Source organism: Protopterus annectens, chromosome 4.part0, assembly GCF_019279795.1.
Source record: "Protopterus annectens isolate FY-2018-M chromosome 4.part0, PAN1.0, whole genome shotgun sequence".
Lineage (NCBI taxonomy): Eukaryota > Metazoa > Chordata > Ceratodontiformes > Protopteridae > Protopterus > Protopterus annectens.
In genome coordinates, this window is record NC_056733.1 from 1,809,096,310 (window position 1) to 1,809,168,398 (window position 72,089).

The following is a 72,089-nucleotide window of genomic DNA, read 5'->3' on the forward strand; positions in this document are numbered from 1 at the left end:
GTCTTGTTTGGAATGTGCAATATTTATTTATTTACTTAGTTATATATAGTATTTACTTTCAAGTGGAATTGCTTGTTACTTGCTTTATGTAATATACAGAGTGACAATTTTAGTTCATGTGCAATAACCAATTTTACCTGTAATGCTGCTAACGTACAGTATTTATATGACTACATAGGGGGGTTAAGCTTTTTTTTTCATGTTCTTGGGGCATAGTCATTAGTCTCTAATTCCTTTACTTGATGTGTCTTAATGTTGTATTTGTTGTATCCTGTGCTTCTTCTGTACGTTCATGGTGAGATGATATTCGTAATTTTGTTTAGGTCTAAATATGTATAGTCTTAAATGACAATAAAGTTTACTTTGAATCTCTGAATCTTTACAAAACTCACATCCACTGCCCTTCATCCTCTAGCATAGCTGGCAATACCTCACATCATCACAGCATATACAAAAAAAGTCTTGCTGCATATGTCTGGACTGTAGTAAAATGATCCTTCTGACATGTCAGAGTGTGCAGAATGGGTATATCCTTGAGTAGACTAAACATTCACTCCACCATCTTTCCTTATAGCTGTTCCAGGCTGTGCACTGATACTAAACTAGATAAATCATCCACTGTTTCAGAAAATGCTGCATTATACACCATGTTCTATGTGGTCTGGGGTTTGCAGACGGAGATAATCAGACAGAGCTCTACGGTGTATGTAGTTCAACCTGCAATACAAAACAACATATAAGAATTGTCAAGAATATTTTCTCCTCATAATAAATTCCTTAGGACAACACATTTGAACTCCTAGATGTCCAAATCATAATAATCTAGACTGATTACCACTTCATACCTAGTTATAAATGCCATCTATATCTCCTCCTTACAGCATTGTACAATTGTTAAGGTGTTTACTTCACAAACACAAGGTACAAGGTTTAATTCAAATGAAGGGGAAATTGGCTAGAATTAAAATGGCCCACAAGGGCAGCTAACATAGTACTTGCATATGAGCCTAGTATGGACATATCTGCCATCCCATTAAAACTAGTCATTTTCTATTAGGGAACTTCAACTGTTCATCAATAAATTGACTGACCTACACTGTTAATGGTCAGCATGCCCAGTGCTTCTTTGGTATTATAAATGCTAAGTCTGTATAATAAATAATTAACCATCATACTAGGAATCCCAGTATCCTTGATCTGTTCCTCACAAATATAGATACTACTTGCATATCTACACGGGCACGATCCTGATTTCTTAAATCAAATAATAAATTAGTGACCTTTTCCTTTAAAGCTGGTGTCGGTTTCCCTGTAAATACCTCTGTGTTTAGGCACTTCACAAAAGCAAACCATTTTCAGTTACTTGATGGCATAAATAAATTCCACTGTAATCCTCCCTTAATGGATCTCATTGCTAAAGCTGCTGCCTGTGCCTCTGACTTGTACTCCCACTTATGCAGGTGTATTGATAAAGCACTCCCTATCCACACCAACAATAATGAGGCATTTAAAAATACCCCCTTATGGTGGAATACCCTTCTTAATGCATTATATACTCTCTCTCTCTCTCTCTCTCTCTCTCTATATATATATATATATATATATATGTCTCATTTTACCTACATTAACAAAGAGCTTAAGGGAATCATTAGGTAACTCAAAGCTGAGTTTGAACTTAAAATAGCCATTAAAACCAAAAATAATTACAATTCATCCTTTAACTACAAAAGGAAGTTAAGAACTAACACCCCAAACAGTTTGGAGCTAGTCCACAGTAATACTGCACACATTGGCTCAGAAACAGATAATATCCTAGCTGACAATTTAGTGCAACTTTTACTCCATCCACAGTTATAGCTGTTGCACAGATTCCACAATCCCAACCAGCCCCTTTAATTACTATGAGAGTTTGTTGCTCCACACACCTTTTTGACTGCAGTCATAGTCTAACCTTTGCCTTTCATGATGTAGGAGGTGAGGGGATGTTTGAACCAAGGCTCATGCCTCCTAGTATATACTTAGTGAACACAACTTGGGAATAAAAAAATCAGATGCTGGGGCAACAACCTTCCCTTTGCAGGAACCTTTGGTATAGGTCAGACATATGCTAGATGTGTGAATCATGGACAAACTATGAATAACGCCCTGGGCATTACAGGCCACCTAGCAGTTAAGAGAAAGGAAGTCCTTCTAGTGGATGTATCACAGTCACTCTGAACCAGATGGGCCTTGATGGCAATGTATGTGCAATCTGTGGTTCTCATGAATTCATGGGAAATGGGCAGTGACATAAAATACCCACATGGTACTGGTTCTTTACTCTGTAGTCCTGGGAAGTTAGATGTGCTTTTCCACGTAGTACAGCACAATGCCAAGGAAATGATTCAGAATTCATGAGGCTGATGCTTGCAGTATCCCTAACATATCCCAGCAGATCATTGAACATTCCCTGTAGGACAGATAATTAAAGCATATAGATACAGTAAGATCCACAGGAATGGACATACCACATATTTTCCTTGATTATGCTTGTCAGTGACACAGTTCTACAAGTTCCTTTACAGTCCTGACCCAGTGGAATGATCCACAATCTGCTAGTCAGTGAGCTTATGGCATTTCAGGTGCTGTCTGTACATCTTCCATTGGCACAGATGGCCCTAGCATGTAACATTGCTAGCACTGGTTCCAATGACCGCCATTAATGCATGCTGCTGAGCTGTCACTGTTGCTAATGCAAGCATCACTCTGTGCACCATGATCCTTGTAAGAAAATAGGTATGTACTACAGTGCAGTGAACCTGTTTTATATATTTCTGAATCATTCCCCTATCATGATTGTCGTCGTTTGCACATCATGGGGTTTGTTTACACGGAGTTCCTCATTTCCATGTCATTATGCACTCATTGTCATGTGCAATATATTGCACTATTTTACTCCTGTGCATGGCCCCATAGTGTGTTAGAATCACTCACACCTTGGAAATTGCTAATATCATGCTAATTTGCCCAGTATCATTCACTCCAAATATATTTGCCTGTTTGTCTACTATCATTTAGAGCTGCTCAGTTTCCCTACCCAGACTTTGCCATTTAAAATCATAACCCTCCACCCCCAGCATACACACCTCCTCTGATCATACAGCTCTCAGTTTTGTGATTCTCTGATCCTTATATATCAATAACTGCAATATCACATGGCTTCTACTTCCCTGGGAAAATACTGTAAAATTCTGCAAATGTAAGAGATTTTATAGAATTTAGCATTTTAGGTAAGAACACTTGTTCGCCATTTTCTTCTTTTATTTGCAAAACTATTAGTTTGATTTATTTAATGTTTAGTACATTAAATCTGTTCAGGATTTGCCTATGTATAGATGCATTAAAATTGTAGTTGAATCGCAGTAATAGTTAGACATTATCTTTAACAGGCATTGATATAATTCCTGGAAATCCATCTCATGAGAACTGAATTCCATTTATTAATAACAATAAATCAGTTTCTACTTTCATTTCACCCTTTTGACCTTTCTACCTCTAGCCACTAGGCAATCATGTTTGTGTTTGTAACTCTTTATGCTCTTCCCCAACTGTCAATCTGCCTCCCTCACTCATCTCACTGTAAAGACTTAAATTATCTAACATAGCTTTTCAGTCTTAATTCGAGCAAGGCTATCCCACTCAGAGTAAGGAAGAGTTCTTCTGTGTCACAGCGCATCTCCTTATCAATATGCCTCCCTACAGTCACTCACTAATCCAAGGTCCTCCTCCCTGGTCCTGTCCTTGAGCCAGAATTTGTAATCCTTGATGCTAGCTATCTTGACTGTACCAGGAATCTGTCCAAATATCACCACTTTGAAAGATAATATAGTATACTTTGAAAAACGTACGTGGAGCCCTAGTTTAAAGTTTGAAGCCATTTTATTACAAAGCGCTATGCATGCGTGCAGTCATCTTTTTTAGTGACGTGAGAAGTTATCTTTAGGAACCCCCCCAATCTACATGCTCTACACAGTAAACTCCTTTCACGCTAAAGATTTATTTATTTATTTTATTATTTTACATTTGTTAACCGGGAGAGTCCGATTGGATACATGTCCATTTTCAGCGGAGGCCCGGGGAGAAAAGCTCCACATGTGCAAAAAAGTTACAATCAATATGCATGGTTACACTGAAAATTTAAAAATGTAAAATTTTAAAAAATAAGTGATTATATATATATATATATATATATATATATATACATACATGTTTACATTGCAATTTAACATTTTTGTAGGTTTATAGTATGAAATATGTAAAGAAAGCATTACACAGCATTGGAGTGTATAGAATGACATTTTACAAAGATCGATGTTAAGGATGACAGATGTACTTAATCACGTCATTAGGTAAACTGATACTTCAGTATCCATTTGATGCAGTATCTAGCTCAGTAGTGGTACAATGCATGGTTCAGTGGTATGTAAAGATTTTGACATAAAATTCTAATTCTTGTTTCAGGACTGGAGTCTTAATTCTCCAGAACTACAGACATATTCATTCATGCAGCAGTTTTTTGAAAGAATTATAAAAGAAGTCAGGATTAAAAGCTCCCTTATTTTCCACATTTAAAATACACTGCTAAACAAAACTGTATGTATGTATGTACGGAACCACAAAAGGACACATTGCTAATGTAAGTATGTATAGATAGTTCATAGGTTCATAGCTGTGTACTAGGCTAATGGCCCTGGAGCCTTTACAAGCCTAGCCCATAGGATTACCCTGGCATCGTGCTACCCGACATTAGTTCCCAGTGCCTCTGTTGAGTAAAGCCACTGGAGTGATCCCAGAGGTGAATTTTCTATTTCCCATCCACTCATCAAGATTTCTCTTGAAGAGGGCCAGTGAGGTGCTCTGCTTGACATGTATGGGAAGTCTATTCCATAGCATGGGCAGTCTCTGTGTTATGAACCTGTCCCTCCAGCATGTTTTGTTGATTGTGGTAATGAGGTTGAGGTCTCTGGGTTTGTGGTGCAGAGGGATTGGGATTTCTTTAGATGAGATGTAGCATTCCTAGCAGAGCTGGGTCAGACATGGCTTTGTAAGTCAGGCAGAGATCACCTCTAAGTAGGTGATGTGAGACAGAGAATAGTTGGAGTTTTTTAAGTCTGTCAGTATAGGACAAATGTTTAAGGCCTAGGATCCTCTTTGTGAGGTACTTTTGCAGCCTCTCCAGTTGTTGCAGGTGTTTAGTGAGGTGCATGCCAAATGGGGTATTGTACTTGATGATTGGCCTAATGAGGGAAGAGTAGAGGGAGACAATGACCTCTTTCTTCCTGGATGCAAAACCCTTAGTAGTAAGATGTGCCACATAGAAGGACTTTCTGACCACAGTGACAATGTGGTGGTCAAAAGAGAGGTTGCTGTCAACCTGTGTTCCCAGATCTCTTATAACGCCTTCTGTGTTCAGCAGACTACCATCGATGTGGTAATTCATGGGAACCGAGTTTTTCCCAAAGGGGATGATAACATTTTTTGGCATTGAGCTTAAGGCCATGGTTCTGACACCAGTCGTTGGTCTCAGTGAGGCCTTTCTGTAGGATGTCAGCATCACTTGGGGAGTTAATAATAGCTCCCAACTTGCAATCTGCAACTTTGTCAGCCAGAGTCCCTTCGTGTTGGCCTGGACTTCAGAGAAGTAGACACCAAACAGAAGAGGACCAAGGACCGCACCCTGTGGGACTCCACTTGTGACTGGTCGGCAGTCTGACTTGGAGTCAGCAACTTTTACACTGTGGGTTTTACCCATGAGCCAGTTTGCAACCCAGCTAGTGATACAGGGGTTGATGCCTAGCTTAGTGAGTTTTTCACGTATCATGGGGATAAGCTCTGTACAAGGTCATAAGGACCCCTTCTCAGGCATGAGTCGGCGCTTGACCAGGTGTCACCTGAAAGATTAAGACAATACTCCCATGGCTTTCATATCAAGAACAGGAGCCTTTTTCAAGGCTTTTCGCAATAATGCAGTTATTCTTTGGAGTATTTACCCCTAGTTTTTTTCCTCTCATACCCTGAGAGGTTGTACTCCTACACCCACTGCCTTTTAATCTTTGATGTCCTTCATGGATGCATCTGCAGTCATAACAACTGGGTTGTCCTGTCGTCAGGCAGCCCTTCAGTCGGCCGGATTCCAAAGTCCGGGTCCGGCTTCGGCTGATGTCGCACTTCACCCGACGTCATCTCTGTTGGCCTTCGGGTATATAAGCATCAGCCGACGCCATTTTCTCCAGTCTTTCTTGCCGCGTGGCGCCCGAAGCAGAAGCTGTTCGCAAGTGCCGGTCGGTCGGATCCAGAGATTACTTCTACCGAATACTACTTCGAAGACTTCTAAAGCTAAGTACCCCGTTGGGGACTCTTTCTTGCCTCAGCCGATGTCAGAAAAAGTTAATAATTGTTTAACCTGTGGGAAACAAATACCTCATAAAGATTTCCACTCTTACTGCCTGCCCTGTTTAGGCCCAGCCCACGACGTAGCAGCTTGTTCGTCCTGTGCTTCTTTCAACCGACGAACGCTTAGACGTCGGTCAGAGTTTGCAGAACAGTTTTTCGGTTCTGACTTTGCGTACATTATGCCGTCGGACCCTCCGACTTCGCATTCTGCCAAAAAACGCAAAGAAAAAGACCGACACTCGCGGTCCGCGGTTTCGGCCGAAACCATGGTTAAGCAAACCGCGATTGTCTCGGTTTCGGCCGAAACCGAGAAAACTGATCAAACTACACCTGAAACTATCACTACAACTGAGGTCCCTGCTAACACTCTTGAATCGGCCTCAGAAATTTTACCCACTACGGTGCTTACCACTGACTTATCAGACACCATTCCCTTGGATGTCTCTACCCCAGCATGTGGTGCTGCTAGGCCTCCAGCAGCCATGTCCATTAAGGCCTTCGCCAGGGCTAAAGCAGCCAAGACTACTAAAACAGTGCCTGTTAAACCCCCTTCCTCCAGGCCCTCTGCCAGTTCTCAAATGCTTACCTTGGCAGAAGATTTAATTTCATTAATTAGAGGATCTCAATCTCACCCAGACAGGGCCTCTCAGCCCCCAGAAAAGAGACCTAGGGCAGAGCCCCCTGAGCCAGTGTCCTCTGATGATTCTGCTGATGAATCAGACATAACTGACCAGCCAGAGGCTCCTTTCTCCAATTTTGAAGATTCTGATGCTGAAGAATCCATTCCAGCTGCTTCCCCTCCAGAAGAATTCTCCTTTGGGGAAACCTTGCATGCCATGCGAGAACAGTTCCAATGGCAGCAACAGGATTTTTCAGACTCCAGGAAAAGACTTAGGACCTTTTTGCACCTACCACAGCACAGGCCCTTAGCTATCCCTCCTGTTCTCTCTGTGGTGGATGATGCTTTCAATGATGCCTGCTCAGCTCCAGATTCTTTACCCCCAGCCCCTGCCAAACCAGACAGATTTTACAGGGTGCCAGATACTCATCACCACCTCTACAAGGCCCCTCTTGCCGACCCCGAAACTATATCCCAGGGTCCCAAGGCAGTAGCCGCGACTATAGCTAAAAACCCTGTTCCTTCTGAAAGGGAAGCAAGGTCATTAGACAGATGGGGTAAAAAAGTTTACACTTCAGCCACTCTTTCAGCTAGAGCGTTAAATTGTCAGTTTCACATGATACAATACCAAGAGTTTATGCTTGACCAGTTAACTAAAAAGCTAACCACTGATGAATCTCTTGATAAGAATTATGTATTAGAAATGGTAAATAACATACAGCAGGTTAGTAACCATTCTTTAAAATGTGGCTATGATGCACTGGAGGCTTCATTTAGATCAGCCATGACTGGCACAGTAATTAGAAGGCATGCATGGCTAAAGGAGCAAGCTTTACCGGATCATGTTAAATCTAAATTGCTTGATGCTCCTATGGATAAATCAAGTTTGTTTGGTACACCTGCCCAGCAGGTTATGAAGAAAATGGAAGAAAAGGCAAAATCAGTCCAGACAGTTAAAGAATTCTTGCAGGTTCAACCCCAAGGTTTAGCAGGAACTGGCCTGCCAAAAATTGGTCCTTTCCTGACTCCACAAGACCTCAAAGGGGCAGGAATAGACGTTCCAGAGGCAGAAACCAATCCAGAGGAGGTGCCTACAGAGGACGACAGTGGCAAGGTAACAACAGAGGCACAGAATCAACACCTGCCTCTACATCAACACAGCCACAATGACTTAAACCTAAACCCGCCAACCAGGGAACAAATAGCAGCTCCTCTAGGCGGAAAGCTAACCTTATTTTCAAAAAACTGGCACCACATAACAAAGGACAAGTGGATTTTACGAACCATAGATCAAGGTTACCGGTTCCACTTCCACACTTTACCAGTCAAAAGAGGAATGCCAAGCCTACCTCCAAATCAAAAAACAGAGGCTCTACAACAGATAATGGAATTAGCAAACATGAGAGCTGTGTAAAAAGTGCCAACAGCAGAGCAAGGAAAGGGGTTCTACTCCAGACTATTCCTAGTTCCAAGAAAGGAAAAAAGTTGGAGACCAATTCTAGACCTGTCTACCCTAAATACTTACATCATTGTCCCAAAATTCAAGATGCTGACCCTACAGCAACTTCTTCCCATGCTGGGCAAGGAGTGTTGGCTGGTAACTCTAGATCTCAAGGAGGCATACCTGCACGTCCCAATTCGACCTATCTGCAGAAGATACCTCAGATTTCTTGCAGGATCAGAGCACTATCAATTCTCAGCATTGCCCTTTGGCTTATCTACTGCCCAGAGTATTCACAAAATGCCTGGCATCAGTAATCGCCCATTGCAGACTACAGGGAATTCAAATTTATCCATACCTGGACGACTGTCTGATACAAGGGGACAACAAAAGCAAGCTGACAACAGATTTACAAAGGGTCATTTACTTGCTTCAAGCACTGGGATACACAGTCAATTTACAAAAGTCAAGGCTGATACCATCCCAGACAAGGACTTTCCTGGGAGCGGAATTGGACACAGTAAGGCAAATGGCATTCCTAACTACAGAAAAACAAAAGAACTCCCTCTTTACTTCTTGGCACTAACAAATCTGAACAAGTTAACAGCAAGAAAGGTACTGCAGGCCTTGGGTTTCATGGCATCATGCATAATCTTGGTTCCATTTGCCAGACTACATATGAGAAAGCTTCAGTGGTACCTAAAGAATTTATGGTCCCAACACAGACACAGCCTAGAAACGGAAATTCCACTAATACCATGCTTAAAACAGGAGTTCCTATGGTGGGCTCACGCATGCCAGTCAAACCCAGGCCTGCCCTTTCGCAAAGGTCAAGCAAGCCAGACCATCACAACAGATGCTTCAGACCTGGGATGGGGGCACATATGCTGGACAAATGCGTGCAAGGATTGTGGACACAGGACCAACTTCACCTGCACATCAACCTAAAAGAAATGCTGGCAGTAAAACTGGCAATCCAAAAGTTCAGACCATTTCTCAAGGAAGGCCAGTTGATGATAAGGACAGACAACACCACAGTCATGTGGTACATCAACAAACAAGGAGGCACTCATTCCTACCGCCTATGCAGAATGACTTTGGAGCTGTGGACCCTGGCACTCAGCTACAACATCCAGTTACAGGCAATATTTGTACCAGGAAAAGAAAACTCTCTAGCAGATATGTTAAGCAGGACTACATCGGATGTCCACGAATGGCAGCTGCACCCGGACATCTTCAAGACCATCTCGAAGAAATGGGGAATGCCTCAGATAGATCTATTCGCATCACCTCTGAATCACCAGCTCAAAAAATTCTGCACAAGGACATTCCACCCACTAGCATGGAAAGTGGACTCGCTCTCCTTCAGCTGGAAAGGACTAACAGCATATGCATTCCCACCTCTTCCCTTGATACACAAAGTATTACTAAAAATCAAGGAGGAACGTCCAAGGAAAATCCTGATAGCTCCAAACTGGCCAAGACAACATTGGTACCCACTGCTGAGGAGCATGTCTCGGAACAATATGTGGCCAATACCCCTGATGCCTTTGATGCTAACTCAGAACAACTACAGCACCATGCATCCAAACCTAAAAACGTTGCAACTGACTGCATGGAACATCACATAGCAGCTGCTAATCCACAGCTTTCACAAAGAGTTAAAGACATTATTCTTGAAGCACGCAGACCTTCAACAAGAAGAAACTATGCTGGGAAATGGAAAAGGTTTGTCATTTGGAGCTCACAAAGAGGTAAAGATGTATCAAACATACATATGCCCAACATTCTGGAGTATCTGGCCGAACTACTTCATTCAGGCCTGTCCTATTCCTCCATCAAGATTCATGCATCAGCTATTTCAGCAGAATACAGCTTTGATCCGCCTGTTTTTTCACACCCTTTGCTCAGGCAGTTCCTCAGAGGAATCAAGAATGTAAAACCTCCAAGGAAACCACCATTACCAGCCTGGGACTTGAACTTTGTGCTAGAAAAATTTACTCTATCACCTTTTGAACCAGCAGCAACAGCAGACCTGCAACACCTGTCATGGAAAACTGCTTTCCTACTGGCAATTACTTCAGCAAGGAGGGTTTCAGAACTACAGGCCTTAATGGCAGTGCAACCCTTTCTAATCTTCCACCAAGATAGAGTGTCCATGAGGACTAATCCTACATTTATGCCTAAGGTGGTATCCAGAGTGTCCTTAAACCAGACAATCCATCCAATGCATCCATGAAGGACATAGTACAGTTTTGTACCTACCATAAATGTAGATGTCCGAATTGGATAGCATCTGCAGTCAGGATTACCCTCCCTCCTTCCCCTCTGTGGTACTCCTAGGGTGTTTACCCTTCTAATAGCTAGCTAGTGGGGGGACTTCTTTCATGGTGTATTTGTTTGTATTTATGTACATACATGCTTATTTTTGTGTTTACCTCTATCTTTTGGAAACATTGGCATCTATCCAAAATTTTTAGCCTTCTAGAGGGCTTCTGGCATCTGGGGCAAGAAACACTGAAGAAAATGGCGTCGGCTGATGCTTATATACCCGAAGGCCAACAGAGATGACGTCGGGTGAAGTGCGACATCAGCCGAAGCCGGACCCGGACTTTGGAATCCGGCCGACTGAAGGGCTGCCTGACGACAGGACAACCCAGTTGTTATGACTGCAGATGCTATCCAATTCGGACATCTACATTTATGGTAGGTACAAAACTGTACTTTATGATTCCTGAGTGGGGAATAATATCAAAGGCCTTGGCCAGATCAAGGTAGGCTGTATGAACCCCCTTGCCTTCATCCACATCTTTGGTGACTTACTCAAAGAAGTTGACCAAGTTGATCAGGCATGCTCTACCCTTCACAAAAAACAAACTGTCTGGGATCCAGAGTTTGGAGATTCCCTATATCCTTGTTTATTAGGTCCATGATGATGCATTCCATAGCTTTGCATATCAGACTTGTCAGGCTAATGGGGCGATAATTCCCAGGGTCTGTAGTCGCTCCTCCTTTGTGGAGAGGGATAACTGTAGCAGTCCGCCATTCTGTAGGGACAAAGCCTGCGGTGAGGCTGTGACTGAACAGGGCACACAGGTGAGGTGCCAGTTCACTCTGTAGTTCATGTAGAATACAGCCAGGGATATTGTCATGTCCCATAGAAGCTGTATTCTTGGGCTTGGACAGTGCTATTTTAACCTGTGCAGCAGTAATACTGGGTGCCTGGCAATCTACTGGTATTGTTGGCTCGGAATAGGAGGTACCATTGTGCAGTAGCTCAGAGCAAATCTGGGTATTGCCATGGAGATTCTTTACATAACTATACAAGGCCTTGTGGTTGTCTTTACTATCTGCTGCAATTCTGTTTTCATAGCTAGCTTTAGAGGATTTGATGAGGAATCTCAACTTTTTGTTGAGACTGATAAGAGAGTTTTTCCAGTCTTGGGACTTCACCTTATTCAGCATCAGTTTCCTCCTTCTGTTGTAGAGTTTGTTTATAGCAGGGGGACACCAGATTGGCTTTCTTTTTTTGGAGGAGAGTGTCTTGATTCTATTGGGTATGGTGAGATCCATGCATTTGTGTACGTGTTCGTACAGTGCATTGCTGTATGATTCAGCGGTCATGCAACTATTCTCCATTTGTATGGGTGCCGCGAAGTTAGCCACTTCTATTTTAGGAGTTCAAAGTTAGCTTTGGAGAAGTTTTTCATGGTGGTTACCTTTTGGGGGGGGGGGGGATTTCCAAGGTGATTTTTTTGTGGTCGGATCTAACCAGGGAGGAGTTGACTATTGGTGTAGAGCAAAGATTTCCCATGTTAGTTATAATCAGGTCAAGGATGTTGCTACCTGTAGTGGGGGTAAGAACGAACGTGTCCAAGGCATTGGAATTAATGAATTCCAGGAAACGTTGGGCAAGTGTATTGGTACATGAGTTGTTTTCCCAGTTAATGGAGGGGTAGCTGAAGTTGCCCAGTATGAGAGTTAGGTTGCACCCTAATATTTTCCAGAGTGCTTAGGAATGTAGATTGTGAGTCTTGGGACATGGGTGGGGACCTATAGCAGGCTATGACCTGAATCACTGTCTTACCCAATGTTAGCTGCACCTCAAGTATCTCAGCTGGGCTACCAGTCTGGAAGTCTGCGCATCCTTTATGAATATGGAAACTTCACTGCCTTTGGAACTTCAGTCCAAGTTCTGGGGACGAAAGGTGTGGAATGAGTAATAGCCTGGTAGTGCAGGGGTGCTTTTTTCTGCCTTGAACCAGGTCTATGTTATGGCACAAATGTTGATGTTCTCCATTTTAAGGAGTGCTTCGAGTGAGTGCATTTTGAGATTTAGACTTCTAGCATTTAGCAGCATGACCCTCAGATTGCATTTGTTTGTAGCTATTACGGTGGTAATTTGGTCTTTGGAACACCACCTAAAAAAGGCACTATAGGGGTGGAAAGAGCCTTGGCCAGTATCTGGAAGCCCAGGGGTGACAGATGCAGGCCTTCTCTGGCAAAGCATTGAGGTCTGTCAAGCATGTCATCACAGGTAGACAGATACTGGATTCCCTTAAAATGACACCAGAAACTTAGCCAATTGTTGAAATCAATGATTTTCTGCTTGTAATGTGGTATCATTCTGGGTGATGGTAGGATGCTGCTCAGGGCTATGGTCATACCTACCTAGGCTACATAATCTGAGAGCTCCTCCATGTCTCTTTTCATGTAGTCAAGGGAGGTACGTCTCAGGTCATTCACACAACATGTACAATGACAGAGTCATATTTGTACCTGTTGTTGAGGGACCTGTGTGCATGCGTTATGTGGCAGATCCTGGCGCCTGACAGGCAGCTGACTGTTACTTTCTCCTTGTTCAGTGTAGTGAGTGGGACATCAGTGTATCTCACTATCGAGTCACCTATGACCAGTGTGTTGGGCATGCAGTTTTGCCTTAGGGGCTTTGATTGACTGGCACACTGTTTAGGAGAGTTATGTGTCTCGTGATTAGTGTTGTGTTGTGGTGGTCAAGTGCATTTCTGCCTTGGAGGTCTCTGCTGTTTGGGTAGATTTATATTGACAGACTCTGAGATGGTGGGTGTGTGGTTTGTGTTTTTATGTGAAGGCGGTGCTGGTGTGTGTTTTGGGAGGCTAGGTGTTCCATGTGGTGTGGTGCTAGTGTTGACCTTCTCCTCTTGACCAGCTATTCCGGTCTTGGCTGGAGAGTGCGTGGCTTCCAATTTGGATATGTAAGTACATCTGTCGCAAGTCTGAGTGTTGGAATATGAATTGTCACTTAACAGCCACAACTTAGGCTTATTTTTATACAGCCTAATATCCCTTCCACTGGCAGGATTAGACTCTGCTGAAGTACTACATTCTATGATAGGGCATGGCTGTGCCCCTTTATACAACTAGCCCGCTACAGATACTATTTGGAGACAATAGTGTTTTCCCTTTTGTTGAACTACAGCTAAGCCATTGTTCCCAGGATGAATGAGTCAGTGCTTCCTTACGAGCAATGGAGACAAGGTGTTCGATCAGAAGTGATTGAGAATATCCACACTCCTTAAATAAAGCACCCTTGTAGGGCCTCCTGTACCATATATACTGATTCTACATTCAGAAAATAGGCGGAAGAGAGAAACTCCACAAAACATGGTACAGTGATCGTACACAAACAGCAAGTGAGTACTACATGCGTTACAACCAGACGAACTACAAGCAGTTGTATAATTAAGCAGTAATCTGTGGCAGTGCTTGAATATATCAGGATTTAACCACAGCTGGTGTGCTATGATCATAAGGGCAAAGCCTGAGTTATTAAACAAAGCCCCCTGATATACCCACAAACAGGAGTAGATTATTGCTATTATACAATTACATTACTTAAGAAAGAAATTGCTTACCTTCCTTTAATAATGTTTTTGTACAAGGGCTCTTCAGTCTTCTTCCACATTCTCTTCCCTATAGTGATGTACAACACATGCGTATGGGACTTACATTCCATTGTTTACACTGTATATAAGTGCAGAAGAAGCGACAGAGAAAGTAGAATATCCACTGCTGTTGACTTTTTTAACAGTTAAAAATAAATCATTAATCAATCAATTAATTCATTAATTGATTCATTAAGCAATGATATTTAATTAAATCACCACCAGATAAAAGCAGCAAACTGGGTTTCCTTCCACAGAAGGTACTTCTTCAGTGCATACATATCATAGCTCTCATTTGAACAATGAGGAGTGGGAAACAAAACTTCTCAGGTGAAAATTTAAAGGGATAGCCATCAGAAAAAGTATAATAAAAAAATTATAATTCAACAGATGCAAACATATATATAAAATTCAACAAAACAAAAAAATTGAATTGAAATATTAATTCAATAAAATAACTATAACTATAATTTTGGAGAGGGAAACTTTGCTTTTGATTTTGCTGCTTTTATTTGGTTGTAGTCATTTAGTTAAATATTTTTGTTAAATGAAATAATATAATGCCATGTTTTTCTGATGCTTTATATAATACTTTTTTACATATTTCTTGCATTTGTTGACCGGGATATAGTCTGACTGTGCTAAAGCACATTTTCAGCAGAGCCTCAGGGGAAAAAAAGCAACAATTATGCAAAGCAGTAGTAAAGACATAAGTACAAAACAGTGTGATACAGAGGAAATTTTATACAAAATACACAGAGCAAAGAAATAACTGTACAATCAATATATAGTACACATACAGGTACATCTTAAGAGGACAATGAGATAAATGGAAGGTTATATATTGAAGTAAAAGAGGGGAGTGGGTGAAAGAAAGACAGACTTGTAAAAGTGGTGAGAGGAGTGGGGGGGAGAGAAGGGAAAACATGGAAGGAAGTTGTCAGATTTGTAGGAAAATGTGTAAATAATTTGCAAGTTATGTAGGGGATCAAGTCCAGGGACAAGTCCATTTTCCAGCTCAATAAACTCTTGATTTGTGCTGGAGTCTATTATGATTAGATTTGTATCTAAGATCTGGAATTATGGAGTTCTGTAATCTGGTAATATGATCAGAGAGCAATGAATCTTTATACAGCTTAAGTGTTCTCATTATTACATTTAGAGAATAGAAAGTGGAATAGAGCCCACCTTAAGGGGATACAGGACGAATAGCTCCCTGCAAAAAATAAAGTACTGTGATGATGATTGCACTAAGCTGCAGTAACAGTGAAACAAGAAACAGAAGAATGACTCAAGGTTAAGTGAGTACGGTAACATACATGATAATCTAACAACGTAGGCACAAGTTCATCAATTTCCCCGAGTGCAAAAAGATACTGGACCTGTCTTTTCCATAATAATAATAATAATAATAATATCTGGAATCTACTTGGGATCTCTGACAGAGGTAGTTCCGAGGTACAGTGAACCTTCTTTTTCAATGGCCTGCCTCAAGTACATTTGTCAAGGTAGGACTTTGCAAGTACACTTTCTTTCATACAGTCCAACTCAAACTTAGCTTCATTAATTCAAGACTGGTTCTGACAAGCCTGTCATTCTCCCATAGCACAATTCCATACTCGTATTTCTGTAAAAGAAAAAGAATCAATTTATCCTCATTTTCTAGCGTAATATTCAATTTCATTTGAAAATGTGCTTGTAAGTCACTGGTAGCTAGGTGCCCTGGTACACCAGTGGAATGCATTATTCTAATTGTTTGATGAAACATAGAAATTATTTTGGCATAAATTGTGTTCCATTGTCAATAGCAATCCAGTGTGGAAAACAATAAACCATGGGCAGTATTTTTAAATGACAAATTACAGTTAGTGAAATGATTTCTGTCATATAAAATACAATCATTTCAAATATGCATCCACTATAGTGATGGAAACCTTATCCGTAAACTATCTTGGAAAATTAATGTGTAATCTTTGGTAACATCCACTCTGAAAATCAAAAGTAAGTAATTTATGCTTCTCTCGTCATTTTTTTTCATTTCAACTGGCTTAACATGGTTTTCTGATTCTGTGTTATCTTCTCATTTCAGGCAACAGGACACAAACGTTTTCCACTGAAAGCTCAACTATCCTTTTATGGATCATTTTTAACCTTTCATTTGCTTCTAGGGAACAACCTTCCACCACAAAACTCAGAATTCTTGTTGCATATGCCATCATTTCAGTTTTAATATAAATGGTTGAAATACTCCCGAGTCAAGATTGTTCATTTAATCTATGATTCCTTCTGTAGCTTTACTCAGAATGTCAGGAAAACTGAATCTTGAGACCATCTACAGTACCATAACTTTTAGAAACTCATTCTGTTTGATAGTCATATGCTAACAATATTTCAGCCAGTCTCTGGATTCGTTGCTTCAACCATTGTATGTAATCTCCCCTGTTCACCACAATGTTAATGATAATGTATGCTATGTAACCAACTTGAATTCTCTTCCCCATAAGTATTAATGTAATTTACCACCCCCCCCCCAAAAAAAAAAAAAAAATCAAAGTGAGTGCTATTTCTTCAATTTATGAACACTTTTCGCAGCAGGACAAAAAGTTCTTAATGCATACACAATTGGTTATTCATCCTTAGAAGACATGGCATGGTGGATTTCTTCACCTCTGCTTAATGCTGAGGCATTAAATGCAAGCAATTTGGTAGCCTTATCATAACAAACCAACATTTTATCACGTCAGCTTTTCTTTATATTTTCTGAAAGTATTTTGCAGAAGGCAATTCCATTGCCCGGACATATTTTATTCTACATATGTAACTCTTTCACGTATATGGAGGGATCTTGTGGATGGGTTTGACCTTCTCTTTGGAAGGGTGTATTTGTCCTGTCTAGAACATTCCCTAGGTGTTTACTTCTAACTCCTTCATGTATGGAGGGGACTTTGTGGAGGGCTTTATCCTTCTCTGTGAAAGGCGGTATTTCATTCCTACCCAGAACATGCCCTAAGTGTTCTGTCTGTGACTTGCCAAAGCCATAAATTCATTTTGCAGTTTTAAATCACTTCATGAATGTCATTGAGCTGGTCCCATTCCAACTTCTCAGTAATCAGCAAATTATCCAAATATGTTTCTACCCCGAATTATGTGCAAAAATGGGACAAGGGGTTGAGGATGGATGGATTCCTGAATTAGTTTTTTACTATTCTTTGGAAAGTGGATGGCATAGCTCTCAAACTCTCAGTGCAAGACATCTGGACAATGCCAGAAATAATGGAAGGACAAAGGCCCAGAAATAGGAACAGATTTTAAATATTACTCCTATTAACACAGCATATTGCCAGAATTACAGATTTTGCATTATTATATAGTTTCTGAAGGATATAAAGTCTGAAACTCAAATGTCTTCATTATTTAGTGACCTGAATACTCAAAGATTTGCCAGAAAACCACAAATTTTATGAGGAACAGACCAAAAATAAGAGGAAAAATCTTGACATTCTGCAAAAATCTGGACAGTTGAGAGGCATGGTAGATGGTGCTGAACTGACATTAAATGGTAGTCTATTATACACACAGGAAAAAAACTCTCCCCGGGATTCATGAAGCTCGGAGCAACGCCGGCGTAAGGCTTGCGCCGGCCGTGCGGCGTATATATGGAGTAGTAGCGCCATATGCATATTAATGAAGGCATGCAGCCGCCACAGCCACGTGCATAGGAAACGTGCGTGAGTGCATGGGGCGTATCGAAGTTGTGCACGGAGGCGTGTCAATGTCGGCTGTCGATGAGCAACCTAAACTGCTGAATATTATATTCCGCCTGCAATAGTAATCACACCTATCAGTGTCCGTGGATACTGAAATGTATGCAAAGCATGTAAGATAGTTCCTGCGAACAGAAAATGAATAAGCAAACACAAATGCACGGTAGGGAATAACGGGTCCCTAACCCTTGAACAAATGACATGGAAAACCGTGTGCCCGTAGTCCAACGTAGTGTAGATAGCTATACCATGTGGAAGTGAAACGCATCATATGTTAGCGCGCCACCAGTAGGTACGTCCAGCCCAATGGAGGGGGTCACCAGCTGACCCATAATGTGAGGGAGGGTACATAGCTGGGCAGATGTGTCCATAACAAAATACACAAGGAGAAATGTAGATTTATGTCCGCATTTCACATACCAAATGTGATAGGAAACAGAATACGCATGTAAACGAAACAGAAGGAGCATATAAACAGCTACAACAATAAGGATACATGTAGGCCGAAAAGAACAGTATGATCCGTAACATCGACTAAGATTACCACCTGTCCCAGTTTGCGAGCGACAGTCCCTCTGTGGGCAGATGTGTCCTGACACAAACTTGTAAAAATGGCAAATGTCCAGAGATTATAGGACATAATTATTCCTTAGACGTTATGTAATAGTTGCAGTAAAGAGTTTCTCTGTACGTATATTACATAAATGTCATAAGAAACAGAATAAGCCACCAAAATGCTACAAGAATAAGCTTAGATATAGGCAAGAATTGTAAGTTCTATCTGCCGAACTGACCGTGGGTATGTGTCGGCCTGTAAAATGTGATGTGTTCACCGCAAATGTCACACTGTGGCCAATTGAAAAGGTGGAAACCTTACCGTCGACTGTGGGGAGGCATTGTCCACAACAGTCAGATATGTGTAAGGAATAGCTTGGACATAGGAAAAGGTGCCATCCTACTGTTGAGTACAACAGGCTAGCAAAATCCGGAAGTCAGCGGTATAAGCCGAACTTGTATGTGACACAGTCGAATGGGTAGTACCCGGGTATACCAACCAAGTAATGAAAGTTAAGTATGGGCATGTACCTATGTGCGTGAGGTATAGCATGTGGAAAGCAAACATGGCAGGGTAGTCCACACAACCATAAAGGTACCTGACACATGTAGGGTATTCAATGTGTTACTCTGGCCGTGTCATGGGCCAACAACCAAAGTAGTGATCTATGGGGAGTGAGGAATTTGCGTGTGAGGGGTGGATGGGTATTGGTAAAATCCTCCAAGGCGATACTGTGTCGTATGCAGAAAAGGTGAACCGGAAGTGTACGAGGGGGCAGTGGGTGAAGCTGAAAGAAACACAAACACATGTAGAAACAGCTGCAAGACAAGCAGACAGGCCATAGTGTAGAACACAATCCCACAAACATATGAATATGGAAATGTGCGATACAAATGTATAGATATGTCACCATCACATACCCACAGATTGGTCCTGATGGAACTGGCCATAACAAATGCAACACACCTGGATGCATAATGGCCTACTCAGCATCCCCTCCACATCACTCAACCCGCTCCCATACTAGAACGTCCACCAAATCCAGCCGTACTTGGCCTACTGGTTTGTTGCAGACACAGCTAAACATAGTGACCCCTATGCATATGTAGTAGGTAGTGTCACCCTAGGCAGTTTCAGGATTGCAAACCATGTATCCCTTGCATGTAAAACCTCCTGCACATTTTCGTAAAGCCACAAAAATCTTCGGAATCTGTCTTGTTTTGGTCTTGTCAAATTTTTGGGATATCCCTCATGGGATAACTAACCTGTGTAAATAGTAGAATGGGTATGAAGACACGATGTCCAATCTTGTAGATATCTGGACACAAGTCAGAATGTGCAGTAGAGGTCCATGACACTGTCCAGCCCGAAGTGGTCATGCATAACCTACTACCCAGGATAAAACACCTTCCCGTGACGGACGTGTCCCGACATGAATAGGCGGGAGAATATATTGCACACATTCGCATAGAGGCAAACGGCATAAGGGTGATGATGACACTGACGTAAACAGGATAACCCTGATCAAGTGTGAGCATACCTCCCAACCGTCCCAAATTACTCGGTTTTTACCGAGTTTTGGGGTCCAAATGAAGGGGTGCCACGATTCCCGAGTGGCACCCCTTCATTTCTGATTTCTTTACGTTTGTTTTTTTATTTTTATTTTTTTATTTTTTTAATTTTCACGCCGGAGCTGATGTCATCACGTGCGCGATGACGTCAGCGCCGTCAGTACTACCAGCCAGTCGGAATTGAGCTCAAGAACCTCACGTCATCATTTCCGGCTGGCGAGAAGTGCTGTGCTACCGAGAATTTGAAAAGCTGTTTGAGAAATGGAGGGACTGGACTTTACTTTTTGCTGTCGATGTCGAGAGAGGGCTCTCAGAGGGACTTGTTGGCTTTGCTGCCGTGTCGTGAAACAGAGGGACTTGTTTTGCTGCCGAGAGAATGCTGCTGGCTGGCTCTGCCGTTTTCGCTGCTGGAAAGTAGGTAAGTAACGTTGCTGGGACTTTGCCGAGTGAATGCTGGCTTTGCTGCGGCTTTCATTGCTGGGACTTTGCCGTTTTATTTATGTTTTTCGCTGCTGGGAAGTAGGTAAGTAACGTGCAGTGATTTTCACCAGTTAATGATTTGAAATTCAATGAGTGTAAATCAACAAGTCGAAGCCTTTTCCAGTTAAGACTTATTGACAATTAGGGAAACTACCTACTGCTGCTAGAATACATTTGCAGGTATATTTTTGTGGCATTGTATGTTTAGTTGGCATTTAAATTTGAAGCTGCTATTGTTTGACTACATTTTTAATAAAAGGTGATAAGTTATACAATAGTCTGACAGGTAAAACCATAAGAAGATGGACATGAACTTTCTGGAACATAACAAACCTGCTTCCTTTTCATAAAAGCTAACATTTGCTTGCAGACAATGCAGTAGCATTTTTTTTTTAATTTTGTGTGGTGTTTACCCCTTTTCCATGAGTCAATAATCAAAGATGTTGGAACAATTGCTCATCTTATTTAATAATCAATAATAAATGGACAGCCATAATATAATGGGTCTCTGACTGCATGAAGTGCTGAAAAATATGCCAGAGCAGGCATAAAATAATGATTTTTGAATAGCTTGACATCTGTGTCAACTTGAATTTGATTTAAATCTTCCAAAGTAAATTCTGACTTCCCACACATAACCACTTCACAGAAATAGTCACAAAAAACTGCAAAGCAAATTTCTCAGTTGTCAGTTATAATATTAACACTACATGAAAAATGGGAACTTTAAAGCACTTCCAACCATTTTAACAGAGGTAGTGTACACAGCTAAATATCTGTCATAATCCCTGGACTGATCCACAGACAGGAATCATGACTTTGACCTGTCAAAACTTCAAAACTGATTTTATAGTTGTGTTAGCATATTTTCTGTTTGCATTTTATTATACAGCATTTTTGCTGTACAATCGAAGGTGCCAACTTCTGATACTGCCCTCCCATGTTTCCCTAGTTACTGCCACTCTAAGTATACATACATATATATAGATAGATATGTACGTATGTGTGTGTGTTTATTCATTAGAGCAAGGTATTAGCCATTTTCAGCAACAAATTTACCACAGTATCATCCAGCCAAGCAATATATTAAAAGTAAGCCTTGGCCGCCGACAGAACTGGGACTTTTCTATACAGATAAGCCAAACAGTCCTATACTACTCCGAAGACCTAAATTATGCCAGAAGTAAAGTAAAACATGACACATGGGTTTATTTCATTCTTAATGTACTGACTCTGTTCATGATTCACAAAGTTATGTCTTTCATGATCCAACCTCTCAGGAAAGACTTCCAGACATCTTTGTGAGTAGCTAGCTGTTGTCTCAGCCACTCACTTACTCACACCACATACTTTGCCGAGTGAATGCTGGCTTTGCTGCGGCTTTCATTGCTGGGACTTTGCCGTTTTATTTTTGTTTTTCACTGCTGGGTAGTAGGAACAGTAGTGTGTGTGTGTGTGTGTGTGTGTGTGTGTGTGTGTGTGTGTGTGTGTGTGTGTGTGTGTGTGTGTGTGTGTGTGTGACCGCTGACTGGGAACAAGGAATCAAGACAAGTTAGTAAGGAAATGAAGTGTGTGTGTGTGTGTGTGTGTGTGTGTGTGTGTGTGTGTGTGTGTGTGTGTGTGTGTGTGTGTGTGTGTGAGTGTGTATGTGCAAGAGACAGACTGTGATTGTGTGCATGAGTAGTAGGCTCAATGGAAGCTCCCCATTCAACAGCTTAAAATATAAAGTAATAACTGTTATACTCTCTATGTACTGCTGCTGAGAGATGCAAAAGAAAGCTGTTAATGCAGTAACACACATGGATCTGTATGTAGCTGTGACACTTTTTTTTTAAGATGACTAAAATGTCACAGGATATATCACATCACAGAAGCTGATTATGTTACTCTGTGCAGTTCTGCAGCTATACAACACTGCTTCTACCTCACTGTTAAAACATATTTGTGTGAGTGAGTGACTGACAGAAGCACTCCATATCAGAACAACTATTTATTATCTTCCTCTTGCAATACGTTTCCATATTGCAATACGTTTTCATCCTCCTATTGGTTATACCCCCTGATAATTTTTATTTCCCTGTTTGTTTTGCAGAGGGAGGGTTCAGTTTATAAGGAGAATAAGAGCTCTGGTTTATTTATTACATAGCAGGGATGCAGTTTTTATCAGCCAACAAACTCCACCCTGATGCTCCTTATTTAGTCCACAGACACAGTGACTGCAGGTACACTTCTTCATGAAGATGAAACTAAACTTGACTGTTCACTTACATAGTCAGTAGTTCAGGCTGCCTCACATATGAAACTGCTAGGTATTTTCCTTCCACTTTATGCAAGTGAGTGCTATAGTTCCAGAGCTACTACAGAAATTATTTAGAAAGTTTACACACATTTAACAGGAAGTGGGAGATTCCACATGCCTGAGGAACAGTTTTACAGCCCACATACCAGATTAGTGATTTATCCTTTGTAAAGATTGTAAAACTAATATTAAAAGTGCATGACTATCACACCAAACTGTACTGAACAGAGAAATACAGCAAACATGTATTGTGAGTTTTGTCCAGATTGTTTGTGCTAAGATTTGAGAGCTATGGTGAGTAAGAAGTGAGAACAGAATTTGTATTCCCCCATTATTGGCTTTGTTTGTCCAGGTTTTTTGTGCTAAGAGGTTGAGAGCTATGGTGAGTGAGAAGTGAGTACTGAATTTGTATTCACCCATTATTGGTTTTGCATGTCCAGGTTTTTTGTGCTAAGAGGTTGAGAGCTATGGTGACAGAGAAGTGAGTACTGAATTTGTATTCACCCATTATTAGCTTTGTTTGTCCAGTTTTTTTTGTGCTAAGAGGTTGAGAGCTATGGTGAGAAGTGAGAACTGAATTCAATAAATGATAGCCATTAAGTTTCAGTCTTCCTATTTTTCAGGAAGCTGCTGGTTTGGCATAGTAGTATGTTGCTCTGACATAGGGTCCTGGGTTCAAGATTGCCAATGAAATGCATGGTAGTAACATAGCATTTTATTCTAGGAACTTTCCACATTTATACAAGCAATGTTTAAAATATGTCCCTGTTTTTTTGACTTTTTGCCCCCCCCCCCCCAAAAAAAAATGAAATTGAAAATAAGTGTGAGAAGCTGTGCAAGATGCCTATGGCTTATACTACTGTCATTCTATTTATAGTGCGTGTGTAGAAGTAGACTTTTATGATGGAAATGTTCTGAATTGGGCAGTTTTGTCATTATTGGTTTATGCATTTTCTTTCATTGCCTACTGGAAAAATGTTCAAACAAATTTAAAGTGTGCTCTGTCAAACAAGTGTGCTGTATTATACAAGTAATATAACTTAATAAAGTCAGGAAGGTGTATCAAAGAAAATAACGCATGTATGTTTCGTGTTTTGTGTGCAAGGCCAATGATTTGAAAACAGCCCAAACATAATCTTTATCCACCACTTGCCAGATGCATTTTCTTTGGATGTGGTGTAGATTTCAATGCTGTTTCAATGAATGTGAGTTTCAAGGGCAGAGATGTTTTAGTGCCAAGTCTACTTTCATTGCCTTGTTCTGTAAAATGTAAAATAAAATCCAAATAACCATTGTAGAAGTAAAGCAGTACTATGCACACATTAGTGTTTATGATAAATGGGGTGAAGTAGCCAAGTAATGGGACATTGGAATGGGTGCAAGGGGACTCTGATGGCATATTTTGGTAGTCTGTTCTTCAGTTTGCGTTTGAAAGTTGGTATCCCACAATTCCATTAGAGTGGGTGGGGTTATGTAATTATGTATGCAAATTAGGTGTCAATCAGCGTACAGATTTGTACCTATTTTTCATGGGCCTTGTCCAGATTTTTGATCTTTCCAGGTTGAGAGGTATGAGTGTGAGGGACACTTACTGTGTGCAGGCGTGACCGACCATACCTGTCAATCTGTGTGAGCAAGATATCTGGACAGAGCCGTGAATAAATGTGAGACAAAGGCCCAAATGTAGGGACAATTTGTAAAGATAGCTCTTAGAAATATAGAAATCTGATAGAATAACAGTTTGTACGTTGGCATTAATGTCCTGAAGAGTATGAAAAGTCTGAAACCCAACTGTCTGTCATCACGTTCTGACTTCAGTCTTTAATGATTAGCTACTGCTGTGCCAGAACACAACAGCGTATTACAGAGGTCCGTACATATTTACAGTAACAACCTTTCACATTTGTGGAATGTACAACTGCATACCTGTAGTCACTTCATGTCCAAAATAATAATCCCTGTATGACTGAATACAGGAAATAGTCAAATGTGAATGGGAACACCCCTCACCGTGGAGTATGGACTGTAACAACCCCACCCATAATATGTATTGCCAACAGAATAAGCTGCTGACAGGTGCCCAAATACCTGTGTCTGTAAACATAGGTAAAAATTCATAATAGAGAGAAACCCCCTGCCCATGTGCTTCGTCTGACATTTGAACTCGGCCAGGGAAGTTCCGTTCACCAGGCGGACAAGCCTAAACCCAGATCACTACATGAACACTCTGACAATTGTTCTGCATATTCTTGGAGTGATTAACAATGCAGCTGGGGTCCACAGCAGTAGGCAATAGGGAATGTGTAATATGTAGTACCGCGTTTTTCCCAGCAGGAGAATGGATGCCTGTGTTGTAAGTGAAGCAGTGAGGCGTATGTTGATGTAGCTAAGTACTATGGGTATGCATATCAATGAGGCAGAACACCAATAGAATAGTGGTTCCGGCATCCGGCCAATGTGAATGCAGTCCCGGTTGAACTACAACCACAGCACATATAAGTTTAAAGTGTAATGAATGCGTGTGTGCCATAAACACATTTAAATATGTAAAGGTGAACGTGTGTTTCGCATATGTCCGTAAACTGGAATACAGATATGTAACTGTTACGGTCACAATTAGGAAAGGCCACGTAAGCACAAATATTTATCAAACATATGTAACCCACAATAAGGATATGTAAGTGCACCTGCGCGTGTGTAATCCGCTCACAACATAGCAAATGAATGCTGTTTTCTCCACATTATATATATATGGCTCATACCTGTTAACCCCGTAAAGTAAGAAACCGGACAAAGCCATGAAAACAACTGGCACAAATAGGGACAATTCCCAAATATTGCCCTAACAAACATAGAAAGTGGATAGAATAACAGGTGTTTCACTAGCATGGATTCTCAGAAGGGTATGAAGTCGTAACCTCAAATGCTTGTCATTATTTTCCAACATCAGTCTTTAATGATATGCCACTAATTTGCCAGATAGCCACAAGGTTATGAAAAACGGACCAAAGATAAGAGGCAAACATCTGTACATTCTGCGAAAATCTGTACAGTTGAAAGGTATGATATGGATATATATATCTGTGTATACACATATATCCACAGACTTAAACCAAAGAAATTTATGAAATGAGGAATGTACAGACATATATGGACATATGTATATATGTACATATATATATATATCTATACACACACGATACATTAATAGATATATACACAACAAACAAACATATGTCCTTGTAGATATAACACATGTACATATATAGGTCACGGTATAGCTATTATGGATAGACAGACAGACATGCATGAAAGGTGAATACACTGCTGCTTTCCAAACCATTGGCCGGAAAGTACCAGTGTGACAGACCTGCAAGTTCTACACTTTAAACATGGATATAGGTGTCCTTTGCAGGACCCCAAAAATTGATCCCGTATTAAGTGTGTCCAATAATCATCGACACAAAGGAGTCACAGCTGCAACTACGATATAGCTGTACATGCAACAGTAGCAGGTGCAAGGGTAATAACACATAGGTTGATAGAAGGTATGACGTACGACCTGATATCCAGAGTGGAGAGTGCTTAGAAGTGTCTTCATACTTTATTATCGCTCACATTAAATATGTCTAATGAGTACTGTGGAGGGGTGTCAGGTATGGGAATCATGGGTATGCAGAAATGGGCCTAGGTGTTGGTTGGCACAGCTTTATTAGGTCCGCCCCATGGGAGTGATCAATATACCTATGTGGGTATAGCACACGCTTATATTCTCCAAAAAGGTTGAACCCATCTACTGGATATTGTGTAAACCATTGGGGGATGATGTAGGGACTTATATCAGTGTCATGTAGGTGATTATCATGGATGGACATGCGTACGACCAAGATGGTAACCATACCTTCCAACCTTTCAGAATAAGACAGCTGGACAAAGGCATAGTACATGAAATACAAATAGGGACTATATTAAATATACCCCAGACAAAGTCAGAACGTTGATAGAATAATGGCGTAGTCAGGAGTATGAATGTTATGAGGGTTATTAATCATGAAATACAAATGTCAGTCATTATTATCTAACTTCACAGTCCTTAATGCCTTGCCAGTAATTTACCAGAAAGGCACATTATTATGAAAAAAGTAACAAAATCATAGGTCAAACCTCAGGACATTTACCCATAATGTGTACAGGTGAGAGGTATGAAGGTTACCCATCCTAAATAAATGTACAGAACTAGTGATACTAGGTGGACAGGTGAGAAGAAAGATGTCAGGACAAATGACAAAACATGTACAAGTCAAAAGCATGTACCTCGACAAATGTGAATGACAACGTATGCCCTGTGAAAGTCAATGTGGAAGGTTAATACAATCAAACGAAATGTGTCCCTCAGGGTGTCATGCCGTGTCCCCGATACAGTGTCCAGTCCCCCATACTCGCACGTGAGTTCTGCCACTGACGGAAAGCGCAAATACCGGTGAACACATAAGGTACATGATAGAATAATAAGTGTGGATAAGCACCTGTTGGCCTTTGTGAGGAATACAACCCTCTGGGTGGGTGTGTCCTGCAATAGGAATGTAATGGCATCTGGCCTGTGATGCCACCATATATTGTGTATATTGGTGTAAGAAAATGATATCCTGTATCAGAAACAGATACATGTCAGAGGAAACAGTATTACTGACTGCAAGATAACTCAGAAAGTATGAAAAGCGCTGCAGTAGGAAGTTCAGTATTGACCGCAGGTATGTGCTGACATGTTAAATGACACAGCAGTCTATATAAAGTACCTATAGGGCTGTCACCTATACAAATGATGACAGTGGAAGCTGCTCTGTAGAAATGCCAGACGTAGCAGGTCACAACATACCCACAGCCATGCATACACCACAAATAGACATAGCACACAGCAAAGCCTAGGCCATGATACATGAAGCCTCTGGCGTGTATGAGTAGAGTGAGAGTAGAGCAAGGAAAGATGTCTGCCAAGCTATTCAGTAAACTCCTGTAGGGGCGTGTAAGACCGCCCATAACACGAACATGGCACGGACAGTGTTGGGATATGCAACATACCCCATTTGTATGTGAAAGCTATGCAAATGATGTAAATATGCGATACATGAAACAGTAAGCTGTCCGTGCAAGAGCAGAGTTATGTGCAGAAATGTACCCGGATGTTAAGCGAATAATGTTCTGCACGTTGCTAAATGGAGCAATGAAAGCTGCAAATACAGTATGAATACAGTCGAAGAAGCATGCCACTGTCGAAATATAAGGCCACTGGCATTATTGTCCATTGGATATCAATAAAACTGTAGTTGTCCTCCCCCAACCTCCGGTGTGGAAGCATAGCGCAGCGGCACGAGAATGCGCTGTGCTTCAAAACAAGTCAAATATGTATAATATACATACAAAATGTAGGTTTAGTTAGATGTTAGTACGCCATGCAGATGAATGGCAAGCTGGATACAACATGGCTACTGCGTACTGGTTGTTATGTGTGGAAGCTCTCTGTCAGAGATGTAACCAAGCATTTGTAGGCAATCTTATGCTAGTGAGGCTGAGGATAGTGAATCACAATATGTCATACTATATGGGCCAAGCCTCTACAGTGTAGTGTAGGATAAGGGGACTATTAGAGTAGAAGATAGGTGACAACATGAGTGTGTATGTATAAAACACTGTAATCTTACCGGAGCAGTGTCACATGTTTGCTGTCAGTACTCATCAGTGTAAGAGGCGTGTTATGATCTATCCTGGGGAAAGTCAGGAGACAGTGTGTCCGTGCCTGTGCACGCCAGTAAGCCTGAGTAAGCATGTGTGCACGCGTGACAGCCCTTGTGCGTGCGTTGAAGAATGAGTAGGCTAGTGTACGAATGTTGAAGCCCATGTAATGTTGTGTATGCCAGTGTATGCGTTTGTAAGCATGTATAAATGCGTACTACACACATCACACACGTACTGCACACTCAAAAACACATGCTGCCAATACTACACACATCAGTGAAATGGCACATGGATGGAGAATACATCATCAGAATTAACAGTGCTGTAAACTATGCTACATTGATGGTCATAGCTGCAATGCATCATGCCTGCTGATATACACCTAGAAGGATATCACACTTTGTGTTAACAACATTCTAACATCAATACAGTGGTATAAAGCCACTGTGTGCATCAGCACCAGGTTAGTCTGATCCTGCATCAATGTTGCACATCACCGGTGGTGGCACAGGTGACATCATATGCACAGGGTGTGGTGTCACATTTCCAGAGCTGTCGTTGAGCCATCCAATCTACATGTAGGTATGTGTGTGTGTGTGTGTGTGTGTGTGTGTGTGTGTGTGTGTGTGTGTGTGTGTGAGGGACAACGGTTATTGCATGGCCCAATGGTGATGCAATGGGTGTGTGTATGTGATAGCCCTAGCTGTTTGTAGTAAGTGTGTGTGTCTGCATATACACAGGTACAGCATGTGTCAGCCATATACAGGAGGTTGTGGGACAGTCACAGACTGTACCTGCCAGGCTGTACAGATCGCCATTACTGGCCATGGACACCCCTCCATGCATCCAACACTAACCCAGTCCTGCACCTGTCAATGTATACACATACAGTCCTGGGATCTGTACCACAACCTGTGGATAAACGGGAGTCAGTAATGTTAACCTGAGTTGCATAGTATTGTCAGTTAATACATACGTATATGAGCCATACTCACCCTCCAAAGTAATAACCACTGCTGACTGTTGCCGTGATATGCATACGACCATTCAAAGGTGCTGTACTAACATTCTTTCCAATGCCCCTTGTAATACCCAGCAACACAATAACCGGTCACTACACAAGTATAACCCAGGATCACTACAGCACACAGTATGTGCACTATCACAGAGCCATAGCAGATGTACATACATCCAAGGTGATCACGTACAGATAATGCAGCACATTCAAGAGTGATAATCTCAACATACATATCTATATACAATATATATATATATATATATATATATATATATATATATATATATATATGTAGATAGATATATATACACACACAACACACTTGGCAGGGTTGGGAGCAGAACACAGACATAACCACTGTACCACACAACAGCATTATGCAGTTACAGAATGCGCTACCGTGATTAGTAGATCACAGCATTCACACAGGCATACGTCTAGCCTGCAGACAGCAGCATCAAAGGCAAAGACGCTGCACGGATGTTATGGAGAGTGAATACTGTAAAAGCAATGTACTGTTGTCATGCAGCTGGAAACACACAAACACACTTGGCAGGGCTGGGAGTCGAACATACACCTATCTACCCTATCACACTACAGCATGACGCATTTATAGAACGCGCTACCAAGATTACTGAACACAGCAGTCCCAGAGGCATACTTCTAGGCGCGTGTCATCATCCGCAAAGGCAAAGGCGCTGGTAGGAAATATCTGTGGTGTGAGGTGTCTAAAAGCATGACTGAGTTCCCAGGCGGACGGGAGCATGCACGCACACACACACACACACACACACACACACACACACACTTGGCAGGCCTGGGAGTTGAACATACACCTACCTACCCTATCACACTACAGCATGATGCTTTTACAGAACGCGCTACTGAGATTACTGAACACAGCAGTCCCAGAGGCATACTTCTAGGTGCGTGTCATCATCCGCAAAGGCGCCGGTAGGAAATATCTGTGCTGTGAGGCATCTAAAAGCATGCCTGAGTCCCCAGGCGGACGAGAGCATGCATGCACACACACACACACACACACACACACACACACACACACACACACACACACACTTGGCAGGCCTGGGAGTCAAACATACACCTACCTACCCTATCACACTACAGCATGATGCATTTACAGAACGCGCTACCGAGATTACTGAACACAGCACTCCCAGAGGCATACTTCTAGGCGCCTGTCATCATCCGCAAAGGCAAAGGCGCCGGTAGGAAATATCTGTGGTGTGAGGCGTCTAAAAGCATGACTGAGTCCCCAGGCGTATGGCAGCATGCGCGCACACGCACTCACACACACACACACACACACACACACACACACACACACTTGGCAGGGCTGGGAGTCGAACATACACCTACCTACCCTATCACACTACAGCATGACGCATTTACAGAATGCGCTACCAAGATTACTGAACACAGCACTCCCAGAGGCATACTTCTAGGTGCGTGTCATCATCCGCAAAGACAGGGACGCCGACAGGGGTTGTATAGAGAGTGATCAGTCTGAAAGCATACAGACATATTACTGTCCCATGGTAGACGTAGACAAACACACGGCAGTGGTGTGATCAGGGCAACTAAAGATTTATGGAGCACTACAACAATACATAGATATGGGATGCGCCACAGACAGTACACCCTTCAAGATAGTCGACCAGTGTGTACTCGGTAGGCATCCATCGTGACATTGAAAATTGACATCTGTTGCCTGGAAGACCACCATCGCTATACAGGATGTCAACGGCAATGCCCATGCACAGAGGGACATCACTGACACAAGGTGTCACTGGCCATGGCCACACGCTTAGTAATACACGTCCGTTCGGACTGTACTGTGTGTCGATCTACACAACGGTGTACTGGGCATGCTCACACACTTAGAAGTTGCAAAGAGCCATCGTGCATGCAGACGGAGTTTAAACATGCAAGGGCTCCATTTGGACTGTCTTGTGTATCCATCTACACAACAGCGTACTGGGCATGCTCACACACTTAGCAGTTGCAAAGGGCCGTCATGCATGCAGACAGAGTCTAAACACCTAAGGGCTCAGTGTGGATTGTCCTGTGTGTCCATCTACACAACAGCGTACAGGGCATGCTCACACACTTAGCAGATGCAAAGGGCCGTCTTACATGCAGACGGAGTCTAAACACGGAAGGGCACAGTAAGGTATAACTGTCCCCACGCACAGGGCGGACACTCACATGCAGTGACCAGTACACACTCAGATGCCATCACAGCTGTCACAGGTGCAGATCACAGACGTACACAGCACAGTCTACACTGTAGCCCTCAAGACATCACCATGTCATTGGTGCAGCAATACACAGCCATACATTACCACAACACCATGTGACACATGACCAGTGGACTGTACAGAGGTCTACAGCAACTGTGCAGAGTACACATGTACCGACAGGGTTCCAACAGGTGTTATGCATTGCAATGATACCACTATACATGACCAGGTCAGCTCAAGACATACCAGGGGCCCTGGGTCTTACACAGCTGTGACAGATGAGTGTTGCTGTACACCAACGAACACACATGTTTGGATATGTCATACATGTGATTGCAGTGGATGTGTGCATGGACCACACACACAACACATATGTACATAGCATAGCTTTTGCTGTCCCCATGCAGAAAAGTGGCTTAAGCAATCATACACATGCAAATGGAAGGTGGGTCCATGTCTGTTGAATGCTCACAGTACAGGAGGTAGCAATGTTGACCGAGGACACATTCCCCTGTACTAGTCACCCATGACACCCGTGATATCATACCACAGTCCATGTGTTATGTATGTCAACACACATGTCCACCAATAGCAATGCATACAAACATGGCTACAGGAGATGCATGTAGGACCAACACACATGTACAATCTGTACTGTGCATGCAGCAACCATGCATGTGCAGTGGCTGATGTCCGTAACTCATCTGTGCCTAACTACAACATGCAGTCACAATGCAGCCCCATCATTGACACCTGTATATGGTGACATACTGACAGTACGGTTGGTTGTACATCACGTATGGAGGGATGTGTGTACATAAAGTGGTGATCCACCTGTGTAGATGGATGTTTGCCAGGGATGGCTCACAGGTGTGTCACACGCCATCCTACCATGACATGTGCAAAGAGTACGCTATGTCACTGTTACTTGACGGTGATGACATAACACTTACACAGCGGTCGGGTGTTACCGACTGTATGTCACATGACACCTGTAGCATATAGCAGCACAATTGCCAGACATAGCATTGGTACACATAATGCGGACAATACCGCTGCATGTCTGTCAAACGTCTCATCATATGGCAGGTGTATCATTCCCAGCACTGCCATGTGTGTCCGCTTGTGTGACTACATATGCCACATATGGTGGGGATTACGTCCCAATTGTTACACACCCCTGTACACCATTGTAGAGATCTGTACATACTGTAGTGTGGAAAGCATGACGTCGGCAGGTGTGGTGCATCACACACATCAGCTATCCGTATACACATTTGTGGTCACCACAGTGTGTGTGTGTGTATATGTATGTGTGGCTGTCTGGTGCTTGGTGTGAGGGTGTATGCTACCATACAGTGAAAACAGGATCACCAACCCCTCATGGTGATGCAGTCTACTACCCTGTTGATGCCATCGGTCCCAACCATACTGGCTACCTGTGCATGTTCCTTCTCTGTGTCACATTGTGTGGATGCAAAGTACTGTGAGAGTGATGACCACATAGGCAAGGGTCCTCACCTCAACACTACTGGGTGTGCATTATAGTGTTGTAGACCCCATGAATGTGGGCATGTTCCTGTAATGTGACAGGGCATTACTGCTACACAGTGTGGCCTCATGCTATCAAGTGGCCTCTAACATCATCATTGGCCAGACTGCTGTGTACAACCCCTGCACCATGTCAACATACCTGTAATGTTTCCTGGTATGTATGTCATGTCTCTGGCCGCTGTAGCCTGTTCAACTGACCACATGCTTCAGGTGCAGTATATGTGCAGACATCTGTGTCATGTTACACTTTCCAACAGTCAGGTTGAGGGTACGTTTAGCATGCTGATATTGCCATATGTGCCTGTGAGTACTCCACAGTTACACCTGGGGGACTGCAAACACTGCTACCTGTAGGCACACGCCAGTACACCATAGGAGGGAACCAGGGCATCATTACCAACATGCTGTTACTGTTGTAACCGAGACACATACTGTGAACATATCACAATGCATGCTGTACCTGTACTACATGGTATGTCTGGTGCATGTCGACAGTACACAACTGATGTCATATACATGTCTCTCACTATTCACACACAACCAGTGCAACATACACTTCCCTCACTATGCATACACAAATAATGTAAGATACACTTCTCACTATTCTGTTCACCCTGTGCATCAGACCACTTGAGCATATCCCTGCACCGATGGTGTGGATGACAGGGATGCAGCACAGGCTTCATCATATGCACAGGGTGATAATGTTTGCCAGGGGCATAGGCTGCACCAATGGATGACATCATGTGTGTGGGTAAGGACCAGTGATTTGATTGGACATGTCTGTTCAGTATGCATGTGGGTGTTGTGGAGCCCTACAGTTGTGTTTGCTGTGTGCGTGTATGTGTTCACACAGTTCTGTCATTTGTGAGGCCTACACAAGGGTATTATCGACAGCTCTAGATTGTACAGACCAGGTTGTATAGCTCACTGTGTCCGGCCATGGCCACTGGTCCTGTGCCTGCCAGGGGTTGCACGGGCACTACTAGGCGGAGGTACAGAATGGCTACTGTCTGATGACACATGGCCACTGGAACCGTGTCCCCACTGGGAACGTCCAGGGCCACGTCCACATGGCCTGCTGTGTCCTGGTGTGGACAGCGCAGCACCAGCTGCACTGCTACTGCTACCGGCACTATGGGAGTGGCCATGTGAGGTGGCATGCTCACATTGACCTGCACTAGGTGGTGTAGCTGGCCTAAGTCCACGTGGCCTATGCCTCACCCCTACCAGATGTTCCAGCACAGACAGCTCATGCTCCCGGATTGCCATGCCACGGTCAAGGATTCTGACCATGTCACCCAATCGCCTGTCCAGAACATCAGCAATCTGCTGTTGAGCACCTGCCAATGCCTGGATGTTGCTGTTTAGGGTACGGATAGCAGCCCTCTGCAGCCTCTGCCCTTCTCTGTTCTGCCGTTCGGCACATGCCTGTGCCGCCATTACAGTCTGGAACATGCGCCTGGTGATTCCAGCTGCTGTGCTATGTCTTGCAGGTGCATGTCTGCCAGAGGTCCTCCTACGAGCAGCACCGGCCACATGCCTGTGTGGCACATCTGCAGTCAGTACACTGACACCATGGTGTGGAGACACACCTTCTGTAGCCACCACACATTCCTGTTCAATGCTAACAGACGCTGACTGTCCTTCCTCTATGGCCACTGGTGATACGGTATGTGTTGGCAGCTGAACTGTGTGCAGGCAAGAGGGGGACATAGCTGGGATGGCAACCGTTAGCACAGATTCAGCCCCTGACAAACCTGCCTGTACCTCATGCATATGTTCATCACTGCTAGCATCTGTGGGGACACTAACATCAGATGGACCGCAGGAGGGTAATGCACCTACATCACCTGTGAATGCAAAGAAAGACTCTAAATTACAATAGACACGCACTGACACACACACACACTGACACACACACACACACACACACACACACACACACACACACACACACACACACACACACACTGACACACACACACACACACACACACACACACACACACTGACACACCATGCATGTGATATGACAGATGGCATGCAGCATGCCTGTGATACAGCTGACAGCATGCGGCTCAGACATCAATAGTGTTTGTAAGCATACCCCCTGGAATGCACACTACAGCAAGCAGGTGTCATATCATTAGCCATGCAATTCACACGATCATGGTAGTATGCATACATCCCCGTGATACACCATGTGGACCAGAACAGGATAACAGTACACATGGCTGATGTGACCTTGACATGTAATCTGCTGATGTGTGCATTAACATGCATACATGTCTGACACAATGGTGTCCTGACACATGTACAGCGTCGTACTGGGTATCACATTGCGGTGTTGTCCGTATGCCCTACAGATAGAATGCATGTTGAGCAAATGTGCATGGGCATGGTAGGGGACTGTGAGCCATCTACATTGCTATACAGTGTGAAGTTCAGACACTGTGCCACATCTTATGAGGTAGACATCAGTGACACCTCCACTAGCTGTGCGCAGGCATTTAAGATGTGCAGTGTACCACCTCACCTGTACAATCGGACTAGTAGGGCTGTAATTGGACCATGTGTGGACAAAGTGAGACAGGGTGTATCCACATCACAGCTACTGTGTGGCTACGTGTCTCTGGCCATCCCCCATGGCCATGTGTGCACATATGTTGGTCATATGTGTGTGATGGCCGTCTATCACACATGTCTGTGTTGTCCCATATGACATACACCCATAGATGTCGGATATGTCACCATCCACAGGGCTATGCAGACAACAGGTGTATGTGTGGTATGTGGGGTATGGGTTATGGGAAAGTGTGACAATATTGCAACCAAAACACTATGTGTCTGAGACATGTTGGATGGCACATCACAATGTGTGAACCCATTGCAGGGGCATATAACACAATGGTGACTCCTGTGGGCTGCCCATATCACTGCTCACTGTGTGGTACTGTTTTGTGTACCACACATTTTGTTCCACTGTATAGTACATATGCCTCCATTGTAGAACACCTCCACCATTGTATGCACAGCTGGGCACACATGTAGCAATGACAAATACTATGGTTTCATGTCTGTGTGTCATTTCATTTGTATATATTGCACATGGGTGGCCTGTGTGGATGATGGGTGATGCGACCTGTATTTCATGTCTGGAATGAACATCATGTGTACAAGTATTAACTGGCCACATGGCAAATAGATCTATACTTTGACATGCCTGATACCGATGACAGTCTCACCTGCAACGGACTCTTGTTTGTGCGGCACACCAGAGGTACCTGTATTGGGGTGACACAGCAGTATGAACATTATCCATGGCTGTATGACAGCCACAGGGTGCACTGTGCAAGTTAACACATTCGCCTGTACAATAGCATATAGTAAGCACATGTGTGCATACCATACCTCTCAACCTCTTAGAACTATAAATCTGGACAAAGCCTACTATGATGGGGGACAGATAGGGACAGATGTGAAATATTGCTCTTACAAATATAGAAAGTTGCTAGAATAATAGGTTTGCATGCACATGGTTTTTACAAGGAATGTGCAGTCATAAACACAAATGTTTGTCATCATTTAATGACTCCAATCCTCAGCTATTTGCCAGAAAGGGACAGATATTAAGGAGAACACACCAACAATATGAGGCAGACATCTGGACATTCTGAAAATACCTGTACAGTTCAGAGGTATGGTGCATACACAGGGTAGCATACTGTAGTATGCAGCATGTGTGTCCACATACCTTGCATATGTTGTTACATTACATGATGTACAGTGACACATGCATGTACATGGGATATACTGGCCATATGTTCAGTACTGACTTACCAGGCAACTCCAGGCTCATTGGTTGGGAGACACCCACCTCCACGATGGCAGCTAGTGTTTGTGGGAGCTGTTCCGAGGGTGTCCCCAGACTGGCCAGTAGCTCCTCTGTGTGTGTGAGTGGAGGCTGGGTTGGTGGCCCACCACCTGTTCCACCTTGTTCCCTGGCGATTGCAGTGGCACACTGTTTTGCATGACATATCAAGTCCATGCAGTGTCTGCGCACCTGCTGGTAGGTGCGGTTGTGGCCACCCACTTCGTTGACCCTCCTGCAAAGATCCTGCCACAGGTCATCCCGCTGCTGTGCGTGCTGTGGCACATGGCTAAATAACACCTCGTAGTTCTCATGGAGGTACGGGATTAGGACATCATCCTCCTGTCGGCTGTATGCTGGTAGGCGTGTACGAGGCATTATCTGTAAGACATGATGAAGGTGACAGGTCACATTTTCAGACATGTACAGTGATACTGCTGCACATACATTTCTAGTACATCTGCACAGTTATCTTTGCAAATCATCATGACACTAACACGACTGGCTTGTATGTGTCTCACACATGTAACACCCATTATGCATTGGATATCATCTCCATATATGTGTGTCACCTCATTACAGTGTTCATACTGCATGTGACTGCTGTCTTCATGTGGGCATGTCTGTTTGCCTGCACTGGTGTTCTTACCTATCTGCACATGCCTGGATGTGTCCACGGTAATGCTGTTGACCTTGATGCTGTGTATATGTCACATATCAACACAGACACAGCCTTAATGGACTTAGGCAGTGACAATGCACCAAGTACGCATGGAAACCTGTACATGCATCTGTTTTGCCATAGACATCTACACTGCACTGTACAGCTGTTCAACATCCTGCCACGGATCGCCTGTGTTGCACATGTGATAGACATGGGACAATGGCTAGTCGGACGTCATTCGCAGGTAAGGTTATCGGCTATAGCATGTACGGGCTGGGTTTACTAGCTGTATCCGACACCCATTACGCCACCGTGAGGGGCATCAGTGACACATTACTGATCCAGACAGTTGATACTACATCTACCATACGGCCATCACACCATGTATGACAGGGATGATATGTGCAGCTATGTGGACAGGGCTGCATGGTATGGTGGGAGTATGTCACAGGTGTGGCACAGGGATCTGTCCAGCATGTGGCCATCCTAGTCGTAGGATGGTGGTTGTCCATGACGTATGTCTTTCAGATCAGGCTATGGACATGTAGCATGTCCAACAGCATAGTGTGGCATATGTCTGTATGCAAGGTGGATAGCATGCTGCATACTGGAGGTGAGTATTGTGGAGGCTGGTATCGGCCATCCACGCATGGCCCCTACCCCTGGAAGGTGATGTGTTCCAATATTGGTCACATGGGTGCTGTGTATGCCTGTCCAATGATCTCCGTGCTCATGGATGCCACCCTGTCATGTCATGGGTACCTCGGATGACTACCTAAAGGGCCATGGAGACGTCTCCAGCTCAGGGAGGTGTACTGCACAACACCATCCCTAACACAGTGTCCATAATGTTGACCACAGCCTAGGTGGTACTTAATGGGTACAGGGATATTCCCCTAGCGGTGACATCGCTGATATCATCCACCAGAATGTGCACATATGTCACACACCTCACACACACAGCCCATTCTGTATGTTGTTCACAACACTCTGACAACTATTGCCCATAGGTCATGGCCATTCACATCCTCGCATACACAGATGGCTGACATTTGTCTGTGTGGTATGGGCTACAATGAGGGTGGGGTACAACACATTAACCCTGGTTTACTGTAGCTGACACTGGTGTGATATGCACATGTCACTGTAGCACCTTTAGTAGTTGTGAGTCTGTCAACAGGCCACTGGTAAAACACTCCTTTGACATACAAAGGCATTTGTAGTCAAACATCCGTACTGTCTTGTACATCTGTACTGCTAACATCTACATTGATAATGGTTCATGGACCTGCAGACCATACCCGGCAGTGTTCTGATGCGGTGCCACCAATCATGACTGTCTTCAACACTTGTGGGTTGATATTATCCAACACCCTATCTGTATTGGATGGGCATGCTCGGCACTTGTTCAGAGCTTCTTGGCACGTCATGAGCTACTGCTTAGTATAGCACCCATTCCACACCAGTCCTCACAGGTACACTGTCTGTCCATACATTTCCAGCTTGCTTACAGTACAACAGCTGTCGTACACACATCACTCACATATCTCGTGAGACATGGTGGTTTATACGGCATGTCCACCTGGCACGTACCAGTTATATACAGGCATGTCCAACTGGCACCTACCAGTGCTATTGCCTGTCAATATGATGACTATGTTGTACATGTGGCAATAGAGCTATTGTCATGTACACAGTCAATGCACACCTCCCAACATACAACAGTACAGCCTGTGGGGGATGCACATATGCAGCCCTGCTGGGGGTTATACTGTCACCAACCCTGACTGCACCTGACAGTCATGTGGGGATGTGTAACATTCGCAACACACCCCACTCATCACATAGTCCCACATGATCCCCACCACAGGCCACACATACGGAGACACCTTGTGCAGTACCCCTCCATACTCTGTGTAGACACCAATGGCAGCCCACATTGCCAAACACAACCACACCATCCTATAGCCCACAGACATGTGTGCCCATCACATACAGCCAATAGGGTGTCATAACATACACAACACACCTGTCATAGGTGACTCTGTCGGTGGTCACACTGCTGTTCCACTCAGCAGGCTACACAAGGCGATAGTCACTTACATCCTGCTGTCGGGTAACTGGTTCTGTGACATAACGTATGCACCCATGCCACACCTCAGCAGGTACGATGTGACTGTCATTTTCCATGTTTGTGTGACTGAAGTTGTATCTCAGGGCACAGACTACATGTGCAGGGACATGCAATAGCCCACCAGTCTTGTAGCCCTGATGGTGTGGTCTGAGCCCTGGGGAGCATTTTGCAGTCATCTGGACCTGTTACCACTGTACAAGTTGCCCATGCTTCTGCTGTCATTCCACAGGCATCTGGTATCTGTCCACTTTGACAGACCTGGTCAAACAACATGATGCTTTGGCACAGTTGACCTGCACCTGTCAGCCCTGGGAGTACGGATCACATGTTGGACTCTTGCTGCTTTTATACTGCCTGTCTTGCACAGTGTCCAATAACAGTCACCACCAGAACGGGAACTGGCTAGCGAAACATGTGGTCATGTAACACAATGCTTGACATCATCCTCTGTGACGCACGCAGGCAAGGCACACCTGATACTGCACCACTTCAATATCTCTGCAGTGACTGGGACCTGCCTCTAGGCTCTGCAGAGCACACCTGCAATGACTGGTTATAGACAGACCGTACCTCTCAGGCACGTACCTGGACTGGCACACCCACGGCTGAGGTGTACCCATATTCCACTATGTTGTACACACATCCCGGCTGGTTACTTAGCACAATGCATCACAGGTGCTCCACGTGCAATTTACTGTGTCCAGAACTGCTATACACAGTGTTACAGGCTGCGGATTCAACATACCCCACGGTTAACAGACCTCATTTCATGGTGTACTGGACAGTTGGGCTCATACTGCTGCTACTGATGTGAGACTGACAGTAACCCACACTTAACTGTGTTAGCCACACATGTACCGACACATTAGGCGTACGCTGTCCGTGAGTCATAACCTCCGCTCGGCTGGATCGACCCATACACACCACCTCCAGGACCAACAGTATCCTTGACATGGACAATACCAACATGTGACTGCTGTTCCACACCTGAGGTGATCCCCTTATTGGTGGAATCTGAACATATGCTACTCACCCTTGTTAGCCACATACCGGCACCACACACTTCACGGCATAGACAGTACAAGAGTACTACAACACCTACTACAGATGTCTTATGACAGTGGTAGTTGACATCATGACACACGTGCAGGTGGACAATGCACATACAAACGCTGAGACATACCCCAGTGCACTTCATTAGCACGTACATGACAAAATGGATCATGCTATTCCACACAGAGCCATGATGGTACACAGCAGATAACAGACGCCACTCTGGGGGTGCAGTTCCATGGACATACTTTACAACAACAGGTGGGGGCTGTTGCACAGTGGTGTACATTCCCATGGGTGGGGTAACTCACTGGTCAGCCTTGGTAGGGCCACGGGATCCCTCATCACATACTCCATAACTAGCTACGTACACATTACTGCAACACATTCCGAGATGTACCACAAGGCATTATGGTGGTATGTCAGTAGTCATATGCAATACCCACATCTGCTCACACATACAACTGTCACTCTGCGACATGACAGAAACAGGTGATGTTGGCAACATGCTGTCTGATGGCTTCAATGCTAACATTACACCCTCTCTCTCCCTATGGGGCCACATTCCTTGCAGGAACATTGCGGTGTCCCTGCGGTCACACCTACACAGTACTGACCTGCACTCTATATGTCCTGGGACACTGGCCCCTTGTCACCCTACAACATCCCAGGCTGTGATGTCCACAAACCTCTGAACGACATGTCTCCCCACTGGGACACCATATTCAGTAATAGCCTTGTACCAGACATTGTGGCCCCTGACTGGCACACAGCAACAGTTACACTCCACACAGGTGGCACCACAATGCATGACTGGGACTATTGCCCTACACACCTGACTGGACTGTTCTGCACGGCTATAGGGCACATCATCATGGACATCATTCGCTGAGACTTTGTTGTGCTCCAGTCCTTTGATGCCAGCCGGGTTGGTCTTGTTGGGGCCACAGCATGCCTCCTACACCTGGTGAACTCCTTTCATACAGTGACCAGAGTAGTTGATGATGACACGGGGGTCCACACAGCCTACATTGTCCTCTCACTGGCTTTCAGCACCGTTCTCCATTCTGGTATTGACAACATACACATCCACCTGCACATCAAAACATATGTCTCAGGATGTTATGCAAAGTGGCTAATGGACGGGACACACACACTGAGGGTAGCATACCATATCACATACTGCATTTCAGTTACACTTGGCATACCACAGTCCTCAGTCATGGGGCCCTCATGTTCGGTACATGCTTCCCTGAGGTACAGCCTACCACAGAGGGACCTTCCCTGCCTAGCTTTACAGACCACTGCATACCAAGCACCATTGTTGATCCACCAGCTGATACTGACCCCATCCATATGGGTGTCACTGTGACGGATACCTGATATGAACATCATGGCCTCAACCTGCATGACACTAGGTATGAACATCACCTTTGCAGTACACCATCCACCCACTGGTTATCACATAGGTGTTAGTCCCCTACATACATGTCGCATTGTACGTGTTCGTACTACACATGTATGTCGCACACACTCCTGTGATTACCACATTGCCACTGTGGTGTGGATATCCTTCTACATGTCCACACTTGTCTGTACTGGGTGTGTAGCTGGTACATAGGCACCCATTGTACCTCTGAACACCGGACTTCTACACACATTCAAGGGTACAACACCCCGCTTAGGGTGTACCTTACACAACAGCTACAGCTTTACATAACACAACATTAACACGCCATGACGTTTATTGAGCTATGACAGTTAAAGTATGCAGCTGAAGTACAGACACCACGTCTGTACACATTTGCGGACTACATACTCAGGGGTGACCTCTGCTGCAAAGACAGGGCCCATGTCTGCAACTATGTTAATGGATATACTCCGCATACGCGACATAAACAATAGCCACTGTGAGCATCATGCTCATGGATATGTGCACACATGCAACAATGTGTGGGATGTGCTTGGGGGTTGCATTCCCAGACCAGACACTCACCATGCTTTGGAACAAGATTCCTATGTACATCACGCAGGGACACTCAGTAGCACTGTTCATGTGATACCTCACTTGGTGGATGGTGGACACATGTATGCCAGGGATCACTGCAGTGGCTGTACTGTGCAGAGATGCAGGTTACACATGGCTCTTCTGTTCACAGGACACTACCCTAGAGAGGTGCCACTGGTGTGAACACTGTAGTTGTTGTTACACATAGACTCGCCAGACTGCATGGTACCCCACTATGAACCTGTGGAGCTATTACATGTCCTTTGTGCATGGTTACTGGAGTAGCCCTTCCATTTAGATTAGCTGTCATGCTATTACAATGTCCCATGACTACAGGCCATATGTATCCTGTTATTGTACATGCCAATCATGTTCTTGTTTGTCTGTCACATCTCTTCTGCTATTCTAGTATGGGAGAAATGTTTGCGTCCTTTGCAAATGAACAGAGTGGATTACATTATTTATTTCATCATAACTGTTTATAAATAAATTAATTAACTACTACTCACATCACTATACGATACCTTTGGTATGCATAATATGCCTGTTCTCCTGTGTAGCATATCTGACATATCAATCTACTATACTATACATTACACATATTTTACATGGTATCCCATAATGCAAAGCATACTTGCACAGCGGGACCACCTTAGACATGTCATTGTCGTTATATGCCCATACACATGCGTACTGTTACAGTATATCCACATATACTATCCCCTGCTATGGCACGTACTTGTTGGACATACCCTGCCACTGATGGCGGGTCGTATGGCATTGTTCTGTTTAAAGCCCTCATGTTGCATCCCTTGTGGTGTCTGTGCTGTTTACCTTGTGGCCCACTGCACAACTTCTACAAGCGTTAGTATGATCAGCAAGACATCACTACATAAATACCATTTCCCACTTTATGCATTGCGGACACTTTTAATTACTGCAAACCAGGCTATACATACACTGACATAAGTTAATACAGAACATGCTATACATACAGTTACATACCGAGTGTTCTACATACCTTGATATCGTTCCGGTATTTCGTCTCTATCTCGCTCTTCTGTATCACTCTTTAAACTGTTTTACGGTATGAGCATACGGTTTGCATATCTGGCAAGTCATCCTTATATACGTCGATACCTGCAACATGTGGTTTACTGCCGCCAATTGGTGTTCCTGTGTGACTAATTACATGCACTTCAGCTGTGCAGCTACTCCATTCGCCAATTACGCGGCAACAGTGGGGTATAATTGAATTCTCCACTTGGGCGTTGGCCATTTGCCCTACCTTCATGGAGACGGCCTGTATTGTGTTTTGTTGTGTGCAATTGCAACTGCTATGTGCAGAGCCAAGTGTAGTTTGGAGTCATGTCCCCCGTGGATTGTGTGTGACGGCTTGAGTATGTGGTTCTACATGTGACTGTACCTGTCATCGCACCCATCTGATAATGGACTATTGCAAACAACATCGGTAACATCGCAGTTTGTTCCATTATACAATGGATACAATTTTGCATGGCGCCTTTAAATGTGTCTCTCGCAAGGTATGTTAACGGTTCAGCAGATGTAATTGACTAACTGGATGTTTGTGCTGTAATTACGGTCTGTATTGCTATTGTTTCCAGTGTGGGGGATGTAGGCGGGTGTACTTAGCATATACGGTTTTGTGGGGCTTGCATTTCTACGTAGTCCATATATATGTGTGTGGGCTCCTTCCCTAATTAAAGAGCTATCACTTAGTAGACTTCTGTTATGGGATTTTACTTTGGGCCGTTGTTAATTGGTTTCTATATGGTATGCAGGTGAGGTTGATACTTCCATACCTCCGGATGTACGGCGATATGTGCAGGGATATTTCTAAATGACAGCTATCCCGTGTATGTCTGTCCCAGATATTTGCAGTCATTGCAGTGGTGTTGGTGTCTGACCCTCTGTGGCATGGCTTGCCGCCTTTTCATATGGCCATAGTTGGACACTTGCAGATCACACAGTGGTGTTTACAGGCTGACATATAGCCACGGTCAGTACACAGGATAGCACATACTTATATCCTCATTACATACCTATTGTTCTTGGACTTTGCCTACTTATCAGTTTGCATGTAACATTTCCATTTCTTACATACAGGCATGACTATTTCCTGCAACTATTGCATAATATTTGGGACATACTAATGTCCTAAACTCTCGGACAGTTGTCCTTTGTAATGTTTCATGGCAGGACACACCTGCCCAGGGAGGGGCTGTCCCTCCCAATATGGGACAGGTGTTTACCACATGCCTACGGCTAGCTATACCTGCACCTACCGTAATCATCTACCTCCGAGTTGGCACCTACAGACACACGATGCGGACACACACACACACATTACAGTCACACGGAAACACACATGCCACCCTCAACACACACATACACAGGCTACATCACTCACAAACACAGTTGTACACGGTACCTACGTGGACCGCACCACCGGCAGCGGTGACTGCATGTCCTTACTATCATCATATAGCTCACGGTTCTACTGTACCAGTACTGTGTTCTTTCTGTCTTTCAGCCTCATGGTTACACGTGTTGGTGTGTGACACATTCTATAGTTGGCGGTATCCTATTTATTTGTACCTCCAAGGTGTTTTGAATGTCGTTGACCTATCTATATATTTGCAGATGTCAGTGACTCCTTATATATCGACATATATCACACTATCGCCCTTTCTATCTGTATTATATATGTGTAGATATATATATATATATATATATATATATATATATATATATATATATATATATATATATATATATATCTCTGACATGGGTGGTGACAGGCATGCTACACCTTTCATTGTGGGTTTGTCGGTGTATACTGTGTTTCCTGGACTCCGCACATTTGTGTCTGTACCTGTCACATTACACACCTGCCATAGGTTAGGATTACCACCCGTCCCACTTTGCAAGGGACAGTCCCTCTTTGTGCAGTTGTGTCCTGCAAAATATTTGTGAACATGGCAAATGTCCTGCGACTTTGGGACGAACATATTCCCTATAGTTTATGTAATAGTTGCATACAACACTTATTCTGTATCTGAACCACCTACATGTTATAGGACATGGAACACGTACCTACGACCATTACTAGAATAAGCTTTTATCTATGCAAAACACTGATGTTCTGGTTTTCGTACTGGCTGGGTGTATGTGTCAGCCTGCAGACATCCGGCGTATGTCCCACATTGGTCATTTGAAATGTGGCAACCCTACCATACGTACATCTTGGCTAGCAATAGTGTTGGGTGATTGTATACATGATTGCCTGTTCAACTCCTGGCAGTGGTCGTTTTACCCTTCAGAGCAGGTGCTATTTGTTCAGGGGTGACTAATGCTGGTTTCACCTGTTCTGTACATCATTGACCATGATCTGCGCGGTGGTCGGTGAAGCTTAGCCCTGTTTTGCACATATCCGTATAGCCGTACTTAAACATCGCTTACTAGCAGTGGGCAACGCATATTCCCGCTAACGTGTGCTACACATATTCTGATGACCTGCATCAGGAATGCATTACCCGTGCTGTCGGGATTACGTTACATCCCTTGCAGGACGTGGGACCAGGAACATGCACGACGGTCACTGCATATACCACTTGGACATCTGGGTGTTGTACACGTATTATGTAATTTTGTATGTGGAATACACTAGAGCAGTTACTCCACACTGCACTCACATGGATAACTCCGTTAGTTTACATATTGATGAGTCCAGTTAATGGTATGTCCATGTGATGTTTACTGGATGTACTCCAGCATTGGGTATGTATATCACAATGAGCTACACCCGATAATGTGCTACACCTTCATACGACCGTGGGTGCAGCATGCTGGGGTGACGAATACCTGTCATGGGTACATTCCTGCCTTGACACAACATCCATGATTACATTATGTGGAGCCCCTCATTAACGCAGCGGGGAATCCGTGCTGAGTGTGTGAAGGACAGTGCTTACACATATGTGCTCCCGTGATTGCCTCTGCTCCAGTAAGCGACAGTTGCTTACTTGATGTTGTGGCGATGGGAGACACTGTTTGCCCCATTTGGTGTTGTGCCTCTAACAATTGGGCGTGTACCTACCGATGTACCTGAGAACCTATACACACAGCACCAACAGATGCTGATAGGCGCATGTACTGCAGGTGTTGACATTCTGTGTTCCAATGGCTGTTGCATGTACAATGTTTGAGGGCTGCCTATGTAGGATTCCACAGTGGGCCACCTATACATCACAATTTACAGGTGGTCGTGTGTGTGTGCCATCCATTTTACTGTGTGTGTGCAGGTGGAGAGGGGTGTCAGTCCGTGGGGGCCTACACTGTCAGGGTATGTGCTATACGTTCCCTCTTTGCCAAGGTGTAGGCATATTGGGCACGCCTCCTTCTGCCTACTGGGGCTGGCACAGTGTGTCAGTGGTATGGATCCCTCTGTGCCTGTGTTGGCCTTAGCAATTGCAGTTGGCTGTGAGGCCCTCCCCCATTTTGACCCTGCTGCAGCTGTTTCCGCAGGATCATATTATGTAGCATGGCACATACTATGAAGATGTGGGCACACGTGCCTGGAGAGTACTGCAAGGCGCCCCCAGATGTGTCCAAGCACCGGAACCATGATTTCAGCATCCTGAACACACGCTCTATGATGATTCTGGTTTCTGCGTGTGCCTCATTATGGCGTTCTTGCATTGGTGTGTGTGCATTTCTGATGGGGGTCATCATCCACGGCTCCAGTGCATAGCCAGCATCCCCACAAGGTGGCCTTGTGGGATGTCCCCCCTGACAAATACCTGATACAGCTGTGAGGCATGCCAGATATGGGAGTCGTGGTAGCTTCCAGGGCTGCCAGCACACACATCCATGATAATGCCCTGGGCATTGCACATGACCTGACAGTTGATGGAGTGGAATCCCTTACGGTTTATGTAGCGCCTACCATACTCACCGGGTGGTGACTTGATATGTATGTGCATGCAGTCTATCGCACCCAGTACCTCCGGGTAGTTTGCCACACGGTGGAAGTGACGTATATTGCTGGCCAACTCCTCCTGAGTTCGCGGGAAGTATATCTGCTCATTGGCATGTGGTAACATGGCATCCAGGAACTGGTGTAGTACCCTGGATGCCGATGCCTGTGAGATCCCCATTATATCTCCAGTTGGCCTTTGAAAGGTACCTGTGGCTAGTATTCGCAAGCTTACACATACCTTCATGTCCACTGGGATGGGTTCCCCTCTGTTGTTTCTGGTTCTCAGGCGTGGCCGGCACAGCTCTACTATTTGCTGTAAGATGTCCCTGTCCACCCTGTAACGCTCTACTATCTCCAGATCATGTAGCCCCTGGTAGGTTACCCTTGGTCTGAACACTCTTCTCCTCCTCCGAGGCCTACGGTGGTTGTCGGCATCATCCTCCACAACACCGTCAGTCTGTAACACATGCTGATGTATCACAGCTATGGCAGCTCCCAACATGTACATTTTAAAAGTTCCCTGTCTACACCTATGGTGCAGTGTTCGGGAATACACAGGTGTGTGTTGGGTGCTTTCACACTTTATACTATTTTGCTGTGAACACTGATGGATGTCATAGGGTGTGTATGTACGATCGTGGCTACAGGGTATCTTCTGTGTTTTATTATCGGAACCACTATTGTGCTGCCTTTGGTGTTGCATTACATTTGGCTGCCGTAAATTACCTCCTGCCATTCACTTTATATTTGTGCACGTTACACCTACCATTTACTGGCATGCATCCAGCAGCCTGCTTTCATTTGTACTTCCCTAGACCTGGCTTATCTTGCGTAATGTGTTCTATTGCTGGTCTACTGTGGGTTTGCTTTGCTCTGCTATGACAGTTCTCCTATCTTTGCATTCCAATTCCTCCCCTCCTTTCTTTGCAATCCTATGCCTCCCCTATCCTGTTTTGCAGGTTTCTGCATGCAGGCTTGTCTACTGCCGTCGATTGGCCGCCGTGAGTTGATTGGTGTTAATTGCTCAGTAGTACGCCAATTACCCTACTTCGGCATTTCCTTCTTTTCTTCCCCTGACCTTCCTGTTTGTGCTATTGTTCGCTGCACGTGCATCCATTTACCGGGTTTCGGGCATGTTTTTTTCCCCGTACACATGCGCTTTCGGGCACCATGTGTGCTCTCAGCTAAACGATTCTATACCTTCCTCCCCACCCCTGTCCTGCAGCTTTGCTTAGCAATGGCCAGGCCAGATTTGCATTGCTCCAATGTGCTTACTGATACGGTGGCACACCCCTCTGCTGATGTCATGTATCACCTCTAAGACACTCCTCGGTGTTATAGAGCTGCGCCATCTGGTACATCCTTCATCCAGCGGGACGTTTGCGATTCAGTATTACCTGCCTCATTTGCATGGCATTGACTACTAATTCATAGTTACAGTGCCGAACACTGTCGCGGGCCCTTGGCAACCCTTGCGCCTTGCTTGTGGTGTACCATGCCTACCATTGCGTATTATGGTGAAATCCCGATTTGTCTTACATTGCGATTTTATGACATTTGTATATATTTTCTTTGTATTCCTGTTTGCGCACACATGCCCTGCAGTTGTACTGTGCGTTACTGTGGACATGACATTAAATGTTGTTTTTTAGGTGTTGTGCATCTTTTCTTGTGCCATTGGCTGTGTATTTAGCCATTGGCATATGTTAACTTTGTAATACATGAGTCTGGTCCGCTTCCATAGCTCCGATGTTCTGTTTGGTAAAATGTAAACTGTGTTTTTTGGTTTACATTTCCATGGGTCCATGGGCTTACGCTACACCTGCACCACTTTGTGAATCGCTGTATGCCTTCATTAGCATGGTGCGACACTGCGCATGGGGTGATTTGTATACCTATGCCGAGGGCTGTGCAGATCTGGCGTACGCCAGTAGTGCACATGGAATTGGTTCGTACCTGAATCGCTCGGTGGACATATTTGGCGTTATCCCGCATACGCTACGCCTGCGCCTGGCGCAAGCTTCATGAATCCGGGGATCTGTGTAGTGTCAGTATTTCGGATGTTTGAGCTATATAAATGGGAACCTCGTGTTTCTTCATCTGTTGTGTATCTCTATAGTCTCCATGCTAAATGTAATCCTGAATGCCTTTAGAAATGTTAACTTCATTTAAGAAAGTAGTTCAGTCTGGCATACCCCACTACTACTAATACATCTATTACTGATTCATCTAAAAGTATTCCAACTTTATGGTCAATATCACAATGCTTTAATTCAGCAGCATAATGCCTAGCAGTCTATGAATGCTATGATTAAAGCACTATCTTTCTTTAGTTATCAGTGGTTTCAGTTTAAAATATCCCTTTAACGTTTAGATGATCTGTTTCCAGGTTTTTATCTTTAGGATTCTGTGACTGAACCAGATTCTGAAATAGATTGTATGTAGACACAGTCCTAACATTAAATAATGCTGTCATGTGCTTATCCATAAGAAAAGTTCACCTCAAGACTCCATGGCTGGTTTAAATTGTTCACTTCTTTCTAGCTGAGTCATTTAAAATAGATCCGTACCTTTAAGATGAAACCCTCATCTTTGTATGTAATGTACTCCATATAAACACAAAAGGGGACCAGCTGTACAGCCTGAAATTACTTTATTACTGAGAGATATACACATGTACAGTCATCTTTAATAGGCGTGTGTGGTCTCACTTTTAAAGTGAGCCAGCACACCTCAGGAGACAGCAGCTAGTTTGCATCCAAACATCTGACATATTTTAAGCATATTTTAGATGCCTCCTGTCCATTTCCCTGTACACCTTCCACACTACTCCCAGCATACCTTTGGTTCTCACGTGTATTACTACATAAAATACCTCCGTCTTTCCCTGAGTAACTTTCTGTCTGTCTCTAGTCTAAGATTTGGTACAGTGTTTCCTATCAGCTGACAGGCTCACTCTGTTTCACCTTCCTACCTGTCATATTTGTTGACTGATTCTCAGATCACTAGAACTCTTCTCTATTCTTGCTCTCTTGATGTTGCAACCCTACATTTAATTTCTGTTCAACCTCTTCAGCCTCTGGTTGCTTTACCACTTTCTTTATTTGCAGCACCCCTGCCATCCATGCTGTACCTTTTTGCTCCTCTTGAACAACTTCTTGCCTCTTTGTTACCCCTACTGTTTCCTTCCTCATCACTGTCCAGTCCTCCTTGCCTTCTTCTGTCATTTAGAACCCTTCATTTTGTCTGCCACCATTACTACATTCTCCTCCATCTTTCCCTTATACTTGCTTCTCAGGAATTTGCCTCACCAGTTTCTGACTTGGTCTGCCCCAGCCTCTGCTAAGCCGTTTGTCTGATTCTTGCCAGGTTTACCTTACTCTGCCCTTCCTCTTGCAGCTTCCTCTCCTTCCTACCTCCATTTTGTTCTGTTCCCCCTGCCTCCTATCATTACATCCATGCAGATCTGACAATCCCATTGCCATCTCCTCTCATCCTTCTAAGTTAGTACCACCTCCCCTTTAAACATTCCAGTCTGTCTGAATGATCTGCCTCCCCTTTAAACATTCCAGTCTGTCTGAATGATCTGCCTCCCCTTTAAACATTCCAGTCTGTCTGAATGATCTGCCTCCCCTTTAAACATTCCAGTCTGTCTGAATGATCTGCCTCCCCTTTAAACATTCCAGTCTGTCTGAATGATCTGCCTCCCCTTTAAACATTCCAGTCTGTCTGAATGATCTGCACCTTTTCCATCTTCACAGCTCCATAAAACATACCAGTAACTCATATGTGGAACACCTCACCCACCATGTAGCTCTGTTCTCTACTAGCTCAGTTTATCTTTGTTTATTCAGTTTTATAAGGGTGTTGTCTGAGCTGTCTAATATCTGACTGTTTGCTGGCCTGTAGTACCTAGTCTTTCCATTTGTCCATTTTTCACTTCTCCCAATGTCCTTCCATTCTGAAATTCTTCTTCCTTATTCTGCTAAGAAGGTGATAAAAATCATTTTAAAGTTCTTCCTGTTCTTCATTATATATATATATATATATATATATATATATATATATATATATATATATATATATGTCTACCTTTTCCGTTGTTTACCACAGCTATCAGGTTTTCAAAGGAAATCTTAACAACCACCCCTCCTAAAAATAAGATCCTGTAACATTCCTATCATCAAACATCTCTATTATTCCAAATGAAAAATACAAACACAAGTAAGACATATGTACATATGTTTAATGCGCAAATGTTTTACATATTAAAATATAACTAATCTTGTCTGAATTGTGTTACTACATAATTCTGAGGTTGCAGTATCTTAGAAAAATTGGTACTTACGTATTATCGCAACCGCACAGTCAGCATTCAAGGCATTATCGGCAGCATTCCATTCTCACTGTAATTTCGTGTTGCCGAGAATACTGACAATGTGTGGTTGTTATAATATGTAAATCATAGTCTGTTAAAATTTCTTCTACACAACATCTGTGCTTTCAACACTTCTTGTGGCATCTCTGGTATCAGCTTCGACATTTCACAAATGGGTCTCTGAAATACTACAATCACATATAAAAAATAAAGTTAGAAATGCTAAGAAAGCGTTGCAAAGTACGCCATTAATCAAGTGTTCTGCTTATATTTTAAACTTGTTACTTGTCTTTTTTTTACTTTAAAATACAGAGTTTGTTCTTTATATCGCTATAAATTATGTTCTTAATTTACAGAAGAACACTTTATTCCTTTAAAAATCATTCAACAGAAATTTTAATGTAGACAATTATTTTGGGGAGAAGGGATTAAAATATATGTGTAATTATCAGTGTTTACAATCATTGTGTTTTATCGCACATTCTTTTTAAATATGTATTTCTCGTTACACCACACACACACCATTTTTCTATGATTTATTTCCGAAATATTTTGCATTGCTTGGTAATATTTAAAAAAGAGTATTATCTTAAATATGCTGGCAAAACTTAATCTTGACAAGTTTAAAGTGATCAGTACTCCGTATTATAACCATGCATTGACAGCATTCATGGCATTTTCAGCAACATGTTACTCCATTCTCACTGAAATAACATACTGCCGAGAATGCCTTGAATGCTGACAAATGTGTGGTTGCGATAATACGTAAGTACCGTAAAATCTTCTTAGTCCAAGGTATAGTGGTCTTAGAGTTAGTAGCCTCTTAGAAAAAATGCCTGCTTAGTTTTACAAGTCTAAATTTTTGTTATGTTGGTTTAAGCTCAAACATTAGTGTTTACGCTGTTTAGTTTCAAATACCTGTACACACACACACACACACACACACACACACACACACACACACACACACACACACACACACACACACACACAAACAGGGAGCATGGCCAGCAGCCCAACATGCAGGAGTAGTTTTCCTCCGACAAAAAATTATATTCAACAAATTTCAAGGGAAAAAAATACCATGAAAGATGGAAAAATATTTGCTAATACCATCCTGACAACCAAGAAGATGACAGGTGAGCTTACAAACAAGGAAATAATGGCAAAAATGTTAGATATGATGCAAGCTGTTTCCCTTGTGACTTAAGGCCTGGAAAAATCTATTAAGAAGCAAGAAGAGTGCATTTCTGATATACAAGAGGATTTACAAGATATGTAGTGCAATCTAAAAGAGCAGACTGATAAACTGTCAGACCAACAGCTGCAGAGAGGGAGAAGGAGGTGCTAGTAGCTAAAAGAGATTATTTAGACAATTGCCAGCATTGAGAAAACATATGCCTGTAAGGAATATCAAAAACAGTGATGGACTCAGATCTGCTATCTTACTTTCACAGTAAATGCCTTCATGTGTTGAATACTACTATTGACATGAACTGGCAGGTAAATAGAACTTACAGAGTGGAGAGAAAAACAGAAGAATCAAGGAGACAGACAGGTTATCCACAAAGTACATTCATATACAGCCAAAGGATGGATTCTAAACAATGTTTACCTGCTTCATGGTGTTACAGTGGAGGGATCCCTTGTGAGAGCTTTTCAGGATTATTCCAAATCTGTTTATCGGCAATGTGTGGTGTTCAGTGAAGTAAGGCTGGAACTCAAGCAGCTGACCTATATTCCGTAGACTGCCTACCTGCTTAAGTTTGTGGTAGTGGGAAATCAGCACAAAAGGTTTTGTACCCCAGAGTTGTCTGAGCAATTTATCCAACAAATACAGGCCACAAAAGAGTCTGACACTCTGTGAGGTCCCAGAGGGGTGAAAGTTACTAGTTCAGAAGGTGCTCCAGAAAACAGTACCCTACACTACAGGAAATGGACTAGTCTTTCAATAGAAGAAGGGAAGGGAAATTGAGGATATAGCTCTGCAGCTGGATGTGACAGCTAAAAGGGCAGAGAAGAAGAGGTAAGGGAGGGAGGGATTTCCTCTTAGGTCTGTGCTGTAGGTTATACCATTCTCCAGACCTTCAGAGACTGGTGAAAATTAACATTTGCAAGCAGAAACTGAGAGTGTACAGCCATGAAGAAAGCAGAAGGAAGTTGCACAAATAGAAAAAGCACTCAGTGCCAACATCACAGAAGTGGAGAGAGAGAGAGATGGGCACACTCCAAGAAGGTGGGAAGGCACATTGAGTTCAGACTCAACAGATGAAAGGAGATCCCTGGAGAGAGGAAGAGCTTGAACATCAAGAAGGTATAGAGAAAGGCCAGAGGAAACAACAGGGGTTACCAGAGTTCCTGATACACCCGGCAACTGGAAAAGGTTAGCTATTATGTGGGGCTGGTTGAATAAACCAGGTAAGGGTCTGAGTTCTAAATAACTCTTGGGACACCAAAGCCCTCACAGCACTGTATTTTGCAAACTGACTGCAAATGAGGGGTTTATACTGTCATGGACACACTCGATAGACTTTAGTTGCAGAAACAAAGTTGAAACCTTTGCTGATACTAGTTTGTTACCTTTGTTCAATTCTGCAGCTAAGACTCTGAGAGTCTGTATAAGGAAAAAAGGACTGCAGCAGGTACCTGGTTTGCACAATACGTTCATGTCAGTATAGTTTAAATACTGAACTTCACAGTTTCTTTTGACTATTTCAAAATATGCATAGAATGTTGAATGAAGTATATACTTAACATAAGTATTGAAAATAGTAACTGTTGAGTACATCTGCCTTACTAAGGGGGTGAGTAGGGTTCCTTGAAAATGCTTGTGGAGTAAGTCTAAAGCTAACACACAGTCTGCATGTTTCTCGGGATTTTTGCCAAATATAGATGTTTCAACAAGTTGATAGCAATAACTTGGGGTGAATGCTGTATGGGGAAATGATTGAAGATAAGGTATAATTTGTAGACTGCTCATTTTAAATGTGAATTAGATGTTTATCACATGTTGCACAATGCAATTTTAAACAATTCTTCACTGTTATTATCAATTTATATAATGTTATCTCCAAATTGTTCTATGTGTTATTACTTTATTTAATGTGCTACCTCTACCTTATATACTCTTTATTGCTTATGTATAATTTTTCTTGGTATGAAATTATATGTGGATCTTTTCTCCCTGGGCCTCCACTGAAAATGGGCTCATTTCAGGCCCAGTTGACTTTCCCAGTAAACAAATGAATAAATAAATAAAAATAAATATTGAAAAGTATAAGCTTGGGTTGTATGCATGTGTTAGCATCTTAGTATGTCTCTATGTGGAGATAACATTTCAAGGAAGTCAGTGTTATTCTAATGTTACTTAGGTGCTTACGAATTCCATTGGAATTCACTGGGGGAGCATTTATTGAATGAAGTTGGGCGGCGCAGTAGTGCAGTAGTTAATGTTGCCTCACAGCAAGAGGTTCTCTGGTTTGATTCTCGGCTGGGGTGCCTTCTGTAAGGAGTTTGCATGTTCTTCCTGCTGTGCTGTGAGGGCTTTGGTGTCCCAAGTACTCCAGTTTCCTCCCACAATTCAAAGACATGCATCTAGAGCATTTCTCCCTGGGCCTCCACTGAAAATAGACTCTGTCCTAGTCAGACTTTTCAGGTCAACAAATGGTAAATAAATAAAATAAAATAAAGTGATTGAATAGAGGGGGCATTGGAGAACTCCAATGTGAGTAGGCAGTTATTAGCATTCCAAGCAGTAACAACTTTGGAGGCTGAAAACAGATATAGGAGAATCCAAAGGTCTTGTTAGACCTACTCTAGGAAGCAAAGGAAGTAGGTGAGACTATGGGGGAGGTAAAAGCGGACAAGGATGGAGAGTTTAAATATGATATCAAGGAACATTGGGGAGATACCATCCAATTAAAAGAGAGAAAATTAGGCTGAAGTTAAAGAGAACTATGAGGGGTATAATATTATTACAAGAAATAAAGTTGAAAAAGAAGGAAGCCTTGAAACTGTGAGATACATAATGGAAAATCATGGAGTTTAATATGGTTAGAGGGGAAGAAAAAACAGGAATAGTGATTATGGTGAGGAAGTCTCTAACTGTATAGTAAAAATATGCAGAGAGGATGATGGAGAGAGATGAGATATTGTAAGTTTGGATATAGTGAGTCAGGAGTGGAAAACTGGAGTAATCTATAGCCCAAACACAGATGCCTTCATGTTCTTTGAGGGTTTTTAGGCTATAAGGCAATAGGTACAATGTCAAAGTGAACTTATTGGGTGAGATTTTAAGGTAGTAATCAACTGGAAAATGGATAGGAAGTTTGCGAGTAGGGAAAGGAATTTAGTAGAAGGAAATGAAAGGATTGGTAGACATTTGGAGACTATGTCACGCTGAAGTACAGGAATATAGCTTCTCTAGAGGAACAGGTATTCAAACTAATTGTTTAAGTAGATTTTGATGGGAGAGCAGGGATTCTACTAGTACAGGAACTGCAAATAGGCAATAGGTGACTATAATACCAAAAACTAACATCCAAAACATAATAATAGAAGTCAAAGATGGAGATGAAAACCTTGGAAATGGGGCACGCAGCAAAGCTACTTAGAGCAGCAGGATAAGCAGATGGAACAGACATGGTGGGATGTGAAGAAGTATACTATGAAAGGACATAAATCTAGAAGGGTTTGGATGTAAGAGAACAAGATAAATGTTAGAAAATGGGAAGCACATTTGAGGCAGATGCAACACAAAGCAGATGAGAATGACAGTTGCACGGGGGGGTAAAGAAGATACGGCTCAGAAATGTATAGCTAGTATTAAGGAAATGGAAACAAAAATGGTAGGCAGGGGCCTTATAAATGGACAGGACTACTGATGGTGTATGGGGAAAAGTCAGCAAGTGGTTGATACAAAAGAGTAGAAGGGATCATTGCAGACGTGAGGAGAAAGGCAGAAAAAATGATGACAAATAGAGATGATATTAAGAATATAATCTGGGAACTAGACAGCAACTCTCTATAAGTCAAGAACATAGCTGGGAGTAAATGAAGAATTAACTAAACACTTCGATTAATTCAGAGTGAGGCAAGGTTGCCCACTATCCCTCTTTTTGTTTATCTTAGCAATTAAGGTATTAGCTCAGCAGGTTAAACACTTTCTAACAGACATAAAATGTAAATGGAAACTGTTTCCACTTTCTGCAAATGTTTCTATACTTGTCACAGACAGGCTAGACTTAATGATGCCAGGGCTATGGGAGATTTTTTGAAACTTATAGAGTGTAATAAGGTAGAATGGAATATGGATTAGAATGCAAAAAAAAAAAAAAGTTAGAGTAGGAAGGTCAGAATATACTATACAAGAAGATTTAATAGAAAGAAGGAGCAAGAAATATCCGAGTATACAATGAACAAAAATGGGGATGAATTAATACAAATCAGTTATGAAATCTTTTAAAATGCTGTTAGTGAGGTAATCTAATATTTTTTTTTCACTAACTGGGAGAAAAATAGTCATTTAAATGATTCTACAGAAAAAAGGCAAAAGCTCTTGATGGTCAATAAAAGATGAGAATGAAAACACTGCCTTTAGCGTACACTCAATTTATTCCAAGCTTTCATCAGAAATGACTTCTTCAGAATACGTATAAAACACTACCTCACCCCTTCTAATATATAAACACTCTAACTAATTAGGAATCACATAAAACCAATTCAGTCTATAGAACATTTTAAAGACAGACATTTTAAAAAAGAAAAAAGCAGTTTCAAGACACTAAAACACTAAGTATCAGGTTTATTTTAGAGGGGAACACTACTGATGTTGAACATTTTTTTGCTGACATTAACCACAAGTCTATGTTTTTGAGATTTGTACAAGGGGAATGTGGTTATAGTGTTAATTTTCTTGATGTTCTCTTAGAATGGGATGAAAGGAACAAATGGTTTAATAGTAGGATACATTGGAAAGAAACCTTCACTAATGGATATTTGCACAAGAGTAACCATCCATTTTTTATTAAGAAAAACATTCCAAAGGAGCAATATATATGTGCAAGTTGTATGACAACAAGTGATGCAGATTTATTAGAAGAGTTTGATATAATAACTAATATGTTTTTAACAAGAGGAATATTTGAGTATGTTAAGACAGGACATTTTAATGGAAAGACATTCCTTGTATCCCCCCCATTCTAAAAATGTCTCTAGTAAATAATAAGGCTAACACAATTGATAATTTTAAAACAGGGGCAGTCTGTACTTTGTACATGACTGTAGATTGTCCCCTTATTAGGAACATAATACAAAAAAATTGGAATATACTGGAGGGTAATGTTGATATGATAAAAGTGTTAGGGGTTAAACCCAATTTTGTGTATAGAAACAATCACAATATTAAAAAATTGTTGGAAAAGGATCAGACCAGATGTTCATTGTGTTACCCTGCTGCAGTCATCACACTTGGGTTATCCTGCCGTCAGGCGGTCCCGCAGTCGGCCCGAATTCCAAAGTCTTGGTCCGGCGTTGGTTGCTGTTGCTTCTTCCCTGACGTCAGAGTGCCAGGGGTATATCAGAGGCATCCGATGCCATTTTCTTCAGTCTTTCTTGCCGCGCAGTGCCTGAAGCAGAAGCAGTTCGCAAGTGCCGGTCGGCTGACACCTGAGATTTTCAAATCGAGTTTCAGTCCGAAGTCTTCAAAGCTAAGTACCCCATTGGGGAACCTTTTCTTGCCTCAGTCCGATGTCTGAAAAAGTTAACAATTGCATTTCTTGTGGAAAGCAAATACCTCATAAGGACTTTCATTCTTTTTGTATACCTTGCCTAGGCCCAGACCACGACGTCACTGGTTGTCGGTTTTGTGCTAGGTTCAATAAGCGAACTATTAAGCATCTCTTTGATTTTGCACGACACTACTTCGGTAGGAAATTTAATTACTCTATGCCGTCGGAGCAACTGACTACCAGCGTGCATAAAAAACGCAAAGATAAAGAAAGGCAGCCTAGATCCAAGCCAGACTCCGAGCCCCCGGCTGGGCCGGTCACCGGTTCTCCGGTTTTTAGTGAGGCGCCTGCGCAGCCCCTGGCTACCACTGAATTGGATCCCCAGACCACTTCAGATTCTCCAGCAGAGAGTTCTAGGCCGATGCAGCCATTTTCTTTAGGCTCTACCAACGACATTGCAGTAGGAGAAGCCGGTGCTGTAGAAACACCTTCGGTTTCCGAAGGTGTCTTCAGACCAACTACTCTCACCATAAAATCTTATGCTAAGCTTAAGACTCCTCTAAAACCAAAAAAGACTACTCTTCAGTCTCCAGGTCAAGGCCCTATGCCTAAGAAACAGATGCTTAAAATGGCTGAAGATTTAATTTCTTTGATCAGGGGTTCCAACCCCCACCGACAAAAGGCCTAGACAAGAGGAGGATTATGCCTCCTCTGATCAAGTGTCTGTTTCCTCAGGCTCCTCTGAGGAACAGGATTACTCCTTTCCCCCTTATGAAGATTCTGATGCTGAAGACTCCATTCCCTCAGCTTCTCCCCCTGAAGATTTTTCCTTTGGGGAAACCTTACATACCATGAGGGAACATTTCCACTGGGAAGGTCAGGACTACTCCGACTCAAAGAAAAGGCTACGAGAGTTTCTTTTATTCCCCAGCACAGACCCCTTGCTATCCCCCCAGTTTTAGACATTGTGGATGATGTTTTCTTAGAATCTAGTCTAAATCCAGATTCTCTGCCTCCTGCTCCAGCCAAACCAGATAGATACTATAGAGTGCCTGACTCACACAAATTCCTATACAAAAGCCCTGTTGCTGATCCAGAGACAATCTCCCAGGGTCCCAAGGGGGCTAAGGATTCTATGGCTAAAAATCCTGTACCCTCTGAAAGGGACTCCAGAGCACTAGACTGGTGGGGGAAGAAGGTTTACACCTCAGCTACTCTAGCTATGAGAGCACTAAATTGTCAATTTCACATGCTTAAATACCAGCAATTCCTAATGTCTCAAATAAAACAAAAGATGGGCACGCACCCTCAACAGTCTGAATTCAAGGAAATGCAGGATCTGTTGCATGCAGCTGAACAGGTGGGCAAACATACTTTACAATGTGGTTTTGATGCCTTGGAAGCTTCCTCTAGAGCAGCTGTTACTGGGTCTGTTATACGTAGGCATGCTTGGTTAAAGGAACAAACTCTGCCTGATCATGTTAAAGCAAAGTTACTAGATGCACCCTTACAGCAGGATCTCTTATTTGGGGTTAAAGCAGAGGAGGTTTTAAAGAAAATGGAGGATAAGGCAAAATCTATGCAGACGGTCAAAGATTTCTTACAAGTACAGCCCCCATGCTTCAGCAGAAATTGGCCAACAAAAAATTGGTCCTTTCCAGCTTCTGACAAACCACAGAGGGGTAAATACAGGTGCCCAAGGGGTAGAGGACAAGCACAAATCCCTTAAAAACCTCTCCAATGGGTCACTGCAACACAGAAGGGAGGAGAAGACAGGCCACAAACTACTAGAAGGCAAACAAAATGACTTATACCTCAAGCTGCCAAGCAAAATTCTCTTGGCAGCTCCCTTGGGAGGAAAATTAGCACTTTTTGCAGACAACTGGCGCATCGTCACAAAGGACAAATGGGTCCTAGACATTATCTCACAAGGATAAAGATTCCATTTCCACACCTTGCCAAGGATAAAAGGAATGCCAAACCTGCCACAAAATCAATGGGCAGAGGCACAAAAACAAATTACAGCTCTCATGGACATGAGAGCCATTCAGCTGGTATCTACACAGGAGCAAGGCCAAGGATTTTACTCAAGGCTCTTTCTAGTCCCCAGAAAGGACAATGCTTGGAGACCCATTCTGGACCTTTCAATTTTAAACACCTTCTCGCAAGTACTCAAATTCAAGATGCTAACACTACAGCAGCTTCTTCCCATGTTGGGCAAGAAAGCTTGGCTAGTAACGTTGGACCTCAAGGAGGCATACCTGCATGTCCCTATCAGACAAAATTGCAGAAGATACCTCCATTTCATTGCAGGTTCAACCTATTACCAATTCTCTGCACTGCCCTTTGGCTTATCTACTGTGCCCAGGGTCTTCACAAAATGCCTGGCACCAGTAATTGCATATTGCAGACAAAGAGGAATTCAAATATACCCATACCTGGACGACTGCCTCATCCAAGCAGAAAGCAAGGACATTCTCTTACAACACCTGACTTTTGTAAAACATCTTCTAAGTTGCCTAGGGTACACAGTAAACGAAAAGAAATCAGAACTAGTGCCCTCACAAAATATAACATTCCTGGGTGCCAGGTTGAATACAACGGCCCAGATGGCTTATCTGATGCCAGACAAACAACTACAATTAACTCAATACTTCAGAGCAATGGCAACAAAGACCCAACTCCCTGCAAGAAAAATTCTGCAGGCCTTGGGCTTCATGGCATCTTGCATACTACTAATACCATTTGCAAAACTGCATATGAGGAAATTACAATGGTACCTAAAAAGTATATGGACTCAACACAGCCACAGCTTGGAAACAATGATACCTCTCATTCCCTGCCTTCAACAGGAGTTCCTATGGTGGTCACAGGCATGTCACCTCAACAAGGGTCAGCCTTTCACCTTACCCCCAGCCAGGCAAACTATGACAACAGATGCATCGGACTATGCCTGGGGGCCACACATGGCAGGACGGTGCATTCAAGGCATATGGACTGCAGATCAAAGGAATCTGCACATCAATCAAAAAGAAATGCTAGCTGTACAAAATGCTCTGACAGCTTTCAAGGACCTCTTACATCCAGGACAGCTTATCATAAGGACAGTCAACACCACAGTAATGTGGTACATAAACAAGCAAGGGGGTATGCACTCCTATCCTCTATGCAGGCAAGCAATGACTTTGTGGAACACAGCACTGGCTTATCAAGTTCAATTACAAGCGCAATTCCTGCCAGGAAAAAAGAACACATTGGCAGACGACCTAAGCAGAAACATCATGGATCCCTACGAGTGGAAACTGGATCCACAAGTATTTGCAATGATAACTCAAAAATGGGGGCTCCCAGACATAGACCTATTTGCCAGCCCCCAAAACTATCAGCTAACAAAATTTTGCACAAGGACTTTTCACCATCACGCTTGGAAAGTGGACGCACTCTCATTCAGTTGGAAAATGCTGACAGTATATGCCTTCCCTCCATTACCCCTTCTCACAAAGGTGCTGCTGAAAGTCAGGATGGAGAGACCCCGAATGATACTCATTGCCCCAGACTGGCCACGCCAGCACTGGTACCCACTATTAAGGAATATGGCCCAGGGCCCACCATGGATTCTACCACAAATTACCCATCTGCTCACACAGCAAGACAATCAGATTCTACACAGCCAACTCAAAACCTTAAACTTGGCTGCATGGCAAATCACCTAAGCAACCAGCCAGCTCCTCTCTCACAAGCTGTTATGGGTGTTATTCTGGAGGCCAGGAGGCCCAGCACCAGGAAAGCCTACTCAGACAAATGGAAAAGGTTTTGCACCTGGAACCAAGCTAAAGGCCAAAATACCCTTCAGCCTGACATACCTCAGATTTTGCAATATTTAACTGAGATGTTACACAAAGGGCTTTCTTTTTCATCTATTAAAATCCATGCCTCAGCTATTTCAGCTCACTACAACACGGATCCTCCCTTATTTTCACATCCACTCCTAAGGCAGTTTCTCAGAGGGGCCAAAAACATTAGGCCTCCCAGGAGAGCACCAACACCTACTTGGGACCTCAACATTGTTCTGGAAAAACTTATGCTACCTCCTTTTGAGCCAGCTTTCTCAGCTGACTTAAAGTTTATATCATGGAAGACTGCCCTGCTGCTAGCAATTACTTCAGCGAGAAGAGTTTCAGAGCTTCAGGCACTAATGGCAGTAGAGCCTTTCCTCATTTTTCATCAAGACAGAGTTTCTCTATGAACTAACCCCTCCTTTATGCCTAAGGTGGTATCCAGTGTGGCTCTAAATCAAACCATCCATTTACCCACCTTCTTTCCAAATCCACAGAACAAAGGAGAAAGACTCCTACATTCCTTGGACATTCACAGGCAGCTACGTTACTACTTGGATAAAACTAAGGTTTTCAGAAAATCTGGCCAGCTTTTTGTATCCTATGCTACAGCATCACAAGGAAAGGCTATCTCAAAACAGACCATTTCCAAATGGATAGGACATTGCATATGTTTTTGCTACACCCACCATGGAAAACCAGTTCTTGCTAGCATAAGGCCCCACTCTACCAGGGCAGCAGCTACATCTACAGCCTACCTCAGGGGGGTGCCAACCAAGGATATTCTGGAAGCTGCAACTTGGAGTTCAGTACACACCTTCACCAAACATAACCACTTACCACTTTACTCTAAGACTAGAGCTGGCTTCGCCACTGCAGTTTTGCAGGGCCTTCTAGCCTCCTCTAACCCTGTTTGACTCCACCACCCATCCTTAGCTTTGGGATTCTACCCAAGTGTGATGACTGCAGCAGGGTAACACGATGAACATAGTACAGTTTTGTACCTACCATAAATGTAGATGTTCGAGTGTATACCCTGCTGCAGTCCAGGTTACCCTCCCTCCATCCCCTCTGAACTAGCTGAACTTATCTCTACCACTCTATCCTATACTACCTCTGTGGTGTATTTGCTTGTGCATAAGGGTTTTGTTTTATTTTCATATAGCTATATGTATGTATATATATATATATATATATATATATATATATATATATATATATTTTTTTTTTTTTTTTTGCCTACCTATTAGGGGCACCTGACATCTGGGGCAAGAAAAACTGAAGAAAATGGCGTCGAATGCCTCTGATATACCCCTGGTGCTCTGACGTCAGGGAAGAAGCGACAGCAACCGACGCTGGACCAAGACTTTGGAATTCGGGCCGACTGTGGGACCGCTTGATGGCAGGATAACCCAAGTGTGATGACTGCAGCAGGGTATACACTCGAACATCTACATTTATGGTAGGTACAAAACAGTACTATATTCCTCAGAAGTTTTGCATTCTATCAACAGGCAGGGAATGTACAAATGTGGTCATTGTAATTTTTGTAGATATGTTTTAGAAGGCCCTTACATTATGCTCAACCACATGCAACATACTTTTAAGGTTCCAGGATGTTCAACCTGTAGAACCAAAGGGGTGGTATACATCAGTTTGTGCAGTGGATGTGAGGCATTTTATGTAGGGATGACCACACATAGTCTAATGGAATGCATGAGGGAACTTATTCATAGTATGAAGGTTAATGATAAAAAAATGCTTTGTTCAAACCCTCAGTTGAATGCAGTAACTATAAAAAAATTGTATTTTCTATATTGGAGGTAGTAGATGGTGATTTAAGAGGAGTTGATTTTAAAAATCACCTAGAACAAAGGGAACCGTTATGGCAGGTAAAACTGGAAGCTGATAAGAAACCTGGTCCAAATGAAACTATTAATATCAAGTATTTCTTGAAATATAGAAAATTAAAAGTGAGAAAGACTTGATTTGGCAGGTTTATTTTTACCTGATACTTAGTGTTTTAGTGTATAGAAACTGCTTTTTTTATTTTTTAAATGTTTGTCTTTAAAATGTTCTGTAGACTGAATTGGTTTTATGTGATTCTAAATTAGAGTGTTTATATATTAGAAGGGGTGAGGTAGTGGTTTATATGTATTCTGAAGAAGTCATTTCTGACGAAAGCATGGAATAAATTCTGTGTACGCTAAAGACGGTGTTTTCATTTTCAACTTTTATTGACCATCAAGAGCTTTTGCCTTTTTTCTGTTGTTTTTTTTAGTCTGGCTTTTATTCAAATGATTCTCCCTAGAGTAGTATATGTATTCAGGCATCTGCCTCCTTTTACAAAGGATCAGAAATGGATAGAGGGAATACAAGTATAGTGAGATAAAGTCATATGGCCAGACAGAGAAGAGAGGTAGTTGAATAACAAAAGGTAGGCTAATATTATTTAGGAAGTGGGGAGGAAGGGGAGTTCCCAATTTTCATTTCTATATGGTGGCAGCAGCTACTACATTTGTTTTCTAAAGTATTTTACTTGGTAAGGATAAAGCAGAGGATCGGGGATGGGTCAACAATAAAGTATATCTGTATATATATATATATATATATATATATATATATATATATATATATATATATATATATATATATATATATATATATATATATATATATATATATATATATATATATATATATATATATATATATATAATATTATATATATATATGTGTGTGTGTGTCTGTGCGTGCAAAAGAAATTAAGAAGAAACTGTGAAAGATTCATGGACCTACTCCATATAGGCTTGTGGGATAACCCAGAAATTACATTCAATGGTAAAACAGTACATTGGAAGTGATGGCCATTATTAGGAGTTAATTATGTAGGAGGCTTGTTCCATAGATTGGGAGGATCCCCTTGGGGCCTTCTGCAGTAGCAGCAAATTAAAGACAGGTATGGCATATGGGAAGGTGGATGGCTTCATTATGAACATTTGAGGATGGCAATTATACAATGGCTAAGGAAGAATGGAATCAAGGGTTGGGAAGAAGGTGGAGGGCAGTATTATTCTGGATATAGAAGGGAATAACCTGAAACAAGTAAACGTGGAAGGAAATTGAAAAATGAATTCTAATACAGGCAGAAGAAAGACAGTAGCACTTTCTAAATCTATACAGAATGAGTGCTTGAAAAGAATAGAGAGGCTGAAAGCACCTCCTGTAACTTGGGAGCAATATATGCTGTGGCTGTGTAGATGGTTTAGGACACCAATGCAGATTTTCCAGGAATGGCAGGGGGGAGAAGGAATATGTTGGACATGTGGAAGTATAGAAACAGGTAATCTTTATATGTTTTGGGAATGCCAATGACTTAAATCTGTGGGGACTATATGCAAGAGTAGAGAAAGTTATTTGATAAAGAAGTACCTAGCGTGTGGCAATTTTGCCTCTTGCAGTGGAAAAAAGCATGTATGTAGGAATCTGAGAAATTTCAAGCACTATTTTTAGGGAGATGAGTAAAAAGCTTAATAGCAAATGGATGGAAGAGCGAGTTTTAATGTAAGATGGAAAAAAATAGGAACAAATAATATACAAGTGTGCAATTTGTTGATATGTTCATAGGAAGACAGGGCAGGAAAAGAGAAGGTTAAGACAGAGTTGCAAAAACTGAGGCTATATTATAATATAGAAATATTATAATGTCATTCGGAACATTGTAGGGCTAAGGGGAGGGTATAGGGTTTGAGTGGAATAATTTATATTTTTTCTTCAATTTTTTTTATTTTTTGCATATAAACAGAAATACATTTAATACCGTTGTAAATAACAACAATACAATTGTAAAGAAAAGAAAACAGTCTTGTTTTCCGGGGGGGGGGGGGAATATATACAATATATACAACATGCCTGAGAGATATTAACTGAAACAAATTGTGGTACTCCAGAGAGTAAATTTCAGTATGGTAAGTAATAATATATGTTATATAAGCAATAAACATTTTGAGAAACAAATTCAGGAGGCAGTGTTTACTGAAATAAATCAGAGATGGTACTTTTGTCCAAGGATTCCTGACAAGTCTGTTAGAAAATAACCTACTTTCCTTTAGTTTAGTCTCAGTTAAGGCTACTTCTTTTAAGGATGATAAAAGTTCTTCAAAGGATGGTAGTGAATTGATCTCCAGTGCTTAGTGATACTTTTTCTTGCTACTGACAAAATGGTCCAAAGCAGGTAGAGATTCTTGTTATACAACTTGTGATTACCATTTATATTAAATAGAATCAAAAACCTAGTTAAACAAAAATAATCAAACCATAAGGCTTTCATGAAATCTTCTATGGAATTCCAAAAAAAATGTTTCAAAGCAGGACAGTCAAAAATATATACATCTAATCTGCATTACAAATCTTGGTACACTTCCAAGATTTAATGGTCCTGTTTTTATTTATTCTGGCCATTCTATTTGGAGTTAAGAAAGATCTGTATAAGAATTTCCAAGTAAATATATGCCAATGTTGAGATGTATTTTAATAGAATTTAATATAAGGGATTTCTGCTCTTGGTTAAGTAAAGAGTTATAATCCAATGTTATATTCTCCAAGATTTTTCATTTAAATTAGAGTTGAATTCTATCAGAATGTCATATAATTTAGAGATAAGGTTTTCTACATTAGATTTGTCATATAACATAACAGAAAAGTTGAATTAGTTTAAGGTTTTATTTAAGACATGAATGTGCAAGAAATAAGCATTTGTCATGAGCTTGTATTTTAATATTCTGTAAAAGTAGCCAATCTTGATGAGTCAAACATAATCATTTATAAGCTGTTGAAGATATTTTACTTTTAGATATTTAAAATATTGATACCAGCAAGAAACGCCTTTGGTCTCCCAGAAGTCAAGTTTAAGTGTGAAGACTTCATTAAAGAAAGATTTGGTTTATACTAAATGGAATGATAGTCTCAAACCAAAGTTTCAAGTCTCTTTTGCTGAATATGATATTTCTGAAAGAATTTAAGATGTGATTCATAAAAGTAAAGGATGGAGGAATTATATTGCACATTGTTACAAAGATAATGGGAAAGGAATGTACTTTGATTTATACTATTTCCTGTTACGTCATCATTAGTATTAAATAGGTTGAAATGTAAGGTTTTCCAGTCTGAGTTATAATTAGGATAAATTCAATTTAGGATAGTTTTAAAAATTGTTTTAACATAGGTATCTGCATCAGGGAAGTTAATACCTCCTAAGTTCCAAGGTTTAGTATCATGATGTAGAGCTACTCTGAGTTTGCCTGGAACCATAGGAATTTTAGTTTGTTTGTTTGTGTCTTTCGGCTTTTCCCGGTTAGGGGTCACCACAGCGGAACTCCGGTCTGCTAAAGATTGGCAATAGATTTTTATGTACTGGCTTGCCAGGCCTAACCCACAACCTTCAGCAAAGGAATGCCCATTCACGCATGTCGCCACACAGAAGACGCTCTAACTGAGAATCAAACGGGCAACGTCTAACTGTGAGGTGACAACGCTACCGCAACACCACCACTGCAGTACCATAGGAATTTTAGTAATTGTTTATTAATGTCTTTAGTAAGTGATTTATCAGGTTTAAGGGTTAAAGCTTATATTATATATAATAGTTTAGGAAAGAGAATCATTTTTATTAATTACAATATATCAGTAAAGGATATAGTTTTATTCCATGTATTGGTTAGACTTGAGATTATGTTTAAAATGTTTTTATAATTTGTAGTACTTATTCATTCAATAGTATTCATTATAGTTATGCCTAAATACTCGAAGGAAGTGAATTATTTGTCTATGATATTGTTTTGTGTGTGTGTGTGTTTGCAATTTCCTTTTTTTGTTTAGAAATATACACTTGGATTTATATGACTGAAATAGCTTTATAAATCATCTAAGCTTTTTAGAGTTGATCTTGAGTTGTGAAGTGTTAGTAGCATATCGTAAAATAGCATAATTTTGAAAGTATAATTTTCTAAATTTGTCTACCTTTGATATTTGTGTTATTTTGAAATAAAATTGGTAGAACTTCAGTGGCTTTAGCAAATAAAATAAGAGCAAGGGGACAACCCTGTTTAGTACTCTTAGTAAGGAAAATGGATTCAGATGTGAAAGGCCCTAATTTAATGTAAGCTTTGTCATCTTTATACATATTTTAATAAGGGAAATTGAATTGAAAAATCAAATGATTCTAAGACTTTAAATAAATAATTCCAATTTAAAGAATAAAAGTTATTTTCAGTGTCTAGACTAATAAGAAGAACGTCTTTGTTTTTGCTATTTGCAAAATCTATATGGGTTTATAATCTTTTAATATTGTCATGAGTTTGTCTTTGATATACATATTCAGTTTGGTCTAAGCAAATGATTTGTGATATTTTTTAATCTATCTGAAAGGACAGACCTGAACATGTTATTATCATTGTTTAGAAGTGATATGTGTCTCTAGAAAGAATAGAGTTGAGGATAGTGTGGGTATGATTAGTGAATATTTCCATAAGAATTGAATTATCTCATGTGCATGAACTCCTATAAAGGTTTTATGATAAAGTGAGATAATAGATGGGAGAATAATTTATATATATCTATTATTAGTCCATTTATACCTGGAGTTTTGTTAGGTTTAAATTGTTTGATTTTGTCTGAGATCTCTTTAAAAGTAATCTCCGTGTATAACTTTTCTTTTAGTTCACAGGGCATCTTTTTAAAAAAGAACTAATCAAGATCTACATTTGGGACAATGCCTTTATTTTTTGATTTAGAGATATGTTGTGACATCTGAAAACATCCAGGATGTCCCCAATGTCTGAGTATGACTTGTTGTTATTAATTTTCTTTATTTCTAAGATTTTATTGCATTTGATTGTATTTTGACCCTTTTAGATTCTGCATATGTTTGAATATCCTTTATTTCTAAGATGTTATTGCATTTTGATTGTATTTTGACTCTTTTAGATTCTGCATATGTTTGGGAGACATAGCATAATAGGTTACTTTTAATTTATTCAAAGCTATGGCTGTTTTGTGTGATAATATATCCATGTATTTCTTATTTAGATTTTCTATTACTTTTACTATAGACTTATCATTTGTTTTATATTTAGCTTTAGTCTCTAGAATTATTACTGTATGTTTGACACTTCTGATTCCCATTCTTTTTTTTTCCACTTACACCAAACTGGAATTTTACTGAACATATAAGCTTGTAAAGAGTCCCAGATCATAGCTATAGTATTATGTGTTTCTAAATACATATTCAGCTCAGAATGGATCCAGAGTTTGAAATCTTTTAATTTTGATATATAAGTAAGTATTCTGGTTAAATAAGGTAAATTTTGAAAACTGTATGGAATTTTATAATAACGGCGTTGTGATCAGAAATAGGTTAGGATATTATATTAAATGTGGATATCTATGAAATTATGTCCTGGGATACTATTATCCTATCAATTCTAGTTCGTGTACCATATTTATAGGAATAATGAGTAAAGAGGAATAATTTGAAGTCTCTCATTGTGAATGTATCTTTTAAGTTAAGATTTTCAATCCAGTTTTAAGTAGTTTTGCAGGTGAAGTCATTGTTAGTTTCCTTTCATTACTGGAATCTGAACCATCTAGTAAACAACTGAAGTCACCTCCTATTATTAAAGTGCCTTTGTATTCATTAAGAATGAAGTATGTGTGCTTTTTAAGTACATTTTGTCCCATCCCAGGAAATCAATACACATTTACTAGAGTCAATAATCAGTTATTATATTTTATAACAATGAGTTAAAAACCATCACCATCCTCATATTTAGGAATGATCTCTGGTGGGATAGCATTTTTTTCCATAAATAATGTGTTTTAACGCTCCACCAAATAATGCATTTTCATCCGAGCACCTCCCAGACTTCATCAGAAAAAACACCATAATGAAAAGGCCTCGTATAAATACAACTCAGCTCACATAAATTAAGAAATCAATTACCAAATTAAAAAGACATACACCATAAATAGTGCCTAAAAATACAAATACATGGTGTCATAAAAACTTTTAAAAATATGTTTAAAAAACACATTAACCTACAATTTAGTGTGTTCTCATGGAAATTCATAGTTTAGCAGCCCTAAGTTTTAAAAGGGATAACAAAGAAACATAACCATTGAGACCCGGGGATCTACTGGTATCCAAGACAATTTGCCAGTAAGTTTCACAATAGGCTAACTTGGATTCCCAAGGGCCTCCCCTTGTGTCCCTAGGTAAAAGCTCCAACACAAAAAAGTGAACTCAGCACTCCCACAGGATAAAGTGTGCCTGTATAATGCATTGTTAGTATTACATTTTTTGATGTCATTAAAATATTCATACATCCAATGTCTCAATTGCCTTTCTGTTTTCCCCACATAAATCCCCTCACATTGGCCACATAGGGCAATGTAAAAAAACCCACAACTGTTACAGTTAGTGTAAGTTTTGCCCACCAACTTTTTGTCCCTTCCTTTGAGGTAAATACTTTCAGCATGGTGGATGTGGGGACATTGAGGACAGGCTGCACACCTAAAAGTACCTTTTTTTTTGTGCTAATAAAGAGTGGAGCCTTTGTCTCTTTCAGTTCAGTGTTTTTTTGGTTATTAATCTCCTAACAAATGGTGAACAGTTCCTTGTGAATTCACAAAATCACCATCAGAAGATTATGAATGGACAACCGTCTGAAATTAGTGCTTAAGCACCACCCACAGGACCCC